The sequence below is a fragment of the Castanea sativa genome, chromosome 4, assembly GCF_040712315.1.
Source record: "Castanea sativa cultivar Marrone di Chiusa Pesio chromosome 4, ASM4071231v1".
NCBI lineage: Eukaryota > Viridiplantae > Streptophyta > Magnoliopsida > Fagales > Fagaceae > Castanea > Castanea sativa.
In genome coordinates this window covers 25214838-25286926 of record NC_134016.1, presented here as the reverse complement: position 1 = coordinate 25286926, position 72089 = coordinate 25214838, and the positions used below count along the sequence as shown (strand labels likewise).

General features: G+C 36.7%; 3 protein-coding genes across 3 annotated transcripts; 2 read left to right on the top strand and 1 right to left on the bottom strand.

Moving 5' to 3' along the window:
- Positions 1 to 13138: 13138 nt before the first annotated feature.
- On the top strand, positions 13139 to 17474 carry LOC142631170 (NF-X1-type zinc finger protein NFXL1). The gene is made up of 2 exons (XM_075805266.1): positions 13139 to 13329; positions 13826 to 17474. The coding sequence occupies exon 2, from the start codon at positions 13829 to 13831 to the stop codon at positions 17171 to 17173; it is 3345 nt and encodes a 1114-aa protein (XP_075661381.1). The 5' UTR covers positions 13139 to 13329; positions 13826 to 13828; the 3' UTR covers positions 17174 to 17474.
- Positions 17475 to 36965: 19491 nt separating this feature from the next.
- Positions 36966 to 43208, top strand: LOC142631171 (potassium transporter 25-like). Its single transcript, XM_075805267.1, has 10 exons — positions 36966 to 37207; positions 38513 to 38738; positions 38819 to 39061; positions 39165 to 39218; positions 39338 to 39388; positions 40476 to 40736; positions 40854 to 40906; positions 41026 to 41143; positions 41234 to 41488; positions 41753 to 43208. The coding sequence occupies exons 1-10, from the start codon at positions 37163 to 37165 to the stop codon at positions 42808 to 42810; spliced, it is 2364 nt and encodes a 787-aa protein (XP_075661382.1). The 5' UTR covers positions 36966 to 37162; the 3' UTR covers positions 42811 to 43208.
- An 18444-nt stretch (positions 43209 to 61652) lies between these two features.
- Positions 61653 to 64524, bottom strand: LOC142632629 (uncharacterized). Its single transcript, XM_075807002.1, has 7 exons — positions 63728 to 64524; positions 63216 to 63584; positions 62963 to 63123; positions 62635 to 62853; positions 62309 to 62513; positions 61986 to 62164; positions 61653 to 61801 (listed from the first exon to the last, which is right to left on the bottom strand). The coding sequence occupies exons 1-7, from the start codon at positions 64522 to 64524 to the stop codon at positions 61653 to 61655; spliced, it is 2079 nt and encodes a 692-aa protein (XP_075663117.1).
- Positions 64525 to 72089: the final 7565 nt, after the last annotated feature.

The window sequence follows — 72089 nt, the reverse complement described above, 5'->3', positions numbered from 1 at the left end:
CATCTTGACTAAAGCAACTCAGGATAAAATTCCAATCCGGTTACTATTCAAAAATCAGCACCAGCAACTGATATGAACAATACCCGCATCATGAACTTATATATATATATATATATATATATATATATATATATATATATATATATATATATATATATATATATAAAAGTAAATTGTGGAGAATGATGAACCCAAGTTACAGTGACAAAGCCACAGAGAAGGAGTTGGCCTTGAAGTCAAGGTGGAGATGTAGGGATGAGGGAGGGCATAAGGGGTATGGCCAATGGCAAGGGAAAAAATGAGTAAGAGAGAGTGAGGGTGAGGGGGTGGCTAAATGAGATGAGAGTAAGAGTTAGAGTTAGCCAGTAAGGGTTGGGTTAAGTGGTATATATATATATATATATATATATATATAGTTAGTTAGTTAGGTTTTTTTGTAATTTTAGTCTAAACGGGTCAAGTTTGGGTTCGGTGTAGGGATTACTAAAACCCACACCCGACCGGAACCCGCTTCAGGTTTGATACTTAAAACCCAAACCGGACCCTATTGTTTCCCAGGTCAAGTCGAGGGGGTTTTGCCATCCCTAGCCCTTATTGCCAATCGTCAATTAGGCCCCTGACTTTCAATATTTTTTGTATTTTCAATATGATTTTATCTTATCTTCTTTCGCATTTTTGTGGAAGATAAACATGATGTTATATCATCAATTGAAGGAATCTTGGTACCTAAAAATGAGGAAAATATCCTTCTTTATAAATAGGAGAGTTATACCTACCGAAAGAGGAGTAGATTTTTCATATAAAGTCTATTAATGTTAGTTTTCCACCCCTTGCCCCCATGGCTATGAATTTTACTTTTTTTTTATACATATTTATTACATCACATCTCTCTTATTTTCTACATATTTATCACATCACATCCAAGGTTATTAGGATTGTGATCTTACACAGGATTAGTGAGAGGCACTTCAACAAATTATATTTTTGGTGACAAATTTTAGTGATGATTTGTCATCAAAAAATAATATATAGTGGCAAAATTTATCTTTCATCGTCATTTATAAAAAAATAAATAACATTTGGCGATGAAATTTGTTGTACTAAAATAAGGGCGCCAAAGGTTAAAAGTGGGCACACAACTAAATTAATCTATGGTGTCGAAATATTGTCTCTAAAATTTTAACTTTTTAGCGACAAAAATTTCGTTGCAATAGGTGTTGCAGGAATATTATAGGTGACGAAACCAATTTTGTTGTTAAAGGTCACCAATAGTGACAAAGTAATTCATCGCTAAAAAAGTCACTGGAAAAGTATAGGTGACGAAACCAATTTCGTCGCTAAAGGTCACCAATAGTGATGAAATGATTTGTTGCTAAAAAATCATAGGAACAGTATAAGTGATGAAACAAATTTTGTCACTAAAGGTGATCAATAGCGACTAATAAAGTTGTCGCTAAAAAATCACTTAAATATTAACATAAGGATCACTCTCATTTTTATCCAAATGGTCCAAAACCCACTCTCTCCCCTTTCACTCTCTCTCTTGCCTTCCCAAAGCCGCTTCTACCTTCGGGGCTGATATTGCCCCCAACCATCAACGCCACTAAGCTTTACTACCACTAAGATCCAATCTCCTCTCAATCTAGCCGCTACTCACTCTCTCACCCTCCACTCTCTTCTCTCCGCCGCCACTAACCTCCAATATTTCCCCAATAGCCACCGACGCCACCCTAGCCATCCTCTACCTCCATTGACCCCGATCTCATCCTAAGAAATTCCCGCCTCACTCTCTCTCCTCCCCGTCTCACTTTGGCCTGATCCGATCTCTTTCCACTACGCCGTCGCCATTGCCTCCCTCTCCAGCTACCGCAGTCGTCTCCTAGCCTCTTTCCCTCTCTCAGCTGCCTTACACCATGGCTAGGTATCTCTCTCTTGCATATGTTTTTCCCACTGTGTGTGTGAGTGTTTGTGATGGTTAATTTTGAAATATGTTTGGCTGTGTAAGTGTAGAGTTCGAGAAAGTCATCGGTGTTGGAGAGCCTTGTTGGTCGTGATTTTCTTCCTAGGGGATTAGGTTAGGGTTTATCTAATTCTTTATGATTTTGTATTGTTTTATGAATTTTGTAACGATTTGTTTGGCTTATGAGAATTCAGAGGAAAGGAAAATTGTTTGATGTTTTTAGTTAGAGCTGTCTTTTGATTGAAATGATAGCACCATTTAAATGGATGGAGAAATCATAATTCTCTTTCTTGCTTATGTATTTTGCCTCATATTTGCGATCATGTTTGTCCTGGTGATTCTTGATTGTTTGTGTCTATTTATTTCACGAAAGACAACATTTTATCATTTGTAATATGACTTTAGTTTTGATCTAGCTGTGAGGGGATTTTGTGTTTATAGAATAGGGTTTGGGTTTGGATCAGTAGTTTAAGAGATTATTTCAAATCTTCATTCCATTATTTCAAAGCTATGATTTGGATTTTGTGTTCTACTGTTTGTTGTTGGTTAACATTGAAAAATGAGTAAGTTGTTGGTTAAAATATATCTTTTTTTGATGGATATGTTTTATTTGTTGTGTTTTATATTATGCGTGCAAACTTATATGCTTTGTTTTGAGTACATGTCAAATTTAAGAAATGGTCTTGTGCAAACTTGTATGGTTAAATCATATCCATGTTTGGTTTAATGCGATCTTTTTTCTATTGGGGCTTTTATTTTTTGGGTGTGGATCCTTTTGCTTACCCTATATTTATGAATTGGTTTGTTGTACTTAATTTGAAGAATACACTGTTTATTTGGAACTCCTTTTACCTATTCTCTGTGGATCTTTTTGCCTTGCCTCTTTATGGGTTTTGAATGGTATGATGTTAGTTTCTTCTTCTTGATCTAATCTTTGATCTTTTACTCTCTTTTTTTCCACATATTGTCCCCGATTTGATTTGTATTATGGATTTGGTTTTTTGAATATGTTGAAGTTCCTGAATACCCATTTCAACATAACTTGAATCAAATTATCAAATTGCCCTGCAAAGCTCAGTATTTCAACAAAGATATATAGTAAATGTTGGGTCCATCTTATTTTTCAACAAATAAAATAGAATTCAATGATTTTTAATTTTTTTTCTTGGCACCGTTTATTATTTTTAGAAATTTTGGATAAATTGGTTTGTGTTGGGTTATTGAGTTAGAGCAAAAAAACGGCTTGCATAGTGTTATATGGTAGTTTAAGTTGATATTGGGAGTTTTTATTATTTTTAGAAATTTTGGATAAATATTGCTGAGTAATATTTGTTTGATTATTAACTTTTTTATTTCAATACTTGTAAGCATTTTATATTGTAAGCATTCTATATTATGATGTTGATAATTGAATTTTGTGGTGGGTTGTTGAGTTGGAGCAAGCAGGTGCTTGCATGGTGTTATAAGGTAGTTTAAATTGATATTGAGAGTGTTTATTATCTTTAGAAATTGTGAATGAATATTATTGAGTTACTTTTGTTTGATTTTTTTTCTTCAATATTTGTAAGCATTTTATATTGTGACGTTGATAATTGGTTTTGTGCTAAGTTGTTGGGTTGGCGCAAGTAGGTAGCTTGAATGGTATTATAAGGTCATTTAAATTGATATTGAGAGTGTTGATAGTTTTGTATATATATTTTTAAGTATTAAGGTATATATAGATTTGAGTACGAAAAACATTAATCAATTTTTAAACTTCCAATTATCTTTACACTTAATTAAAAGACTATGGTACTTATAATAATAAAAAATTAAAAGGTTATGGTATAATAAGTGAACCATATATTAGTGGGGTAAGACTTTATCTAAGTATTAAAGTATATATAGAATTGAGTACGACGTGACATAGACTTGTGCATTCTTGAATGGGATAAGGCTTTATCTAAGTAGATTAGAGACTTAGATGTTTGAATACATTATACATAAATTGTTATTATTTTTGCTGAATTAACATCCACCTTACATTTGTAATCAGACAAGGATAAAAGTTGGATGACGCTAGGTAAGACATCTGATGGTAGATTAAGTGAACCATATATTAGTGGAGTGAATTCATTTATTGATTTTACAATAGCAGTTGTGGACTCGAGTGGTAATATTTCATGCCCGTGTATTCAATATGTGAATTGCTATCGACAATCTCATTATGTTTTGTGTGTCCATTTGCTTCATTGTGGGATTATGTAATTTTACACTAAATGGTTTGATCATGGAGAACCTCATTGATAATAGCTTAATTTTGCATAATTATATCATTGTTAGAAGGTATTATCATACTTTTTTTGAGTTAATTCGTACATTTTATATTTGGTTTTGGAATAGTGTTGAATAATCAATTTTGTGCTTAATTGAATTTCAATATGTGAATTTGTCTTTTGTAGGAGAATGGAATTAAATGAGCGGATTTGTGCAAAGAAGAATGCTAATGGATTTTACTTTTACAAGGGTTATAATGAAGTCAAATTAGGCCAACCCAATGAAATTTAAGTTCAATTGGAGCAAGAAATCAAAGGAAATTTGCATCAAATTTAAGTCCAAGTTAGACTAGGATTCCGGCTTGCGCACCAGTTAGTATTTGTGGCATAACTTTCGGCTCAGATATCCAATTGAGATGATTAAAGTTGGGATGAAAATTTAACTTAAAGGGCTACAACTCTGTTGTTTACCAAAAATCTGAAATTTGATGTAAAATGGGCCAAAAAAGTTGGTTAAGGGAAGCCTAAAAACCTGAAATTTTCTCCAAATAGGAATTCAACTTGTAATAGGATTCCTTAACCTATTTAAAGGCTTTTTAGGGCAAAATTCAGAGGAGAGCTACCATAGAACGTAGTTTAGGTTTTCTTAAAATTTCTTTACAGTTTTTAGAATTCTATTTGTATTATGGCTTCCTAGAAGCCTTGCTAAGGCAAGGGGTGAAACCCAACTATTTATTGACATATTCTTAACAATTATTATATGGTTTTAATGCTTATGTTATTATGTGTTTTTTTTTATTGATTTACTTATCTAGAAAAGTGTTTAGGTCTATAAAATTCTTTGATTTATTGCAGACTCCAGGCATGTTAAATGCTTAGTTTCCTGTGAACTAATTCACTAGTTTTGTTTTGCCTAAAATTAATCAATTTCATGAAACTACCTTAAAAAATCAATTCTTAAGTTCTTATTGTTAAATCATCCGACTAAGATCATCATTCATATGAATTTTATTTGACTTGTAAAATAAATATTGTTAAGACTGCCAATTGATGTGTTGTGTGTAGATCCCTAAACCTTATCGCTTTAATATATTGTTATTTTCTCTTAATTTAAATTACCTTTACTATACCATCACAATCTCTTCAATTAAACTTTATTGTTTTAGTTTTATTTTCTTGTGATTTGCTAATCAATTCTCTTTTCCTAGTGGATTCGACATCAGACTTACCGAGTTATTGTGTCATGACAATCCTGCACTTAGGAGCATTATTTAAGTCACAACACTCGTGAATCAAACGAGAACATTCATGACAACGAAATGTTAGATGACGACCATATGGATGTTATAGATGCCTTAGTGAGTGACTGAATTAGAGGAGAACCAAGAAAAGCAAACCAAGATGAGGAAGTGCGTAATTTTGACAAATTCGAGGAAGATGCAAAGTGTGAGTTGTATACGGGTTGCATTAATTATACTATATTGAAGTTTGTTATTGAGATATTGAATGTAAAGATAATGACCAACTTGAGTAATAAGGGACTTGACATGATACTAGAATTGTTAATTAAGTATTTACCAAAAGGTAACTTGATTATGAGGTCAACTTATGAAGCAAAAAAGATATTACATGACTTGGGAATGTCATACGAGCATATTCATGCATGTAAAAATTATTGCGCACCATTTTGGAAGGAAAATGAAAATCTTGATAAATATCTGAAGTGTGAGGAGCTTAGGTACAAGGATACTCATGCTTCCCGTTGATACAAAGATTGAGGAGATTGTACATGTCATGACAAGGAGATAAGGACACGAGTGATATATAGAAAAATGTGTGAACGTTGGGATAATGAGGCAACTGGCCGAAAGGTAACTTGGCTTCAAGGTCAACTTATGAAGCAAAGAAGATATTACGTGACTTAGGCATGTCATATGAGCATATTCATGCATGTAAAAATGATTGTGTACCATTTTGGAAGGAAAATGAAAATCTTGATAAATGTTTGATGTGTGAGGAGCCTAAGTACAAGGATGGTCATGCTTCCCGTTGACACCAAGACTGAGGAGATTGTGCATGTCACGACAAAGAGCTAAGGACATGAGATGATATATAGACAAATGTGTGAACGATGGGATAATGAAGCAACTGGTTGTTTGTGAGGAGGGGAAAGAGTTTGATTTGCAATATCTTGATTTCGTCATCGAACCTCATAATGTGAGGTTGAGGTTGGCTACAGATGGATTTAACTCTTTCGAGAACATGAATAACAATTATAGTATGTGGCCTGTCATACTTATCTTAGATAACCTATTGCCTTGGTTGGTTATGAAGGAGTCATATTTTATGTTGTGTCACGCCCCAAACCCAAAAGGATCCAAAGCATGAGAAAAACATCTCAAAGGTACTTGTAGATTTTGTTCATTTTGGCAATTCAATCCAAATAAAATCATAACAAATACAAACATCAAGAATTATCTTAATAATTCTATTAAATATACTCCCAAAGTAAGTCAAAGCTCTATGCAATAAATACAATGACCATTGGTCACAAACGAATGGAGGTCTGATTAAATAATTAAAAAACATCAACTTGTCCCATTAGTGGAAATAAAGGCATAACCACTATTAGATACAAAAGAATTGGGTCAAGCCTACTTTAAGCTATATATCATCAATTATCTCCATCACAAAAGTCAGCCTCCATCAGCAGTTAGTCTAACTACTATTAGCCACCAAAAGCTGTCTCGAAAAGATGGTTGTCTACTCTGAAAAAGTTTGTAAAATAAAAGAATGAGACAAAGCCCAAAAAGTAGCATAATTAATGGGGGTGAGAGAAATGCAAGTTTCATAATGATGAACATTTTACAAAGCATGTTATAATTTGAGACTTTCCAGGTAAATTCTATGAAACCATTTTCAAAAATGATATGACAAGCATGATTAAAAACTATACAACACAAAGCTTTCTTAAAATATCTCAACATGAAACTACATACTACACACTGTGAGCAACAACAATACTATTCCAAACTAGAAAATCCAACCCAAGGCCACATGACAATCGCCAGCACAAAGTCGGAACTCAAACACTAACATAAAGCCAGAACTCATCTGCCAACACAAAGTTGAAACTCATTGCCGACACAAAGCCGGAACTAATCTACTGACACAAAGCCGGAACCCATTGCCAACACAAAACCGGAACTCATTTGCTAACACAAAGCTGGAACTCATAACCATCACAAAGATGGGTGCTAAGATACCAATGTCACACAGACTATAGTATCTAGCTGGGTAATCACCGGTAATCACATGTCACAGCCCAAGGGTGAAAATATAAAGAGCTCACAGTTTACATGAAATCAAAACACAGTTCAATTTCAAGTAGTTTCACAAAAACCTTTGAAATATCCAAAATATTCACAAAGTTCTCAAAGCCTTCAAACTCATTTCTTGTCAAGAAGATTTTGCATCAATTTTCCCAAATATCAAAGCATCTTTAATTTTGCAAATAATGCAATAAGAAATAAAATTCATTCTCAAGAATTTTAATCAAAGATGCTAATCTTTTCCATGCTAACAAATCTTGCATTCCCCCATAAGCATTGCCAAATATGATGTCATTTTCACAAATAATCACATATATAGTTTCCATAAACAATTTCCCAAAATGTGTTTAACCCAAAAATAATGTTTTATGCAACATGGTTATTTTCCAAAAATATCCCATTAAAAAGCTACTTACCTTGCAACCCACAAAAGCCTAATTTTCCAAGCTCTAAAAGAAATTAGCTAGAACCTAAACAATACCAAGCAAACCTATCAAAATAAGCATAAAACTTGAAATTGTGTCTAGCTACCTATTAGAAATTGCTAACTAAGAAATTAATTAGGCAAGCCTAGCATTTAACCTCACAAATAATGTATTTCACTTCCAAAGTTTCTCAATAATTTCATTACAAGGCATTGACTCCAACTTATCATCATATCATTCCAAGCTTCACCTTTACCATAAGAGATCCTAACACTTTATGAATTTCTTCCTCAATATACATGTCATTTTCAAGAGACCCACAAAACAACAACATATATAACAATACCCACCATTACAAATCCCAAATGTAAATCCTCCACTAGCTCCAAATACACAATAAAAATTAGATTCATCAACTATTTCACATTAGAAAGCCAAAACTCCCAAATCTTCACCACTTAGCTAACCACCATTGCAAAAATCATAAACCCTCTCATCAAATACATCCACCAAGACCAAAAACCATACATAAAAATACATAAATATCACTTTTAATGCTCATAAATCACATGGGTATTATTATTAAAGCTTAAATAAGCATAACCTCAAGCAAAACATATAAACCCACAAAAAGATTAGAAATTTTTACTTCAAATAGTAGAGGTGAGTGAGCCTTATCGTTTTCCTATGGATTTTTCCAGTGATCTTGTCGGAAAAATATGGTGGAGGTGATGAGAAGTAAAGGTGCTGGTGGGAGAGTGAGAGAGTGTGAGAGAGAAGTATTGTGTGAAAAAAAGAGAGAGAATATGGTAGAAAGGAGTGATGGTCGGTCAAAGAGGGAGGGAGATATTTGTGAATGTGTGGTGGGGAAATAAGAGGTAGGTGGGGGGGGGGGGGTCATGTGGGCTTCAAAAATCTGATACCTTTTTTTTTCTTTTTTTCCATTGGGTTGGGCTATTACATGTTGTCCTTACTTATTTCTGGTCCCTACAACTAGGAAATAAAATTGACATTTTCTTGAAACTATTGGTTGACGAGTTGAAGGAGTTATGGGAAGATTGTCAGAAACTTACGATGTCTATGGTGAAGAGCATTTCTAGATGCATGCAACTTTGTTGTGAACGATACATGACTATCCTAGATTTGGTAACGTATTTGAGTGGAGGACAAATGGCTATCATTCTTGTTACACTTGGAACGACGAACCATATTCAGAATATTTGGAAAGTAAAATTGGATTTATTAACCATCAAGCCCATTTGGCTATGGACTGCGAAATAGTCAGTTCCACAATGGTTTATTGGAGAAACAAATGAGATCTTTAGAGTTACAAGTGGGAAAGATACAAGAGGAGCTAGATAGAATCCCAAATATAATTTTAGGAAAGAATCCAAGTAACAAGAAGAGACCGCATCAATTTATTAGGAAACCAAATTGGTCAAGGATAAGTATTTTGTACAAGTTACCATACTGGAAAAATAATAAGCTTAAACACAACATTGATGTCATGCACATCAAGAAGAATATTAATGAGAGTACTTACGGTACTTTGTTGGGCATTGAGGGGAAAAACAAGGACACAGAAAAGGCACAAATAGACTGGCAAATTACAAATTTTAGGCACTAGTTGCATTTGCATCAACATCCTGATGGATCATATGAGAAGTCTTGTGCTTTCTTTTCATTAAAACCCTAAACAAATGGATGACTTTTATAACTTTTTGAAATCAGTCAAGTAACTGGATGGCTATACAGAAAACATATCAAGGTCAATGAATGTGAGAAATGGTAGACTATATGGTTTGAAAAGCCGCGACTGTCATGTGCTATTAAAATGAATTCTTTCAATTGGGTTGTGAGGTTTTGTGCATAAGGAAATTAGTCTTGTATTGTTTGAGTTAGGTAGCTTCTTCCAAGACTTATGCTCAAGGACCCTAAAGCGAAGTGACTTGGAGAAACTAAAAGAACGTATAGTTCACATACTATGCAAGCTCAAGAGGTACTTTCCTCCAATATTTTTTGAAGTTATGGTCCATCTTGCTGTTCACTTTCCTCGAGAAGCCATTCTAGGAGGACCGGTACAATAACGGTGGATGTATCCAATTAAAAGATAATTAGCTCCCATTGATGCATCAATTAACTGTATCTTTCCCATAGAAAAAAAAAATCTATAAATTTAGCTACATATGTAATCATAATTCCAATGCTTTTTTCTCGTAGGCTTCTTGGAAAATTGAAAATTTATGTTTGCAATTATGCCAGACTAGAAGGTTCGATTGTAGAGGCTTACATTCTTAAAGAATGTATTAATAATTAGTCATTGTATATTGATGGAATTGAAACTTTGCATAATGAAAGGGAAAAAAAAAGAAATTTTGGTGAATTTAGTGAAGAATTGACAATTTCTTCACAGACAACCTGACCTAAAGGGAGTAGGCGAAGTGAAATCTTACCTCTCTTTATATAGGAGCACAAGCACAAGTGAGAGATTCTCAGTAAAGTGTTGAAAAAATCTAACATAATATTTTAAAATCTCCCTTGATATGAGCAGTCTACTTTCATACCTTTGATTTTCTTCAACTTCTATTGATATTAGGGAATATTTGCCAAGAATGCGGAAGAGTTTTGGCAAGATATCAAATTTGATAAAGTAAAGAAGGAAAAAGATTTTTTGAGAAGGAGGTGACTTTCATAAAAGAATGAGAGGAATTGTGGGATATTTAGATGATCTGATGGTAAGTTATGTCACTTGCCACCTAGGGATGGCAATTTTCCCCTGCCCCACTTAACCCGCCTTTCCCCCACTTCGCCCCGAGCGGGTTTTCCCCGCCCCGCAACGGTGATGGGGTGGGGATGACGCAAGATTTTAGCCCCGTACCACGGGGCGGGGCGGGGATAGGTTTAGATTTTTTAGACCCACCCCACCTTGCCCTACCCGAGTTGCTAACGGTTATAATTGCAATTTTCTCATACCCTAAAACTCTACTATTTAAATAACATATCAATATTAGTTTATTTTATTTTACTCAATGTGGTACTCTGCCTTTATTTTGTTATGTATTATACTATGAGTTTTTTTTTTTTTTTTTTGGTTAAACGCATGGATATATTATTCAATTTTTTTAAAAAAAATTGATTTGATTTGATGAGATAAATTTAGTTGTAATTTCAAATATATTTTTATTAATGAAATAGGTTTCATTAAAAAAATTGTACTAATTGTAGGGAAAATTAACAAAAAGTAGAGTTTTACGGAATGGGGCGGGGTTTCGTGGGGCCCCAAGGGGTGGGGATGGGATGAGAGTTTTCCCCGTCATGCGGAGCGGAGCCGGGATGGGGCAAAACAAAACCATGCGGGGCGGGGACGAAGATCCCATCTTCGTCCTCGCCCCGCCCCATTGCCATCCCTACTGCCACCAACTTACATATGCTATGAAAATTACTTGGGCTTTCCAACTAAAGTCTATGGGCTTATGTCTTTAACATACCCAATAATTTTAAAAATATATCAAACATGATTAGTGCTGCAAGACAATCACGAGCTAAAATTGTAGATCAAATCAATGATTAAGGTGCTAAATCAATGTAAATTCCAAGTAACTTAGTTTGAATTATTTCCAGCTAAACAAATGCCATAGGAAAGTAAAATCAATATGATTTTTTTTTTTTATAGTTTATTTGTACTTGACTCCTCATCTTTTGTATTAAAGAACTCACTTGGTACAAAAATCAATAAATCCAAATAGGACATGTGTTACAAAATTAGAATCCAATTAAAATCTAATTTGTATTGTAATTATACTTTTCTTATGCTTCAACTTTAATATAATATAATATATGGGCTAGGTTTAAGTTATATTTGTTGTAACTTGAAACAATATTACACCATTCAATATTTATTATTAGATGCAAATTTTAAGAAATTCAACGTTGAATTATTTTTTTTTCTAATATCTTTTATGCTTGCTATATTTCAAAAAGATCAAAAATCAATAACTATATCATCAATCAAATGTGTAAATATTAAAATTTTACAGTTTAAAATTATGTATAAAAGTTGAGTTTATGGGCTGAATGGTAAATAACATTTGATTGGTATGAATTTTGACATACAAGTTAAGAACATGTGATTCGACGGTGAAATTTTCAAAATATGAATTTAAAAAAAAAAAAAACTTATTAGATGGTATAACATTACTTAGAGTTATAATATATATGATACATGAGTTGGAGAAAGAAGGACAAGTAAATTTGACTCATTTTAGTGAGTTGCAGAGGAGACTTAAAAAAAAGGGTATAATTTTACTAGAAAAATGTTATGTCCACAATATTTTCATAATAAATATTAAGTGGTAAACATTTACTAGTTTTAATTTGATCCCACTATTCAGCTTTTGTAAATTGGTTTGAGCTGGTTCCCATTTCTAATTTGCTAGCTTTTTTTTGTTCGGTCCAAGATTAAAGATGCGGTCAGCCGGTCAAGCCATGATCCTTTTGTTTCTCTCTTGTTCAAGTTGAGCATTAAAGTCGTTATTCAGAAAAATAAATAAATAAATAAAAATTTTGAGACCACCATCGAAATTTTTATTTTTTTTCTTTACCAATAACAATTAATAAAAATTTGTCACTTAAAATTTATTTTAAAATTATTTTTTTAATAAATTACTGTGAAATTATTAGTGGATATAATATTACTCATTTTAATGTTAGTCAAAATTGGGCTTTAAATTAGAGCTAAAAGTTGTGTAAACTTAAGTGGTTTAAAATTTGTGTTGTGTATCTAAAAGTTAGACATTTTTGAATAAATATCACTGTAAGTTTTTTTATGACTTTCTCTCATCTTTCTGTGTGTATATTAAAAATACTTAATATTTTAAAATAAAATAATAAGTTAATTTCACATTAAAAAATAAATTTGAATTAAAGAGATTTAAAACATCTCCCCTCTCCCGTTAGTGTTAAAAATAGTTACTATTCAAAAATAAAAAATTTAACCATACGAGTAGCAGAGTGGCGGCCACGCATAATACCCTCTGTCCTTTGACACGCAAAAGCTGACAACGAAGATTAAGAAATTAGAGAAATGCTTGCCTTCGGCCACAAGGCACAGAGTGGTATATATATAAGGTTCAACTCATATGAAATTCCTAGTCCTTGTGGTCGGGTCGGTTTATCCCTGAAAAAGAAAAGAGAAACCCACTAAACCAAACAAAAGACTTGGGGCCCACCTTATTTTTGTTGTCTCTCACCACCACAACATAAAATAAAATCCGCGAGACCCAGTCACAACATTTACCTCTCGCCAACACACTCACAGGGAGAGACACAGACAGACAGATCTTTATCGTATTGATCAGGTAATTTTTTTCCTTTTATTTAGTTAAATTTTTTAGTTTTTTGCAATTAATCTCTTGTTTTCTTGATTCTTTTTCTTGAATCATAAAGACTAGTTAGGGTTGGGTTGCCAAGAAAATATGGGGCTGGGTGAACAAATTAGGATTTGGAGAAATGGGTTTTGTTTTTACATATGTTAGGACCGGAGAGCGTAACCGAAAAAGGAATAAAGAAAAAAGAAGAGAAGAAACAATTATTTCTATGATTTTGAAGCTAGAGCTGCATAATATTATTGATTTGTCACTAATTTCTATTGGTAAAGAAATGGATGATTATGATTTTTGTTTTTTGTACAAATTCCTGATCTGATTCGATTGATCGCCATTAATAGACTGCTGATCGTTTTCCTTTTCTTTTTTCTTTATTATTATTATTCTTAAATTTTTGGGTGCGGTTAGAATTTAGGTGTTGTTTAATTTGGAGTTTGTTGATACAAGCTTTGTGTGTTTGGAATCACAGAATATGAGCTCTCAAGCTCCAAATGATAGAAGGGATCATAGGACTAGATTTCCTGCCCAGGCTGCTCGTCACCAGTGGATCCCTAGAGGATCCACGGCCACCACTGTTGTGAACCAGAACCAGAACCCGAACCCGAACCCAAGCCCAATCCCAATCCCAATCCTGAATCCAAACCCACCATTGCGCTTCAGTTCCAACTACAGAATTGGTGGGGACTTGAACTCTAGTTCTGCTCCACCTGAGAGTCGGGCTGGAGGGAGTAATGTTCCAAGGGGAAGGGGATACGTGGGTTATCGACCTTTGAATCAGAGAAAGGATAGGGAGAGTCAGGTGGGGAAGGGATTGAAGGACTTGAATTTACCTCAGCTTGTGCAAGAAATTCAGGAGAAGCTGACGAAGGGCACTGTTGAGTGCATGATTTGCTATGACATGGTGCGGAGGTCAGCACCCATTTGGTCTTGCTCGAGCTGTTACTCTATTTTTCATCTGGTTTGTATCAAGAAATGGGCTCGGGCGCCTACTTCTGTCGACTTGTCTGCGGAGAAGAGTCAGGGATTTAATTGGCGGTGCCCTGGATGTCAGTCGGTGCAGCTTACATCACTGAAGGAGATTCGGTATATTTGCTTTTGTGGGAAGAGGCCAGACCCGCCTTCTGATTTGTATTTGACGCCACATTCATGTGGAGAACCATGTGGCAAGCCACTTGAAAGGGAACTAGGTGCTGGTGAGAGTGAGGAGGATACTTGCCCACATAATTGTGTTTTGCAATGCCATCCAGGTCCATGCCCTCCTTGTAAAGCTTTTGCCCCGCCCCGTTTATGTCCTTGTGGGAAGAAAACAATTACAACACGGTGCTCTGATCGGAAGTCTGTTCTTACTTGTGGTCAGCGTTGTGACAAGCTTCTTGAATGTAAGCGTCATAGGTGTGAACGGACCTGCCACGTGGGTTCTTGTGATCCATGTCAGGTTTCAGTCAATGCCTCTTGTTTCTGCAAGAAGAAGATGGAGGTTGTTCTTTGTGGTGACATGTCTGTGAAGGGAGAGGTGAAAACAGAGGAGGGTCTTTTTTCTTGTAATTCAACTTGCGGAAATAAGCTTACATGTGGTAATCATGCCTGCTGTGAAGTTTGCCATCCTGGATCTTGTGGAGAGTGCGACTTGATGCCAAGCAGGGTTAATACATGCTATTGTGGGAAAACAAGTTTGCAGGAGGAACGACAGAGCTGTTTGGACCCAATTCCAACCTGTTCTAAAAATTGTGGCAAGCTCCTTCCTTGTGGGATGCATTATTGTACAGAGTCATGCCATGCAGGGGATTGCCCACCATGTTTGGTTAGAATTTCTCAAAAATGCCGTTGTGGATCAACTTCTCGAAATGTGGAATGCTACAAAACAGTGATTGAGGAGAAATTTACTTGTGATAAGCCTTGTGGGCGGAAGAAGAATTGTGGAAGGCACAGGTGCAGTGAGCGGTGTTGCCCGCTCTCTAATTCTAACAGTTTTCTCCCTGGGGATTGGGATCCACACACTTGCTCAATCCCATGCGGGAAGAAGCTAAGGTGTGGGCTGCATTCTTGTCAATCACTTTGTCACAGTGGCCATTGCCCTCCTTGCCTTGAAACAATTTTCACTGATTTGTCGTGTGCTTGTGGGAGAACTTCAATCCCTCCTCCATTGCCTTGTGGTACACCTCATCCTTCATGTCAACTCCCGTGTTCAGTTCCTCAGCCTTGTGGTCATTCATCTTCTCACAGCTGCCACTTTGGAGACTGCCCACCTTGTACAGTGCCTATAGCAAAGGAATGCATTGGTGGACATGTTGTCCTTAGGAACATACCTTGTGGGTCTAAGGATATCAGATGTAACAAGCTCTGTGGGAAGACCAGGCAGTGTGGTAGGCATGCTTGTGGCAGAACTTGTCATGCACCACCTTGTGATACTTCTCCTGGACCTGAACCAGGTTTAAAAACTTCTTGTGGGCAGACATGTGGTGCTCCTAGGAGAGATTGTAGGCATACATGTAAATCACCTTGTCACCCATCTTCTCTTTGTCCTGATGAAAAATGTGATTTCCTTGTCACAATCACTTGTTCTTGCGGCCGGATAGCAGCAACTGTTCCTTGTGATGCTGGAGGCAACATTGGGGGTTTCAGTGCTGATACTTTATACGAAGCTTCCATTATCCAAAAGTTGCCAGTGCCACTTCAGCCAGTGGAAGCATCTGGCAAGAAAATCCCACTTGGACAAAGGAAGCTCGTGTGTGATGATGAATGTGCTAAGTTGGAACGTAAACGGGTTCTAGCAGATGCTTTTGATGTTAATTCAAACTTGGATGCCCTTCATTTTGGAGAGAACTCAGCTGTTTCTGAAATGCTTACAGACCTCTATAGGCGTGATCCAAAGTGGGTATTGTCTGTGGAGGAGAGATGTAAGTTCTTGGTACTTGGCAAGAGCAGAGGAACTACAAGTAGTCTTAAGGTTCATGTTTTTTGTCCAATGATGAAGGATAAGAGAGATGCGGTAAGGTTGATTGCCGACAGGTGGAAACTTGCTATTTATTCTGCAGGTTGGGAGCCAAAGCGTTTTATTGTGGTTCATGTTACACCCAAATCAAAACCCCCTCCACGTGTGATTGGGGTTAAGGGTTCCACCAACATAAACACTCCCCATCCCCCGGCTTTCGATCCTTTGGTAGACATGGATCCCAGACTCGTTGTTTCTTTTCTTGATTTGCCAAGAGATGCGGATATAAGTGCATTGGTCCTGAGGTTTGGTGGGGAATGTGAACTAGTTTGGCTGAATGACAAGAATGCATTGGCCGTATTTAGTGATCCTGCTCGAGCAGGAACTGCTATGAGAAGATTGGATCATGGGTCAGTATATCATGGAGCTGTTGTGGTTATCCCGAATGGTGGTGCAGTAGCGGCATCATCAGCTACTAGTGCATGGGGAGGAGCTAGTACGGTCAAGGAAGGGGGATTAGTGGCGGCTATGAAGGGTAACCCATGGAAGAAGGTTGTTGTTCAGGAGCCTGGTTGGAAGGAAGATTTATGGGGTGATGAAGAGTGGCCTGGTGACTCTGCGGATTTGCTTGCATCTGCATGGAAGAAAGAAGCTCCAATTGCTGCTACACTAAATCGGTGGAGTGTTCTAGACTCTGAAACATCTTTGAGTTCATCTGCTGCACCTCTCAGAATAGAGGATCCTGGAAAACAGACAGCAAGTCATTCAGGTCCTGTGCTGGAATCTGATGCAAGTGGTTCAAATTCAGCCGGGCAGCATCAAGATAATTTCAGTGGAACAGAAATGTCTGAGGTGGTAGATGACTGGGAGAAGGCTTATGAGTGAGTGAGAGATGAACAGAAGTGCATAAGTTGATTTTTGAGAAATTGAGGCTTGTGGACGGGAAGATGTGGATTCTAAATTGCCGATTTGCCCTTTTCAGTATATTTTTTTTTGTCTTGTTAGGGGCAACTGGTATTTCAAAAAGAGTATTGTATTTTTTTTTTTTGGGGTTAAATCACCTGTTGTTTTATGGGTGTTTGATATACATTTTTCCCCCCCTTGCTTTCCTGCAGTTAAAGTGTGAAGGCAACATGTATATTTGTCGTTTGGAAGGACAAAGATGCTATGGAATTGGATTTTATTAGGATGTTGGTTCAGTGATGTTTTTAAGCTCCATAAGCATAGTGGTTTACTTTGGTTGAATAGCCTTGTTTAAAATCTACAAACGCATCTTAACAAAACCCAATCACATTTAGCTTAGGTGCCATCTGTTCCAATGCATCTGTTTGGTTTTACTTCTTCGCTTTGCTGGAAAATTTTCTGTAAAGATAGTTTTTCACATTTTTCAGTGTTTGGTAGTACAAAAAAATTGGTCAACAAAAACTATCTCTAGTCAATGAAAAATCTTAATAAAAATAAAACTTATTTTTTATAGGTTGTTTTTCAAAAGTTTTTTTTGAAAAACAATCTCTCTCACGGTAGGCTCTTACTTTTTATCTTTTCCTTTTTCTTTTTCTTTTCTCACACCCTCACTGTCACTAACTCTGGTCTCTCCTCTTCCATAGATCTCTCTCTCTCTCTCTTCCTCTTTATAACACAGTTCTCCGATTAGATTTTTTTCCTCCTCATTTCTCAATAATTTTTTCATTCCTCTACCAATTTGCAAAAGAGAACATATTTGCAATGGTAATTATTTCATTTCTCTTTACCAAAATTCCAATTCTTTATTTTGAATTTCAAACTTAATTTTATTTTTTTTCTAAGAAACTTTTGGTTTGATGGATTCCAGCTAGAAGTTTTTTTTGCACATAAAAGTTCTAAAAAAAATAAAGAAGAAGAAAGAATGAATGAATGAAGTAAAAAACGAAAATTTTAAACATAGTGCCTATATGACTCTAAATTGCTTTTATATAGGATAATCTTTTTTGTTGATAGATACATTATGCAGATACTATGTAATGATGATATATATGTAGATACATTATATAAATACATAATTTTGAATAATATTAAAGACTTATGGTTGACCATAGTAAACAATTAGTGTACCAACAAAAAGAGTAGACAATTAAAAGTTATTGTTATTTGTACTTATTAAAGATGTATTTCCCTGTCAATTTTATGTATATAGACAAATGGTTGATATATATATATATATGTGTGTGTGTGTGTGTGTGTGTATGTGTGTGGACGTTATATATATGAGCAAGATAAGTGGCAGAGATCATGAAAATTTGACAACTAATTTTGATTGTATCTATTGTAAAAATTTTAGTATGAAAACCAAATTCATTCTTGATTTATTATTATTATTTATATTGATTACATTACTTGATTTACATAATACACATGTTTTAAATTACACAGGAAATATAAAAAATAAAAATTTACATACCAAGCACCAGAAAACATTCTCAAGCTCATTTTTTTGGAAAACAATCTCTCACTCTTTCTCTCTTCCCTTTTCTTTTTCTTTCCTCACATCCTCACTGTCACTAACTCTGGTCTCTCCTCTTCCATAGATCTCTCTCTCTCTCTCTCTCTCTCTCTCTCTTTTCCCCTTTATAACACAATTCTCTGATTAGATTTTTTTTCTCTCATTTCTCAATAATTATTTCATTCCTCTTTACCAACTTGCAAAATAGAACATATTTGCAACGGTAATTATTTCATTCCTCTTTACCAAAATCCCAATTCTTTACTTCGAATTTCAAACTTAATTTTATTTTTTCTCTAAAAATTTTTTAGTTTGATGGATTCTAGGTAGAAGTTTTTTTTTTGCACATAAAAGTTCTAGAAAAAAAAAGAAGAATGAATGAATGAATGAATGAAGTAAAAGATGAAAATTTTAAACATAGTGCCTATATGACTCTAAATTGCTTTTACATAGGATAATCTTTTTTGTTGACAGATACATTATGCAGATACTATGTAGTGATGATATGTTATGTAGATACATTATATAAATACATAATTTTGAGTAGTATTAAAGACTTGTAGTTGACTATAGTAGACAATTAGTGTACCAACAAAAAGAGTAGACAATTAAAAATCATTGTTATTTGTACTTATTAAAGATGTATTCCCCTGTCAATTTTATGTATATAGACAAATGGTTGATATACATATGTGTGTGTGTGTGTGGACGTTCCTATCCATATATATGAGCAAGATGAGCAGTAGAGATCATGGAAATTTGACAATTAATTTTGATTGTATCTATTGTAAAAATTTTAGTATGAAAACCAAATTCATTCTTGGTTTTTTATTATTATTTATATTGATTACATTACTTAGTTTACATAATACACATGTTTTAAATTACACAAGAAATATAAAAAATAAAAATAAAAATTTGCGTGCCAAAAATTAGAAAACATTCTCAAGCTCATTTTCAAGGTTGTTACTAAACAGCAAACACTGAAAAATGATATAATTTTTTAGAAAATGCTATTTGAAAAATGAACAATTTTCTAGAAAACGTTGATACTGAAACAAATAGAGCGTTTAAATAAAGATAGAGAGAATAAAAAAACCTAACAAGGGATGAAAAAGAATCTTGTTTTCACATTTAATCTCCCAAAAATAGGTTATTAATAATAATAAACATATGAAAATTGAAAAGGGGTTGGGTAGGTCTACCTTCTGAAAATTGTCACAATATATGAGATGGTATCCTCCTTACAGTTCCAGAATTTTCTCCTCCTATGGCCATGGAGTGTATGCATGCATTTTGATCCTTTCATTCAAAGAGGATATAATATAATTTATTAACTTCGATTCTCCCACCCATAAGTATTTTTGTAAATTGCAATGTAAACCAACCAGATTAATCCGACTAGACATGGTGATGTGATGGTACTTAAATTTTCGAAACTGACTGCCTGATTTGTGACTCGGTATGAATGCATTCACAGACTCACATAATTCACTCTCTTTTGTTCATTCCGAAAGCCGAGTTTTTGGACATCACACGTTTTTGGCTACTTGTTGGCTAAATAGCTCACCTACGTATTTGGTTACAGGTATGATTGTTGGCTAAGTAGTACTATCAGGTCACTTGTTAAGAAATATATAATTATTTGTTGCAACTAGTCGGTGACGCGTGTTTTTGTGTAATGCACGGAAATGTTTAACGTAATATTATTATTTTTTTTTTATCACTTTTATTTTGTGTATAAATATGAAACTCAATAAATATGATAACTATTATTAATAAATATTTATATTTATTATGATTGTGTTTACTGTTATATATGGAGTCATACATTTTAGTGTTAAGCATCTATCAGATTGTGTTTAAAAGTTTCGATCTTCTTTCTCGAAGAAGAAAACAAAAAAAGATTGTGTTTATATTTGGAATTTTATATTCTGACATTTAAAGAAAATATAAATGCTAAAATTCTATGGATGGTTTAAATATATAACCAAATTTAAATTTATTGATGTATAAAATTGTAAAACTTTAAAAAGTTTATGAGATACAATATTATGAGATTAACAACAAATTAAACATTATCAGTTTTATTTGTTAAAAAAAAAAAACATTATCAATTATATATATATATATTTCAAAAGGAATATATATTTGTTAAAGAAATATGATCCACTGATATTTTTTTTTAGAAACTGTGGGGGGTAAAAGCGCTTGAATAAACATTTGGGCTTTGGGCCTGAGTGGTTGGTACCAGTCTGTTTTGATCAGGGTCTCTAGGCTCACAAGTCAGTCCGCACTATAGAGGTCCGAGGAGTTGTCTGAGGAGGAGTATCTTCTCGGACAGGCCCAGCAATGGCCCTGAGACTTGCTAAACAAGTTAGAGGTAGAATTCTAGAAGGACTGGTGGGTAAAAGTGTGATCGGTGCACCCTTTAGAAGCAGGAGCATGTGAGAAATATCTGAGGAAAAAGCTGTTACCATCACATTAAAGGCCCTGCATCTACTTCCCTGGCCGCATTAATGGAGAAATGACCTCTGAACAGTAGAATTCAACCTTCCTGCCACTATTTAAAGACTTCAAGAAGGTGGTAGACGGGTTAAGTATCTAAAAGGAAGATTTGTGTGATATGTGGACGAAACAGGAAAGAAGAAGAAGTATATAAGAAGACGAGAGAGGAAAGAAAGGGAGACCAGTTTCTTAGCTAAAAAAGGACTAAGAATTGTAAATTTTGACGTAGAAAGAGAAGTATAATACAAATCATCCTCGGCTTGTATCTGAGGAGGTCTCTTTGTCATATTTGTCTATCACTTGCATAGATTGTGGCCCTCTAGCCTGTTAATCAACTTCCAACATCCCAAACCTAGGTTTCAAACCCATACTCTACAAATTTCATTGTATAAGGCTCATTGGACCTGAGCCCATCACTTGTTTTTGGGTCCGGATACAATTGTGCACTTACAGAAACCATGATTCACTGAATTGAATAAAGCGTTTTTGTGTAATTTTTTTTTTGTTGATATGTTACGACCCATGCTATGTACGGCATAATTAAAACTTTAAGATATAAACTTTAACTAAAAATCAGTAACTATATGTTCTCAAAAGAAAAAAAAAATGGTAACTATATAATCAAAGGTGGTGTGTGTTAAAATATTTAATATTCTCAAAAGAAAAAACAGTGGGTTAATCTTACATTGAAAAATGAGTGTGTTATAGAAGTTTAAAGTCTGCGCTGTGTATCCAAGAGTTAGACTCTTTTGAATATACACCATGTGGTTAGTTTCTTTAAAATCTTCTCCCCTCTCTCTTTGTGTGCGTGTGTTAAAATATTTAGTAATTTCAAAAGAGGTGGTGTGTGTGTGGGGGGGGGGGGGTTCTTTTGCTAAGTAAAGAAGGAAAAATGATCACATGTTTTAGTTTCACGAGCATGTGGGTGTCTGTTTAACTGTAAAATCTTGGCCATGAGCCCATGACCCTCCTTCATTTTTCAAAAATCCTTCCTCCCTCTTGTATTTTTGGTAAAAAAAAAAAATTAGACATAAATTTAAATAATGACCCCTTAAGTTTTTACTAAAAACATGTAATACATTTATATAGTTGAAATAATGTATCTTTTTGTTCCCTCTAATTACTCTTATGTCATACATAACTCATTAAATTAAAGTGTATTTGATGTATACTGTAAGTGCACAATTGCACCTGGACCCCAAAGACAACTACGGGCTCAGGCCCAATAAGCCTTAAACAATCAAATTTGTAAAGTGTGGGCTTGAAATCTAGGTTAGAGGTACTGAGAACTTGATAACAGGCTAAGAGTTACAAACACTTGTAAATAACAAATAATAATTGCAAATAGGCCTCCTCGGACATAAGCCGAGGACTACTTTTGTCTTATTTCTCTTTCTTTCTTAAAAGTTATAATTCTTAATTTCTTTCTTAGTTACAAAAATCCCCCCTCCTTCTTTGGCGTTCATCCCCCTTAAATACTTCTTTTCCTGATGCTTTATCCACGTGTTACTTCAACCCCCTCCCTCCTAGATATTTCTTTTCTTAGTGCCTTTGAATAGTGACCAGAAGTTTCAGTTCTACCGTTCAGGGGTCACTTCCTCATTAATGCGGCCAGGGAGGTAGGTGCAGAGTCTTTAATGTGGAGGTGGCAGCCTTTGCTTTTGGTATTTTTCTAACACCGGTGTACCTCGAAGGCTCAGGGTTTCCCCCTTCTAACCAACAGTCCTTCCAGAATTCTGCCTTGCCCTTTGTAGTGAATCTTCGAGTTCTCCTGGGTCTATCCGAGGAGAAACTTACCCTCGAATGTGTCCTCGGACCCTCGTCGTATGGGCCGATTCACAATACTAACAAATTCTTAGCTCAAGAGCAGGTCGGCCCTCCTTGCTACAGCCCAAAGGCCCATATGCCCACTTGGGTCCTCTTACTCCCCACAATAGCCCCTCAAAACTCTATTTTTCATCATCCGAGGAGAAAAAAAGGGTTTTGATTCAATTAGGACTTACCCCACACGTTTTGTAAATAATTGCACGTGTGGAGACTGTTTCGCGTTTCAGAGGACGCCACTTGGCGGTTTTATTTTCAAAAATGCGCGCATTTATTAGCGTAAGTTACACCTTGTCCCCTACGTTCAACGGTGAGATGAGCATCCAACGGCCCTTGTAACTCCATGAAAATTTGGGCGGGACAAATGCAATTTCGAGGCCGCTTTCCGTACGTCGTGACGCTTCGGGAACCTGCGCCCTCATTTATTTCCTCAGAGGCTAATCCCATCAAAACATCAGTAATCACCTTTTGTCTGCAGAAATCCGTGGAAATTCGCACAACTTGAAATTTGTAAGTTCTTATTCTTTTTCCTTAACCCTTTCTCCTTGGATCCTGTCCTCGGCTCTCCTTTTAACTGTTCCTCCTCTTAGAACTTAGTCTTTCGTTTCTTTTTGATCGGAAAGTATAAGTGTCTAGTAGATACCGCCGCTGGGATGGAAGGTTTTAGGGCCAAATATCGCATTCCCAGCGACGTAGGTTTAAAATACTGCCCGGCGAAAGCCGTAGCCGGTTCTAGGAAAACCGGAGAGGTCATCATCCCAATGGTCGCCTTCGTAGAAGGTGGGATGACCCTCCCAATGAAACCCGTAACCAGGGAGTACCTCCGCAACCACCGGTTGTGTCCCGATCAATGCGCTCCCAACGTTTTTAGAGTTTTAGGTAGCGTCGACGCTCTAAACGAGCAGATGGGTCTCAACCTTACCGGGCACAACGTTGTTTTCATGTACGAGTGCCATAAACTTACCAATGTAGGTTATTACATCAAATCCCGTTCCAGCGTAGTTAGGTTAATCTCCTGTTTGCCCAAATCTAATAAAGGCATGAAGGATGACTACCTCATCGTCTCTGGTAACTGGCACGACGGCCTCCACTGCCCAGTTGAGTGGGGAGATCCAGGTGCGACACCTTAGGATTTAACTTCCCACCTCATAACTCCCTCTAACGTCTATAAATGTGCATTTGCATTTACTTGAGCGTCTAACTTTAATTTATTGCATATCCTACGAATCTGACCGTGTTTGTTTATTTTGATGTCTTTTTTGCAGATAAGCAACTCGTGCACCCACGTTTAAGCCATTGCAACGTTGCCGATTTGAATCGAGTGCTACGCTCCGAGGTGTTCGTCAGTGAAGACTTACAAGTTAGGGCGGCTCATTTGATACTAGGGTACGACCCTATCTCTTCGGACTTCCAGGAGATCGAGAACATAATAATTGCGGGTGACCAAAGGCGTAGGAGGATTCACGTAGCCTGACCCCACTTCTTGGCTGACCACGACATTCCTGATGCCCCTCACACCGTTCTGTACCATCGTCCTATTGCGGCAATTCCCCTCGCCACGCATTCTCAGGCAACAGTTATCCCAAAGGAGCAGGTGTCTTCGTCGAACACGTTGGACGAGGAGATAGATATGTTCCAACTCGAGGATGCCCCATGACCTCGTAGAAGCCTATTTGTTGTTCTTTCTAATGAGGAAGAAGAAACAGCCGAGGCCTCTGGGATCGCGGGTCTAGTGATAGCCCATCCAGACGACAGTTCTATTGAAGAAGAGATGGACGAGCTAAAGGACCTTATGACTATGAGAGGCGCATGAGTCGCAAAGAAGGGAACGAGGGGGTCCCAAGTTCCCCCGGCTTTACCACCACCTCCTCCTCCTCCAGCCGACCCCAAGCCTCCGGCCGAAAATCCCAAGAAGAAAAGGAAGACGGCGGCCGAGGGGGCTGGTGGTGAAAGACAAAAGAAGATGAAACAGCCCGAGCCGGCCCAGCAGCAGAAATTGGACAAGGGCAAAGGGCGCGCCCGCTCAGTTGAAAGCGGGGAGATCAGAGACGTGGCCGAGGTGCGCCGAGCACCAGCTACCTGGTCTCCAGACTTGAGACTGGACGGCGTACCAATTCCCTGCCACTCTAGCATTAGGGCAGTCCAACAAGGCCACGCCCACCACTTGACCGAGGTGTTGGAGCATCTTCTTCTGCTGCCCAAGGACATGAAAAACTTGGAAAAGATGGGCCAGCCGCAGCTGTTCCTCTCATTAAAAAGGGGTTTAGCTCTAGTAAGTTCCATCTTACACTTGTACTCTAGATTCATTTATAGACACTTTACGATTTTTAACCTCCTGACATTTTTGCAGTCCATCCAAGAAGTTTTCGCGGCCGAGAAGTTTGTGGAGGACTATCAGAAGTGAGCTGGGATGGAGCAAGAGCTAAGGCAGGAGACAGAAAGGTTCTTAAGCTAAGCCCTAGCAGAGAACGGGAAAATCGCGTCGCAGCTGGCCGACTTGAAAAGAGAGAGAGATGGTATCGAGGCTAGCTTGAAGACGATAGAGACCCAAGTGGAGGGGCAGCGTAAGCTCCTTCACCAAAAGGACGACGAGCTCTTTTAAGCCCAACGAGTACGCTCTGACTTGGAGAATGAGCTTACGCAAATGAAGGAGGAGGCTCGCAGCCATAAGCTCGCACTAGAGGCCGCGAAGAAGGCCAGCTATCAGGAGGGGATAACTAGAACGCAAGAACAGTTGACAGAGGTTTTCGCGGCATTGTGCCGAGAGTACTGTCAATAGGTCTGGGGAGAGGCCATGAATGCAGCAGGGGTTCCTCCAGCTTCCGAGTTGAGGAAGCCCGAGAACATCTAGCTTCCCCTAGACATACAGGAGATAGAAGACCCTCCTATAGCAGCCTCTCCTGCCCTTCCTCCTATGATGCAAGAACTTGTTCCTGATCCTACAGAACCTGAAGGTTCCCATAAAGAGAAGGACAAGTGTGATGGCGCCGAGAAGGAGCAAGTTCAAGACATGGAGCCCCTCATCCCTTCAACAGACAAAGGGAAGCAAGTTTTGTTCACCTTTGAGCTGGAACTGAAGAGTACGAGGCTGGCAGCAACTCCCTCCAAGACCCCCCTGCACAAGCTTAAGGCCTAGGATAGAACTTTTTGTACTCCTCCCCCTTTTTTTTTTTTTGATGTATATAATTAATGAAGAACAGTTTTATTCAACTTTCAATCATGTTGTATTTATTCTACTTTATTCTTTTTATGCTTGTCATGAAAGTTCTTACTAATAAATAGTTAAAGGGAGAACAGTATAAATAAGTCTAACTCCACCAATTACACAACTATAACTTCAAAACAGCCATATAACTTAGTTTGAATATTAAACAATGCCTTAGTTAGAAAACTCACATGATGGTTAAACTTTTGTAATTTGAGGTATTGCTTTTAGTAGGATGTAAGGTCTGAGGACCATTCTCTACAAAAATTTGTTTAATACTTAAAGATATAGAATTTAAGATTCAAATGAATGAATGGTAAGATACTGATTTACAGAAAACGTGTGATAAGAATAAGAACAGTGACAAAATATTAGGAACAGTAACTTCAAATGTTAATTTCCCCAAAGTAGGAGGTCTAAAGACCTGACATAATTAAGGTTCTGTTTAGAAAATGACAAGATATCAATTTCCACAAGGTTTATGGTCTAAGGACTACACTTAACCAAGTTTCTGTTTGACTCTTAAGAATAGTAACTTCAAATGTTAATTTTCCCAAAGTAGGAGGTCCGAGGACCCGGCATAACTAAGGTTCTGTTTAACAAATGACAAGATATCAATTTCCACAAGGTTTGTGGTCCGAGGACTACACTTAACCAAGTTTCTGTTTGACTCTTAAGAATAGCAACTTCAAATGTTAATTTTCCCAAAGTAGGAGGTCCGAGGACCCGGCATAACTAAGGTTCTGTTTAACAAATGACAAGATATCAATTTCCACAAGGTTTGTGGTCCGAGGACTACACTTAACCAAGTTTCTGTTTGACTCTTAAAAATAGCAACTTCAAATGTTAATTTTCCCAAAGTAGGAGGTCCGAGGACCCGGCATAACTAAGGTTCTGTTTAACAAATGACAAGATATCAATTTCCACAAGGTTTGTGGTCCGAGGACTACACTTGACCAAGTTTCTGTTTGACTCTTAAGAATAGCAATTGCAAGCCCCTGAGGTATTTGTAACTTTGAACTGATAACAAACAAAAGCACATTTTATTAATAATAATACCTTCGAAGGTTATTTACATTCCATGGGCGTGGTACAATTCTTTCATCTAGATCAGCTAGCCGATACGACCCTATGCCTGCTACTGAAACAATGCGATAGGGGCCTTCCCAGTTTGGTCCTAGTTTACCCCAAGCTGGGTTCTTAGAAGTGCCCACAACTTTTCTTAGTACGAGATCCCCAGGTGCGAGTGGCCTTAGCTTCACGTGGGCATCATATTCCCGTTTTAGCTTCTGTTGATAATAAGCCATTTGAACCATAGCTGCCTCGCGTCGTTCCTCAAGTAAATCAAGACCTTTCTCCAGGAGTTCATTGTTATTCTCCGGGCTAAAAGAACTCGTCTTCAGGGTGGGAAAACCAGATTCCAGAGGTATAATTGCCTCGGCTCCATAAGTCATAAAGAATGGTGTTTCTCCCGTAGACCTGTGCGGTGTAGTATGATACGTCCACAGAACATGTGGGAGTTCTTCTACCCATCTGCCTTTCGCATCGTCCAACCTTTTCTTGAGCCCACTAATTATGACCTTGTTAACGGCCTCGGCTTACCCATTTCCCTGAGGATAAGTTGGGGTGGAGTATCTATTTATGATGCCCATGTCACCACAATATTTCCTAAAGGCCTTGCTGTTGAATCGAACGCCATTGTCTGAGATAAGTGTGTGTGGTATACCGAATCTAGTGACGATGTTTTTCCAGACAAACTTCTTGGAATCAACGTCTCTGATATTTGCTAAGGGCTCGGCCTCAACCCATTTAGTGAAATAGTCTGTCCCCACGAGAAGCCATCTTTTGTTTCCTGCAGCCCTCGAAAATGGCCCCACTATGTCCAATCCCCATTGTGCAAAAGGCCAAGGACTGGAGAGAGGGTTGAGAGCCCCTCCAAGTTGATGAATATTAGGGGCGAACCTCTGGCATTGATCACACCTTCGAGCATAATCCTGAGCCTCCCTCTGCATATTGGGCCACCAATAACCCTGAGTCAGGGCTCTATGGGCTAAGGACCTTCCCCCAGTGTGGCATCCACAAATCCCTTCATGCAATTCTTCCAAAAGCGTTTTCGTTGATTCCGGGTGTACACACAACAAGTACGGTCCCGAAAAGGATCGTTTGTACAGTTTTTGATTCTCGGACAACCAGAAACGTGGCGCCTTTCGACGTACCTTATCTGCTTCAGACCTTTCCTCAGGAAGGATGTCGTTCTTAAGAAAAGATACAACCGGGTCCATCCAACTAGGTCCAAGCCTTATTAGATGGATGCGAGCCGTATTGACAGCGGTAAGAGTTAGCTCTAGCAAATCCTCCACAAGGATTATCCTGGGCAAACCCTGAGCCGAAGACGTTGCTAACGTAGCCAAAGAATCGGCATGGGTGTTTCCACTCCTAGAGATGTGAGCTAAGAAGAAGGAGTCAAATTCAGCTTGCTGACGCTTGACCTAGGCCAAATATTCCTGCATTCTTGGGTCCCTAGCCTCCATGGTCCCCGTGACCTGGCCGACCACTAACTGAGAGTCCAAGAACGCATGGACTTCCTTTCCACCCATCTTATGTACCATTTTCATGCCCACCAAGATTGCTTCGTACTCGGCTTCATTATTAGTAGCCGAGAATGACAGCCTTAGAGATTTTTCGAAGATAATTCCCTCAGGGAATATCAGGACAAGTCCGACACCAGACCCTTTGTGATTAGCTACCCTATCCACATACATTTTCCAAGTCGGAAGGGCCGCGGCCGTGACAACACCAACTGATTTTGCATCTATGTGTGCTTCTTTCAGAGTTTCTTCTAGCAATGGTTCGGTAAACTCTGCCACCAAGTCAACGAGGACATGGCCCTTCACTGAGGTGCAAGGCTTGTATTTAACGTCAAAGGCTCCTAGAATGGTTCCCCACTTTGCCACCCTGCCAGAGTAATCGGCGCTGCGTAACACCGCCTTGAGAGGCAATTGGGTAAGAACCACCACCGTATGGGACTGGAAATAATGAGGAAGCTTCCGCGTGGCATGAACTATGGCCAGAAGTGCTTTCTCCAAGAGTAGGTAGCGCACCTCGGCCTCATTCAAAGACTTACTAACGTAGTAGACCGGTCTTTGCACCCCGCTTTCATTCCTTATAAAGACCAGGCTGACCGCGTGGACGGCCACTGCCAGATAAGCAAACAAAACCTCGTCTGCAACGGGGCGAGACAAAATGAGCGACCGAGAAAGATATTGCTTAAGCGGTTGGAAAGCTAACACGCAGTCCTCGGTCCATTGAAACCCTTTCCACTTGTTCAGCAATTGGAAGAAAGGACGGCACCGGTCAGCTGACCGAGATATAAATCTGTTCAGTGCGGCAATCATTCCGGTCAATTTTTGGATTTCCTTTGGGTTCCGAGGCGGCTGAAAATCCTGAATAGCCTTAACCTGCGCTGGGTTTACCTCTATGCCTCTATGAGTAATCATGTATCCCAAGAACTTTCCAGACTCCACGCCAAAAGAGCACTTTGAGGCGTTAAGGCACAGCTTGTACTTTCTTAGCACCAGAAAGGTGTCGGCCAGATCTTTCACGTGTGAAGGTATTGTTTTATTCTTCACCACCATATCATCCACATATACCTCAATGGTCTTCCCCAGTTGCTGTTCAAACATTCTGGTCATCATTCTTTGGTAGGTAGCCCTAGCATTTTTCAACCCAAATAGCATGACCTTATAGTGGTAGTTCCCTATTGGAGTAATGAAAGCAGTCTTCTCCTGATCCTCCAATGCTAATGGAATCTGATGGTAACCCTGGAAGGCATCCAAAAAACTCATACAAGGATGTCTGACAGTGGCATCCACCAATTGATCAATGCGCGGCATTGGGAATGAATCTTTAGGGCAGGCCTTGTTCAAATCTGTGAAGTCCGCACATACTCTCCACGTTCCATTCTTCTTTTTAACCACAACCGTATGCGCCAGCCACTCGGGGTAGAAAACTTCTTTAATAGCCCCTACCCTCTTGAGTTTGAGCACCTCTTCCTTCACAACCTCGGAATGTTCTTTGGAAGAACGCCGAAGTGGCTGTCTTCTCGGAACAATGGCAGGGTTGACGTTTAAACGATGACAAATGAAGCTCGGATCTACACCTGGAGCCTCATAAGGATCCCACGCAAAAACATCGATATTGTCTTTCAGAAATTCCACCAACTCCATCTTCTCCTGGTGCGGCAAGCGTATGACGACTTGGAAGAACCTCTCTAGATCATCGGCTATCAAAAACTTCTCTAACTCCTCACAATGGGCCTCCTCTCCTGTCACCACTCCAGGCGCATCAAGAGCTGTTAATTGCTATAAGTCTTTGGTGATCAAAGTCGAAGACTCAGCTTCCGTCTAGTGCAGCATTACAGCCGATATGCATTGCCTGGCCACTGATTGACTGCTGAGGATCTCTTCAACGTATTCTCCTGAGGGGAATTTGACCTTAACATGTAAGGTAGAAGAGACTGCTCCCAGAGCGTGCAGCCATGGCCTGGCGAGGATAGCTGTATATGGGGAGTCCGCGTCAACCACAATGAAATCCATCTCAACTGTTTCTAAACTAGATTGAACGAGTAAACGAATCTGTCCCTTCGGCACAACAGCTCTTCCTTCAAAGCTTATAAGCGGCGAATCATAAGGAGTGAGATCCTCCAACTTCAACCTTAGCCCCTTAAATAAATCAGGGTACATGATATCTATACCGCTGCCCTGATCAATCATCACCCTCCTTACATCATAGTTCTCTATCCTAAGAGTGATCACAAGAGCATCGTCATGGGATTGAATGGTTTCCACCTTATCCTCCTTGGAAAATTCCAAGACGGGCAAATTCAGCTTCAACCTCTTCGGCTTGCAGCCTGACTCCTCTGCCTGAGGATGTGAAACTGCCATCACCATGGTGGGACCCGAGCCGGTCTTGCCAGGTGCAGCAAAAATAACATTAATTGTTCCTAACGCCGGCTGAGATGAATTATTTTTCTGATTGTTTGAGCCACATTGACTGCCTTGCCTGCTAGGTTGACATAAGTGCTGCTTCAGTTTTCCTTCACTAACAAGCTGCTCCAAGTGGTTCCAAAGGGTCCGACAATTCTCGGTAGTGTGGCCCACATCTTGATGGTACTGGCAAAAGAGGTTCTGATTCCTCTTTGTGGGGTTTCCTGCCATCTTGCTAGGCCACCTAAAGAAGGGCTTCTTACGAACCTTCTCCAATAGCTGGTGCACTGGTTCTCGGAACACAGTATTCACGGCCTGAGGTGCTACCGAACCAGATTGCCTGATATAATCTCTCCTCGGCTGGTTATTGTGGTATCTGTCTGACCTGAAATCCCTTATCTCCTGCGGGATAACCTTCTCATTTCCCTTTCCTTGCTGCTGGTCTTCCTCTACCCTTTTGTATTCATCAATACGATCCATGAGGTGGCGTACGTTGCAAACTGGCTTTTTAGTCAAAGACTTTCTCAAGTCGTGATCAGTAGGAAGACCTACCTTAAAGGTATTGAGCGCCACCTCATCAAAGTCACTATCTATTTCATTAAACATCTCCCAGTAACGGTCGGAGTATGCTTTCAATGTCTCCCCTTCCCTCATGGTCATGGATAGCAGCGAGTCCAATAGCCGAGGTACTCTACTACACATAATGAACCGCGAAGTGAATACTCTAGTACGCTCCCCAAACGAACTTATAGACCCCAACTTAAGGCCGTTGAACCACCTCATAGAAACAGGTCCCAAGCTAGAGGGGAAAACTTTACACATCAGGGTCTCGTTGTGAGAGTGCACTGCCATCCTCTAGTTAAAGTGACTCACGTACTCCACCAGATCAGTTCGGCCATTGTAGATGGTAAAGGTGGGCTGGGTGAATCTTCTGGGGAGCCTCCCCTTCTCAATCCTCCGTGAGAATGGAGATTTGGAGAGTTGGTGCAACGCCCGACTCATAGCATCGTTCCCCAAGCCCTTGGAAGGAAGTTTCTTGTGTCTGCGAGCTGGCTGGTCGTCCTCTTCACAAGAGGACATTACGTTGGGTGGTGAACATGACCTTGAGCTGTATCTACCTCCCCAGACCTCCTCTGAGGAAGGATTAGATGAGGACGGTGAAGACCTACGTCTAGCGCGACGTAGCTTTCTCTTCAAATAATTAATCTCCTCATGCATGGCTTTAGGACCATCCTCGTGGGTGGCGCTACCCCCGCCATGAGTATGGCTAGCCCTGGGATATTCTGTATGGACACTTCCCTCACGATCCCTTCGACGTTCAAGACGCTCGAAAAGGTCCTCAGGTTGTGATCCTTGAGACTCTGCGTGGTGTGAGCCTAGGCCTCCCATAGTGTCCCAGCTCCTTCTAGACTGGATTTTCCACAAACGGCGCCAATTGTAAGTGCACAATTGCACCTGGACCCCAAAGACAACTACGGGCTCAGGCCCAATAAGCCTTAAACAATCAAATTTGTAGAGTGTGGGCTTGAAATCTAGGTTAGAGGTACTGAGAACTTGATAACAGGTTAAGAGTTACAAACACTTGTAAATAACAAATAATAATTGCAAATAGGCCTCCTCGGACATAAGCCGAGGACTACTTCTGTATTATTTCTCTTTCTTTCTTAAAAGTTATAATTCTTAATTTCATTCTTAGTTACAAAAATCCCCCCTCCTTCTTTGGCGTTCATCCCCCTTAAATACTTCTTTTCCTAATGCTTTATCCATGTGTTGCTTCAACCCCCTCCCTCCTAGATATTTCTTTTCTTAGTGCCTTTGAATAGTGACCAGAAGTTTCAGTTCTACTGTTCAGGGGTCACTTCCTCATTAATGCGGCCAGGGAGGTAGGTGCAGAGTCTTTAATGTGGAGGTGGCAGCCTTTGCTTTTGGTATTTTTCTAACACCGGTGTACCTCGAAGGCTCAGGGTTTCCCCCTTCTAATCAACAGTCCTTCCAGAATTCTGCCTTGCCCTTCGTAGTGAATCTTCGAGTTCTCCTGGGTCTATCCGAGGAGAAACTTACCCTCGAATGTGTCCTCGGACCCTCGGCGTATGGGCCGATTCGCAGTACTAACAAATTCTTAGCTCAAGAGCAGGTCGGCCCTCCTTGCTACAGCCCAAAGGCCCATATGCCCACTTGGGTCCTCTTACTCCCCACATATACCATATGTAATTTAATTATGTTTTATTTTTATTAAATTGACATATAATTTTAGACATATCAAGACTTACCTTTCTTTTTTTTCAAGGATGTAAAATACTTAGTTGATGTAAATATTTTTGCTTACATAAGAAAATATTATACGTTAAATCAAAATTACAAACGTTCTTAATATATATAAGCAATATATGTATATATGTGTGTGTGTATATATTTATCTAAAAAAAATTTCTTGCTTTGTCACTATATATGATAATGGAAAAAATTGAATATATTTTATAAAGAAAGCGAAGTAAAAGAAAACGAAAATGAATAAATTACCATAATCATTATGTCTAGTAAGAAAATTGTGAGGAGTAAAAGGACATGAGCAAGTATTTGGGCCTTAGGCCTTATTGACAGGTGCCACTCCGTTTTTGATTAAAGGCCTTTAAGACTACAAGTCGGCTCACAGGGCGAAGGTCCGAGGATTCGTCTGAGGACTAATCTCCCCTCGGAAAGACCTGCGATGACCCCGGGATTCGCCAAGAAGATTATAGGCAGTGTTCTGGACGAACTGTTGGTTAAGAAGGGGATCTAAATACCTTCTAGAAGCCACGGAGTGAAAGAAATATCTCAGAAAAAGGCTGCTACCTCCACATTAAAGACCCTGCACCTACCTCCCTGGCCGCATTAATGGGGAAGTGACCCCTGAACAGTAGGATGGACCTTCTGACCATTGTTTAAAGACTTCAGGAAGGTGATGGAAAGTAGGAGAGATGATCTAAGTGTAAGATTTGTGTGACACGTGGATAAAGAGGGAAGAAGAAGAAATATTTAAGGAGGGAAGAGAGTAAAGAAAAGAAGGGGGGGAGGTAGCTAGACAAGGATGAAGAACTGTAATCTTTGAAAGAAAAAGAGAAATAATACATAAATCGTCCTCGGCTTACGTCCGAGGAGGTTCATTTGCCCTACTTGTCTATTGTTTGCAAACACTGTAACATTCTAGCCTGGTCATCAAGCTTTGAACACCATCAAATTAGATTGCGAACCCACACTTTACAAATTTAATTGTTTAAGGCTCATTGGGCCTGAGCCCACGTTTGTTTTTGAGTTCAGGCGCAATTGTGCACTTACAAAAATGTTTATTTTTCTTAAGCATTATCTTGCAAGAATTATAAGCTAATTGATTTTTTCTTTTCAGAATTAGATTTTGTCTATCCAAAGAATTGATAAAACAATAGAAAAAAATAAGAACAATTAAGCTATTGTTTCTATCTAAAACACTGTTGCCATTTGGTGCAACTACTTGATAATTAAACTAAATATCTACTTGGTGCAATCACAATTTCTAAACTTTATTTTTAAAATTTTTAAATCCTCATGAAAAGTGAAGAGAATAAAAAAAAATTGAATCAAGTTACCATAATTTAGTATTAGTAATTAAGAAAATGTTTATAATTTATTTTAAGGATAATCTTGCAAGACATATGGGATAATATGTTTTTAGATTGTGTCTATCCAAAGAATTGATAGATTAGTAGAGATAATAATAATTAAGGTATTATTTCTATTTAAAAAATTGTTACAATTTGGTGCTAATAATTGTTGGAAATAAAGGAGAGATAATACCTAAATTTTCCTTGAAAATTACACAATTTGATTTTACCAAAAAGAGGTGGCAGAGATGAGGCGTGGATCAAGTTACTGTCTTGAGACAAATCGTGCCGTCTACGATATATCCGATGTAGTTAGACAAATAGTTTCTGCACGTTGTCCTCAGGATACAATAGCCCAGTCACCTTTGCTGATTATCCTTGCGAGCCTATACTGCTCGTAGGATATAAGCTTTCTATAGTACTTTTTTTTCCCAGAAAATTTTGTAAAAGATAAAATATTTTTTGTGAGTAGTAAGAAGCAAAAGATGGTAAGTGTTTAGAAAAGAAATTGTTTTTGAAAAGTTTGCAACTTTGTAATTCAAAAATAAAAATGTATCTGAGACTTTTATTTCTTTTCATATATATATATAGCTAGACACGTTGCTTGTCCTTAGCCAAAAATAAAAACGTATGCTATCTTTAAAACTTTAAATGATCATAAAAATATTGAAATCAATGCCTGAGTTAATAGCTTTCTTTATATATATATATATATATATATATATATATATATATATATATATATATTATATAAACCGGTCAATTTTTTTTTTTTCCAAAGTTTGTACGTTGAGGCAAGTTAATAGACAGAACAAGTTTGTCTTTTTAGTGTCAAGATGCCTTTTAAAAATGGCAGCCCCTACGTGGCTGTCCTTTAAATACTAAGTAATAATTTCCTTTGAAATTTTGACTATACACAATAATTACAACCAAGAATGGAAAGTACAATATAACACTATAATCCATCAACGGTAAATTATATAAATATATAGTTGTACAATATCTAATACTTTCTATCTATAACGTTACTATTAAATATATTAAAAGAAACGTTTTAAAACAAAAGTTTATAAAGGAAAGTATACTAAAAGTTGGCAGTATATGGTATTAAAATTTACATTAATTTTCAAAGATTTTCTAATTAAAACCATTGACAATAGCTATTCAAATTTTGATTTTTCAAAATTTAACAATTAACGTATCTGACATTAAGGGATAATTGATTTCCTCAATTCACATAATTGAGTATTAAAATAAATATGATATTTTTTATAAAAATATCCAACAATAATTAAATGGGATATTCACTTTTTTATTTTAGGAAATTGATTATCCATTTGAAGCTAAATTGTGTTAGGACTTAAGAGTTGATCCAATAATATATATTTTTTTGCTCTTTATATTTGCCATTTTTTTAATTGTATTTTTGTTCTTGTTAGCTAAGTAGTGTTAATTTAACCAATGATTAAACATTATGCAAACGGTTGTTTTGTGTTGGCCTTGGGCGGACGAGTAAAACGAAACAAAAAAAAGGTTAACGAAAATGAAGGAGATCCAATATAAAATGGTAGAAGATGTCAAGATGAATTGGAATAACGTAACATGTTGTCCACCACTTCTACTTCTTTCTCCTCCTACAACAACAACGTGAAACGTAAACGTTCATGTGATTTTGATTTGTTTTGATTTGCTGTCAATTTTTATTTTGTTAATAACAAAGAATGCAAGACATATGTAAAGCCACAAAACTAGTCAAAATCATGCAAACAAAACCATTCGTCACATTACATGTGCACTGCTCCTACTTCTTTCGATCACCTCCATCACCCCAAACACTAGCCATGTGGTTTTAATTAATATCTTTATCATATTCTCACAGATTTTTTCTCTTATATATTTCTATGTTTTCTTATTTTTATTTTTATATATATGTTAGCTTTAATTGAAGACTCTCCTCGGTGTCACTGTCAGTCCAGCATTCCCTCTCTTCCACTTATTATATAACTATTCAGAAACAAACAGTGTTTGTTCTAGACTCAGCCAAACCAATCAATAAGAATCTGCAGTAGAAAAGAATTGGACAATGTGCAGTCTCTTTCTCTGGGGAGGATCATCCACTTTGTGATTTCCGTTCCCTCTATGATGCATTATTGGTTCCACCGTTTGGCAATCCCATACATGTCTTTTACATGCATATAACTCGGTTCTCTTTTGAACTTCATCTTTTCATTATCTTCTCATTCTATCTATCAATACATGGATTCTCCACAAAGCCATGCTACCTTCTCTGATGAGTTCAAGGTAAATGGTGTTTTAAAAAAAAAAAAAAAAAATTCTAATAGTAATTTATTGTTTACAAATAGATATATAAACTTGTAGAAGCAGTGATTGATCTTTCTCTATATTATTATTATATGGCTAAGAAAGGAATTTGGTGAATATTTCCTCTCTTTTTTTGTGTATTCAAATAATATAAATAATACTACTTTGATGTTTGCTTGACCATTAATTTTGCGTGTCAATTTAATGACATGAAAAATTATAAAAACTTTTGAGTAGGGGGATGGTGCAAACTTAGGCTTCATAACCCATGGTTTAAGACATAAATGGTATTCGAATAGAAATATGACTAGGATGCTGCCCCTGCACAAGTACTGTTCTGTAGGAAGATACTGGGATATTGGCAGGAGTCTCCAACCTTATACCTTATACTGTAGTAATGAAATTGTCCCTATAATTTTTTTTCTTCTATTGTATTTATACCATTTTAAAGTATCTGAGTGATTGAACAAGAATCTGGAAATGATAACACCTTACTTTTCTTAATTAGGCTGAATTTATTGTAGATGTTTTTAATTAAGAAAGAAAGCTATGGCTTAGCAGCAGTTCATATGACACTGAGATAGCCCAGGAAATTCTAGGTCTGTTTAAAATATTATGTACAAACGAGATCCCGTGCCATGGTAAAGTTTCTGCTTCATGTATGAAAGCTTAGTAGCACAAAGTTCTGTTATAGCTTTGACATTGAGCACCTTATCTAATGTATGGGGCATTATATAAAAGTTTTTGTCGGAGATTCTTTAAGAAAGGCATGGGAGTATTATACTCCAAATAATGCTCAGCATTGACATAAATTCTCATGTAATGAGTAGTTTGTTAACTAATTCAAATACAATTACAAGACTGCTATTTGTTCCTGATCAAGAAGATGTTTATTAAGATTGAACTATTTCTTAAGGGTAGAACCGTAGCGTAACCCATAGGTGGTTAAAGTTGAATACGTGTGCATTTGTACATTTTGTTACTCTAAAGTAAGTTCTTGGTCTACTAATTTGGTTAGGTTTGAATCTCTCTTGGCATCGTTCTGTAATGATCCATTTTTATGTCTGCAATAAAGATTTAGGCTTTGATACAAAAAATGGGGAACAGACGTAGCAAATAATGGATGAATGAAACAGATATTTAGATAGCTTGGCCTTTTTGAATATATCTGAAGGCAAAAATGTGAGGAGATATTTATTAAGCCTGTTAGTTAATTACAACTGCAGCATTTCTCATAATTTTTTGGTATTGTGATCTGTGTTTCTAACTTGATAATGTGCACAGCGGGAGACATGGAAGCAGACACTCCTTTTCTCATTTCAAAGCCTTGGAGTAATTTATGGTCAAATAAGTACAGCTCCCTTATATGTCCTTGGGACAATTCCTGCAAATGATCTCAAATCAGATGAGACTGTATATGAGCTCTTTTCCTTTATTTTCTGGACAATGACCATCATTTCATTACTGAAGTATGCCTTTATAGTACTGAAGGCTGATGATGATGGAGAGGGTACTTTTCTTTAGTAATGTAAATCATTTTAGCAGGATTTTGCCTTGGAAGAATTATTCACACCAACAAAATTATTGCAGGTGGTACTTTTGCTTTGTATTCACTATTATGCAGGCATGCCAAAGTAGGCCTGCTTCCAATTGACACAAGTGCTAATGAGGTTATGCAGTATGAAGTGAGAAGCTCTTTCAAGGTCAATGTTAAATCAAGGGCTTGGAAGGCCATAGCAAAACATAAAAGTAGTCACTACTTCATATTGTTCTTGGCTCTGTTTGGTTCCTGCATGACAATTGGGGAAGGAGTGCTTACTCCAGCTCTCTCTGGTTTGGCAGTTCAGATTTACTTTCAGCAGTTTATTTCTTCATAATATGATTAATTTGATTTGGGCATAATTCAATTTTTTTCTTTTTCTTTTATCCTTGTCAGTGTTATCAGCTTCATCAGGTATTCAGAGGTCATTGTCGTATATGTCACATAAATGTAAGAGCTAGCAATAGGACATAAATTTGATTCAAAAAACAAAGGATTTCTGTTTTGCATTATTTAATAGGAATGTCAATCATCAGTTTCATTTTATATTATACCTTGTGGCTTTCCAGGTTTTTCATCCCAAAGGAAACAGGAGTCCATCTCAAACGCTTTAGAAAGATGTAAGTATGCTACCATGTAATGAATCAGATGTAATGTACAAATATTTTTTTGTCTTTTCATTTCCTATGAACTATAATTAATGTATATCTGATACTTAATTCTGAACATCATATTCCGTTGTATGTAGCACATTGCTTGTGACACCTAGCTAAACATGTCCACCTTTTATTGATTCCGGGCTCTGATGCTGTGCATCGCTAGTAAGGGACATCCTAACTTGTATCTGTGCATGATCAATTCATGGAAAATGACTAATTTTTGCATTGGTTGTCAACCTACCACAACCCTCCAGCCCTCCTCCTTTGGCCAGGATTGAGTTTATTAACTTTTCTTTTTCTCAATATTTGTTGTGAATCTTTCTACTAAAGGTCTTATACATTGTACTAGAAAATGTATCCTTCAATCAAGTGCATGCTTGCACTCTCATGTAAGCCTATGTGCTTAATAGTGCTTGACACTTTTACCAAAATTGGCCAAGGAAAATTTCTTATTGCAGCGATCCTCTTTTCATCATTATTGATTTGGTTCTTGTAAAAAAAATTGAGAATTTTTATTTTTTATTTTTAATCTTTGGTGACTTGCAAAGTGGTTTTGTCCTAACTCCTAATCACTATTTCTAGTTTTTGTTTCCATCATAGGAAAGTGATTCAGTATTATTTTTAATTTTTCTGTTCAAGAGAGAAATAATTTATTGACAAGGTAAGTTATTTTTAAAATTTTTGTTGGTTTAAAAACTGTTTTATTCAAATCGTTGTCTTATGTAATCTTATAAAAATACATTTTATTATCATATCTCTTGTGGACTAGAAACTTGCAGTCATGATCTAGCCTTCTCTTTCCATTAAATGGGTTCTAATTGTCAAATAATCTTCATACATCTTTGGAGCATGAGTTATAACATCTTGATTAATTTACATGTTTCTAAAAGATAAGATAAACGATTCTATTGCTCAAATGTTTCAAAGTTTAAATTAGGTGAATGTGACTCCTCTTTCTAGATGACATTGCTCTTATAGGTTACTAATGGATTTAGATAGCTCCCTTACTAATCGGCCTATTTCCCTCAACTTTTACTTTTTGATTCAGATGTACCAGTTCCCACTGCATGTGCTATATTGGTATGCCTTTTCATGCTGCAGCACTATGGGACTCATAAGATTGGATTTATGTTTGCTCCAATTATCATTATTTGGCTTCTATTTATCGGTGGAGTGGGCATATATAACATCTTTTACTGGAACAAACAAATCATCCATGCGATCTCCCCAGTATACCTGTACAGATTTGTGAGAAATACTGACATTGATAGTTGGAGATCATTAGGCAGCATCATTCTATGTGTAGCAGGTCATTTCTTTAGTTATGTTCTCATAGTGTTAATTATTAATATTGGTAACAGAAAAATGTGCTTATTTCTTTATTAGAAGTTTTTTTGGTTGCTTCACAGATGTCCTACTTTTGCAGGATCAGAGGCCATTTTTGCAGATCTCGGCCATTTCTCAAAGAAATCAATCAAGGTATTCAATACAGCTCTCCTTTTCTTTTCTTTTCTTTTTCTTGTTTTTTTTCCCCTCCCCACTGTTAGGATCTATACATCAGAGTTATAAAGAACTTGTGGACGATGCCTCTGCTGCAGGTTGCTTTTGTTTGCTTGATTTATCCAGTTCTTATTTCATGCTATGCGGGTCAGGCTGCATATATGTCCAAAAACTTGCATGTTGAAGATTTTAATAATCTCACTGAATCTGTACCTCGTAAGTTGTTTACTTTGCTTTCATTTTTTACTGTGGTTTCTTTATCTGCAAATTGTATTTCTAATGCACGGGAGCACTTTGCAAGTCCAGGGCCTATTCGCCATTTCTTTAGTGTATTATCCCTATTTGCCTCAGTTGTTGGAAGTCAAGCAACCATAACAGCCAGTTTCTCCATCATAAACCAGTGCCTGGCACTAAATTGTTTTCCCAGAGCCCAAGTTATTCATACATCAGATAAGATACATGGGCAAGTTTACATTCCAGATGTCAACTGGTTATTGATGATTCTCAGCCTCACAGTCACAATTGGTTTCCATGATATTGTGAGAATTGGTAATGCAACAGGTACACGTTCCTAACAATATCCCATGATTTTTCAAGAAGACAATTAAAGTGATTATAATTTTAATATATAGGAAAAAAATTTATTACTGGAACAATTTGGAACTAATGAGTAATGACATGGTCAAGAGGATTGTCAAAGAAAAGTTGATAAAAAACATTTACAAAAAAGTGACCAAAATATAAATGTAAGATGAAAATTGAAAATTGAAATAGTTGTTTAGTTCTAGAATAACTCCTGAAATTTTCTCAACTTATATCTCACAGGTTTGGCTGTAATTTCTGGAATGCTTATAACAACTTGTCTGATGTCTCTTGTAATTGCTCTGTACTGGGAGAAGAATTTTTTTCTATCTGCATGTTTTCTGATATTCTTTGGCTTTGTTGAGAGCATATATCTGTCAGCTTGTATGCTGAATTTTCACAAAGGAGCCTGGTATCTGGTTGTCCTTCTGGCATTGTCATTGACATTAATGCTTGCATGGCATTATGGAACTGTGAAGAAATACGAGTATGATTTACAAAACAAGGTATCCACAGAGTGGCTTACAGAACTTGGTCCTGGCCTTGGAGTTTCTAGGATACCTGGAATTGGCTTTATTTACACCGATATAGTGACTGGAATCCCAGCTTTCTTCTCACATTTTATTGCCAATCTACCTGCATTTCATCAGGTGCTCATTTTCGTTTCCTTCAAGTCTCTAGCTGAGCCTCATGTTCCCCCAAGTCGAAGGTATCTTATAGGCAGGGTAGGACCTAAAGATTATAGAATTTATCGTTGCATTGTTAGACATGGGTACTGTGATCACATTAGGGATACAGATGACTTCGAGGAAGAGATCATTCGTTCAATTGGAGAATTCATTTCCATGGAAGAAAGTGATTTCGAATCCTTGACGTCTCCCGAAGGAAGAATGGTTGTTGTTGGAAAGCCATTGCCAGGACAAAATGTTTTGATTCCGCTACATGATACTGACTCAACTGTTGGTTCTGATAGCTTTGCAAACAATGACTCTCAGATAAGTCCATTGGATAAAATTTCTGTTCCTGTAAAGAAAAAGGTCAGATTCATGTTGCCTCAAAATTGTCCTCAAATGCGGGTATCTGTCAGGGATGAGCTACAAGAACTAATTGATGCCAGGGAGAGTGGTACTGCATATTTCCTAGGCCAGTCACATTTAATAGTGCGTGAAGGCTCAAACTTTCTAAAGCGATTCCTGATCAAGACTTATATTTTTTGTGATAAAAACTGCCGACAACCTCCAGTGGCCCTGAACATTCCTCATGCTGCTCTAGTAGAGGTTGGTATGGTCTATACCATATAACTTGTACGCTGTTGTATTTTAAGTTTATAACAGTGTAGACAATGAGGAAAAAAAAAAAAAAAAGAGTGACAGAAGGGGGAAAAAATTCCCTGGTCTATGTGGTAAGTTTAAAGGAGTCCAAAAGGAGAGGAAAAAAGAATTATGTGTGTTTGGCGAGCTTCTCTGTTTTTGGATTTGTTGACATCCCAAGTATGGGAACAGAAAAAATTGAAGCTATAGGAGCATTAGGGTTCTGGCACAAGTCGTTAGGTTAGATATGCATCTTGAGTATTGTCTTAAATTCAAACCTACCAAATATTTACCAAAAAAAAATCGAAAATAATATTTGGAACTATGAGACTTTTTTTTAGACATAAGGATGGTATATAAAATAGTCTAGTTACACACTCAACTAATGAGTCAAGATGAGAATGGTGCATTACTAAGTTGTAGTGGCTCGTGTAAAAGTGATCTTACTTCCATCATAAGTTAACAAATTAGCATAAAGTGAAGTTGGGTGTGTACTAAGGTTGTTGCTATAAATATACGTGTATATATATATATATATATATATATATATATATATATATATATATATATATTTTGAAGACCAATTAAAAAGCTATTTCAAATTAAAAATTGTGAGATTGATTCTCTCTGTTTCCATCACATGATGTCATATCAATTATAATTCACCTACATTGTCATAGAGTCTTGCTGCAATCACCAAAAATTACACTGAAAATTTCACTCTCAAAGCATTCACCTCACCAAGTTCCACCACAATTTAGAAGCAAGAGATAGTGTGAAATATTTAGTGAAATTTTGGATGCCTCTAGACTTCTCATTGACTATATACTCTTTTCGACCTTCTTAGGTTATGTTTAGTAATAGTTTTTGTTTTCTATTTTTAAAAACTTGTTTTAGGAAATATAAAGATTTTTTTTTTTTGTATTTTTGAAATAAAAAACATGTTTGATTAGTTGAAATTAAAAAAAAAAAATTTGAAGAAAAAATAGAAAATACTAAATTATGTTGTTACTAGAATTTGAAATTTAATGCTAACTCATTAAATGAGACAAATTCATTAAATTAAATGTGTATTTTCATTAACTTTTGAAAATTAGAAACTAAAAACAGTCTTTTGCATCTTTTTAGTTTCCTTCACAAATTGAGTTTTGAGAACAGTTTTTATTATCTGTCCATTTTGGGTTACCAAATAAGTTTTTTAGTTTCAAAAATAAAAAATTGTTTTTGAAAACAGAAAATAAGGAAAAAAAAATAAAAAACAGTTGCCAAACATATCCTTAGTTTTTCAGAAGAAATTTATTAAAAATATATTGTACTTGGTGGACAAAGCTCTCATTTATGCAGGTTTTAGGAGAGGTCATGGTAGGCGGCATTGCCCCCAATCAATCAATCAATATATATATATATATATATATATATATATATATATGTGTGTGTGTGTGTGTGTGTGTGTGTGTGTGTGTGTGTATGTACAAGTAAAGAATTCATGTGAGAAAGCATAAGGTTTTGCCAAGGGGCACATTGTATGACATTCTTTTCATTTAAGCTTCCACCTTATTCACATTTAGCATTTATGTCAAACTATTAAGTAATGACAAATGCATTTATTTCAATGTTTTTTTTTTAATGGAAAAGAAAAAATTTTGTATATATTTATAACTTATTGTTTTGAATAGATACGGATGAATCTAAAAAGTCATGGGAAATATAAGAATTAAGGAAACTTTTCAATTTTCTGGATAAAACTAACTACAATGTAGAATTGCAAGAGTCGAATTCAATGAATCAAGTAAATATTATTTGTCTCCACATTTATCCAATATAAATCTTCCTTTTCATTGGACTTAAAAATTAAACTTCCATAATTTTTCTCACAATATCTTTGGTTTTCTTTTTGAGAGGTATGTTAATTTTCAAAATATTATGTTCGTCTTAAATATTTTGTTTAGAATTTATGTGTACGTTTTTACTTATGTAGCATTGTAATATATTTAGACTTATTTTTTCATATTATGTGCCGATTTATATTTTGGATATTCCGTATGATGCATATTAACTATAAAAACTTCTAAAATTCCATGATATAACAATAGAAAAAATAATGTCATAGTGATGTAATAATATCACAATTTAATCTTTAAATTTTAATTGAACTAAAAGCAGCCAAAAACAAATCCTTACCAAGTATATGAAGCATAAATTATACAAGAAAGACACCTAAGAACCAACATGTTTGTAAGTGATAATGTGAACTATGTGATTTGGTGACATTTCTTAGTTGCATGAATTAGAGGAATTTTCCCCCAATGTATTTAGTTTAAATTTAGTTTTAGTAGAAAATTTCATAGATTAACTATGAGTCTGTGACTAACAATAACAATATTCATAAAATCAATAAGACATAAATAATTTCTTACAAAATTTATCAAAATGCATCGCGCGAGATATCGGTTAATTATTGTTAAATAGCATAGTAGAAGATTCCATCTTTGTGAATCTTCATGGTTTTTTTTTTGAGAAACGTGAATCTTCATGGTTGATCTTATTTGATTTTTATATGAAAAATTGGTATTATCATTAATACCTTAGAGTTTTGTCAGGCCTTGCATAATTTGAACAGTTCCAATTGCATCAACTAGTCCTTCAATTTTAACCAAAATAGTTAAATAATAATGATAACAATTGTGGGTACCTTTTTTAGAAAGTACCCAAGTCCATTGATGACAGGAGATCTTGGGCCTCCAAGGATGGATGGTTGGACTGGGTCCCATTCTCCTCGGCCTTTTAGGGTCGTTATATGAACCGGTTTATACGCAAGTCACATAAAGCTCCTCAAGACAAAACTGCGATTTCCTCCTAAGCAATAAAATACCATTATAAGTGTTTTAATGTCATAAAATGGCGCTTTACTCTTATGAAATAAGTAAAATAATTATTTATAATATTCACAATGACATGGAGATTGAAATAGAATATATAAGACTTATCTTTTATTGTGTGAACATTCAAAAGAGTTCATTCACTTGGTTCCCCGAGCGTGATGTCATGGTACCCCGAACGTGATGTCGTGGTTCCCAAGGGTACTAGATCAGTAATCTATGGAACCCAGAATGCTGATTCCTTGAACTATAAGATCTTTCTCCATGCTTATTATGTAATAGAGTTTTGTCCTTTTTCTTTACCTCTATAGGTCCTGCATAAGAACAATTATACAATACACATGTTTTCAAATAATTATTAATTCCTCAAATTAGGATATACATTCTAATACATATACATATATGAAAATAAATTTCATAAGAATGAGTCAGCCACGAGAATCTAGGCCCAAATTCTCACAGGTTTAGTGCTTTTGCAAAAGACTTGTGGAATTTGGAACTCAAGTCCAAGTAGCTTTGCTTTGGCATTGCCTTCCATGATAGTCTAGTGAGGAGGATTTTGTGAGAGAGAGTGATATCTGGCGTGTGCATGTTTTGGTATATATTTCTTTGGAGGCTAAGTGATATTTTGAATGATCTCAAGGATATGGGATGAATTCCACTTCTTTGGCTCTCTTATTTTGTTCCTTTTTCAATACTTTGCTAGGCCATTAAAGCTCTAAGAATTATCCTTTTGAACCTTTGAACTCTCCATTTTTTCCCTCCATTTGAATCCCCACTTTTCTCTCCCTTCTGCTATGCCTTAGTGTTTCTTTTATAGTGGACATGGTCTAGTACCCTAAGCGAGGACGTCCTTGGTTTGCTAGGTAAAACCATATCCTCTAGAACCTGAAAATAGTGCATTGGACAGAGGTTTAGCTTAATTGGGCAATTATAACTCAAAAGAGGCATTTGGCTTTAGCTACAAATGGAAGATTCCTTCTTGAAAAGCCAAAAGAGTGGGTGGCTGCTCAATGCAATGGATGACAACTTTGATTGAAAGTGACAACTACGAGGAAATTGTGGGGAGGTGTCATGCACATGGAGGAACTGAGTTTTCCATTGGTCCATGCATTCCAAGCAAATATATGAATTAAGGAAAACCTTCGAGATCCTCTTTTCACCAGAAATCACTTCCCTACCAACCAAACCACTTCTCCCTTACTACCAACTCAGGATCCTATGGGCTTGGACCATGGGTTACAAAGATAATACCTGAACATACACCTTGGCTTTCCCATATATCAGCCAATGTCCTCTTCTCAAGGCTTCAAAAGGACACATCAAGGTCCTAGGGGCTTGATGTTGATTCTTTTTGCTACATATACTCTGGTCTGACCGAGATCTTTTTTCTTGTTGCATGTCCTCTGGCCTGACTAAGTCTGGGTCATCTTCTTTATTATTATTATTTCTTTCTTTTTTCTTCTTTTTTGGACTTTGGGCATTTATGATCCTTCTTAACTTCATGAATTAGGCCTTCTTTTGTTAAGGCCCATGGTCTTTCCTTACTTTTCATAGAATGGGCTTTCTTGTCAAATTTTGGTCCTTAACAACAATTAATGCTGCTTGCAAACTTTCTTTCTCAAATATCATTGCATCAGTTCTTGCTCTCCCTCCATTGGAACTTGTCATAGAAATTTGGTGTCTCAATGTAATTGCGTAATATATATCAATAAAGCACAAAGACGATAAAAATCTTCATGGTCTACTCAATATGAATTTCGACTGCAATTTGGCCGATGTTCTTGATATCCTAGAGCATTCTGTCATGTTATTTGAATTAATCAAACTTGGCCAAATCTGCTTTGGCTATAGGTGGTGACTTGCAATTCTTAGCATGTTAAACCAACATCTACCGAACCAAGGTTTTATCTTTACAGACCGAATTAAAATGAACCAAAATTATTTGGTCAATCAAAAATAAGAAATATACTAAAATTTAGGATTAATAAAGTTAGTATCTTTTCCTCACAAAAAAAAAAAAAGCAAAAAAAAAAAAAGGTTAGTATCTATTTAGAATTAACAAAAGGAAAAGATTTAGCTCTAACCACCAATAGGAAGATGACATTTGTCATTATTATGTGCAATGCACATGATCACTTAATTACTTGGGTTAAGTGAGTGACAAAGACAAATATAATTTTCTATTGGTGTTTGGAGCCAAATTTTGTCCTTAAAAAATGACAGAATTTTTCTCACAACCAGTTTGGAGGCAAGTTCCTCCAATCCACTACATAGCAACTTAACAAATCATCCACGTGTACTTCTAGTTACATGACCTATTAATATAGTCAAGTGAAAATTTTAGTTATTTAATTAAAATGTGATTTAATATACATTGATGGTTTTTTAAACCACCACATGTTAAGTTAAAAGAGATTTCTCTAATCTAGTTTGGAGGAAAACATTGTCCGTAACAAAATAAAAGAAATAAAATTTCCTTGATACATTTTAACTCAATCATTTATGATATATCAAAATGAAAATCAACCTTATTTTAAATCCCGAAAATCATTTATGATTGATTTTGTACTAAATTTCACAACAATTTCACTTTCAATATACAAAATCAAATATTCCATTAGAATATCATCTTCCATTTTGTTGCAACATTTTTGTTAGGATTTGAATATCAAGATTTGTATTGGCAAACACGTAAATAAAAACTTGTCTTGTTATAATGTTTAGAGTCTATGGGAATTTCTAGACAAGTGCTCAAGCTTCTAGTATTCAGTGTGCAAGAACATGAATTTGATTGTTTCAAGCTATTTAGGAACTAAAAATTTTGACCACCGCATCCCCTTGGTGCGATGGTCACTCCACAAGTATAAGTGCTTGTGGGGTGGGGGGGGCAAGGGTTGGGGTTCAAGTCTCCAGGAGGGAGCTTCACACACATATACACTTAGATTAGGCTAGAGTATAATTCTATCTTGTATAAAAAAAAAAAAAGGAACTAAAAATTTTGATCGATTGAAGTGTGATTATGCAGATTTGGATTTTCAGCTCGCCAACCCATCAAGTAATTAGGGTTTTAGATCTATTTCACTTAGTAAATAAAGGAAACCATAAGATACGTTTTGAGAAGACTTTGGAGCTACTCATTTGAGATCAAAAAGGTTTTGTACCTTTTCCTTTCAAAGTCACCACTAGAAATCAATCTACATATAATCTAAATTGATAGATCTAAAGTTCCTGCATACTAGTCATCAAAAGTGCTAGATCTAAACCTTCAAGTGTACTCTTGAAGTCATGAACTGGAGGTCTACGTTGAAGAAAACCTTCACGAGTGGTCTTGGAGTCGTGGATTGGAGGTTCACGTTTGAAACACATTCATATCAGAGACTTCTATGGATCCCAAAACTCAATTGGTTAACTATAGTTAAGTTTACGAAGAATAAGGTTATTTAATCAGTGAACTTCTATTTGATAGTGGATTTGTTCATTATGGGATTGATTGCCCCAAATTTTCCCTTTGAAAACTATTTTGTTTCATTGGTATCCTAGATCCTTATATCTTGTCTCATTTATATTTCCGCACATGCATGATATTGATGATTGTTTATTTAACCTAAGGCTTCCATAATTAACCAAATTATGATGTTTACCCTAAAATCAGTTAAATACAGTGTTTTAATAGGGGTCTAAACCCAACAATTTGTTTTGATAATATTCATGTTTGAAAAATACTCATTTCATTGGGGCTATAAAATGAACTAAGTCATTCATAAATAGCTTGTTTTTAGTTTGAAGAAAAGCTTGTTCACATTTGTTTGTTTATAAATAAGCCAAGTTCATGGTTTCTCTTTGCTAGTGAAAGTGGGTCTTCCCTCTTCTCCTAGGCTGTAGAATTGCAGTCCCTTCTTTGAAGGTGTCGTAGTACCTCTAGGTAACAAGGTTACCTGGGAGGCTTTGTGGGTTTCTTTTTCGTGGGTTACTGGGATACAGTTTTTTATTTTTTTTATCTAAGACAATGGAAGACCTAACCAAATCCTGGAGTTGCCTTACATTATCGGAGAATGAAGGATCAGACCTTCGTTTAACGAAAGAACAGGCAGAGATAGAACACGTTTTGGCAGTTAAATTTTTCACCAAGCGCGCTCTTAATCTAGATGCTATTACTAAAACTTTCACACCAATATGGAGAACAAAAAACAGATTCAAAGTTCAGAGGGAAGGGGATCATATCGTTCTCTTTACCTTTGACGATAAAAGCGAAATGGAAATAATTATAGCAACTGAGCCTTGGAGTTTTGATAAGCATTTGATGGTGCTGGAGAATTATGATAAGGAGGCGGACCTGACAGAGTTGGAGTTCAAGTGGGCTAAGTTTTGGGTGCAGGTGCATGATATACCAATCCGTTTCAGGAACAGAAGAGTGGCTGAAAAGATATGTGAAGCCATTGGAATAGTAAATGCGATGACGGATAAAAACGAGTATGAAGGGGAAGGATTTATCAGAGTCAGAGTCACCATTGATATTTCAAAACCTTTGTGTAGTGGTAGGGTGATCTCTCTTGACATTGGTAAGGAATTATGGGTGTCGTTTAAATATGAACGACTCCCGAATATATGTTATTGGTGTGGCTGCCTTACACATGATGATAGGGATTGTGAACAATGGATTGAATCTGAAGGCAGTTTGTTAAAGGAGTCTCAGCAGTTTGGACTATGGATTCGTGCACCACCTTTTATTCCATCGAGGAAACATGTGATTAAGGTTCTAGGTTTCTACACTCAAAAGGGAAAAGAACAGTCTGCTACACCAACCCAGGCAGCGAGGAAGCCACCGGTGGTCGTGATTTGTATAGGGAAGCCCTCGCCAGAGACAATCAAGTCAGAAAAGGAAAGCACAGACAATTTGCAGCAGTATAAAAATGTTCCGGATTTTCAGGAGGATAATCCGCGATATTCAAGTCCAATTTCCTCTGGTTCGGGAATCCCAGAAAATTTGAATTTGAAGTCAATGAATTTAGGGGAGAGTAGATCAGCTGATGAGTTATTTGAGGAGAGAATTAGGGAGATTGATTATGAATTAAATAGGTTTGACCCTAAGATAACTATAGCAGCCAAAAATTTAGCTGACACATGGAAGGAAAATTTGCTAGCATCATTATCACTAGATGAAGGGCAACCTGTGGACATTCAAACCCCACGTGCACAGCAGCCTTTACTTTCAACTCCACTATCACGTGAGCCATTGTTAGCTATTAGTGAAAATAAAATTCCAACAATAGAGAAGGGTGCAACTTGGAAAAGGTTAAGCAGAACAAATATGGGGAGTGATATTGAGATGGAGGACATCCTAGGTGAAAAAATAAGGGGGATAATAATGAAGGCCAAACTGAGTTATCGAAGAAGAGAAGGGTTTCTTAGGGGGGTAAGAAAAACAAATTGATATTGGCGGAGGCTGGTTCCCAGCCCTGCTAGAACCAATGAGTATTTTATGTTGGAACTGTCGGGGCTTGGGAACCAACGAACAGAAAATCAGCTTGCAGAGATGGTGTGGGCAAAAGATCCCTCCGTGGTGTTTTTAGCCAAAACATGGATGGATGAAGCAAGGCTTGTGTTAGTGCAAGATTGTTTAAAGATGAAGAATAAATTTATTGCTCCTAGGAGAAATAAAACTGGGGGTTTGGTGCTTTTTTGGAAGGAGGGCTTTGATTTAACAGTTGAGACTTTTTCAATAAATCACATAGATAGTACAATAAAAAAGAATAAGGAAGGGGAGTGGCGATTTAAGGGGTTTTATGGGGAACCAGACACTCAAAAAAGGCATGAAGCTTGGGGAAGGTTGAGAAGTCTGAAATCAAGATGAAATGCGCCTTGGTTGTGTGCAGGGGACTTTAATGAGATCACAAAGCAATCAAAAAAAATTGGGGGAAGAACATGACCACATGGACAAATGCAAGCCTTTAGAGATGTACTAGATGAATGCGGATTTATGGACTTGGGTTTTGTGGGACCCATGTTCACTTGGCATAAACATTTTGAGAACTATACAATATGGGAGCGTTTGGACCGAGTTGTAGCAACAAATGATTGGTTTTCAAATTTTCCGGATACAAAGGTGTACCATTTGGACGTGACGGCATCTGACCATAAAGCGGTTTTGATCCGGCCAGAAGGTATGGAGTGCAGCCAGCAAAAACCCTTCAGGTTTGAACAGATGTGGATGGCTGAGCAAGGATGTGGAGCAACCATTGAAGCAGTTTGGAAGAGAGACATTGAAGCTACGGAGTGTAACAAGGTGATTAAAAAAATTCAGAACTGTGGGGAAGCTCTTTCGAAGTGGAGTAAGACAAGTTTTGGGAGTGTGAGGCGTGAATTAAAGGAGAAAAGAAAACTTCTCTCTAAGGCCGAACTAGCAGCAAGCAGAGGAGGAGATGTGGCTCGGGTGAGAAGGCTTGAACAAGAAATTAATCTATTGTTGGACCGTGAAGCTCAAATGTCGTCTCAAAGATCTAAAATTCAGTGGCTTAGAGGTGGAGATGGAAACACCCGGTATTTTCATAGCAAAGCTTCTCAACGTAGGCGCCGAAATTAAATCAAAGGAATCTATAATAGGGAGGGCAGATGGTGCACTGATTAGTGAAGTATGGTGGACACAGTGGTGGAATTTTATCAAGGGCTGTTCACTTCTTCAAATCCTACCAGCTTTGATGATATTTTGGAGCAAATTCCACATGTAGTGACTGAAGAGATGAACTCAGATTTAATGGGGGACTTCACGGCACATGAGGTAGAGGTTGCTCTCAAACAAATGGCACCACTAAAATCACTTGGCCCAGACGGTATGCCCCCAATTTTTTACCAAAATTATTGGCCTTTTGTTGGAAGTGATGTAACAGATACTATTCTTATGTATTTGAACACAGGCACTTTTCCATCCTCACTTGGTCACACTTTTATTACTTTAATCCCCAAAGTAAAAAACCCGGAATATATCTCCCAATATCGACCTATTTCTCTTAGTAATGTCCTCTATAGGGTATATTCTAAGGTTCTAGCAAATAGGTTGAAAAAGGTGTTGCCCAATATAGTGTTTGAACAACAAAGTGCTTTTATGACAGATCGTTTGACTTCTGATAACATTATGGTCGCTTTTGAAACTTTGCATTACATGAGAAATCATAGCACAGTCAATACGGGTTATATGGCATTTAAATTGGATATGAGTAAAGCTTATGATAGGGTTGAATGGTTGTACATAGAGAAATTGATGAAAAAAATGGGGTTTTGTGAGGCTTGGGTGAAGCTAATGATGGGATGCATATCTACAGCCACTTATTCAATTTTGATAAATGGAGAGCCACATGGAAACATTGTGCCAACTAGAGGGCTTCGCCAGGGGGACCCTCTTTCCCCATATATTTTTCTATTATGCATTGAGGGCTTCCATGGCTTGTTGAAAAAAGCTGAAGATTTGGGAGAAATTAGAGGGGTTTCCATTTTCCGTAAAGGTCCGAAACTAACCCATCTCCTTTTTGCAGATGACAGTCTTATTTTTTGCAAGGCATGAGATAATGATTGTTAGAAGTTGTTGGAAATATTGGATACTTATGAAAGAGCATCGGGGTAGCAGATAAACCGAGATAAAACCACCATTTTCTTCAGCAAGTCCACATCCCAAGATATGCAAGATTCAGTTAAGCAAGCGTTAGGGGTTCCGGTGGTCCAACAATATGAGAAGTACTTGGGGCTGCCATCTTTTATTGGAAGGTAGAAAAAGGAGATCTTTGACAACATAAAGCAAAGGGTGTGGAAAAAGCTACAAGGATGGGAAGGGAAATTGCTATCACAAGCGGGAAGGGAAGTGTTAATCAAGGCAGTGGCTCAAGCACTTCCTACTTATACGATGTCTTGTTTTAAATTGCCAATTGGGTTATGTCATGAAATAGAGGCTCTTATCAACAATAAAAATAAAAATTTGGGCGCAGAGGGGAGAGGGCCAAAAGGTCCATTGGATTAAATGAGAGGAACTTTGCAAACCTAAGACACAAGGCGGAATGGGGTTTAAGGATTTAGCAAGGTTCAATGATGCATTATTGGCGAAGCAAACTTGGCGACTTCTACATGACAAAACATCATTATTTTATAGGGTGTTTAAGGCAAAATTTTTTCCAAATAGCACAATCATGGAGGCAGCCAACCCCAGCTCAGCTTCATATGCTTGGCGCAGTATACTTAGAGGCAGAGAAGTCATTAAAAGAGGAGCGATATGGAGGATAGGTGATGGCCAGTCTGTAGACATATGGGAGGATAGGTGGTTGCCTAGAAAACACTCTCCAAGAGTGTCATCCCCTCGACCTGAAGCACTGATGGGAGTCAAGGTGAGTTCACTGATTGACCCGATGCAGAAGCAATGGAAAACTGAGGTAATGGAGAACATGTTGCTGAGTTTTGAAGTGTAGACCATACACACAACACCCCTATGTTGCACAAATTAGCCAAATCTGCTCACATGGCCCTATAATCCAAAAGGAAAATACACTGTCAAATCCGGGTATCAATTTCTACAAAGGGAGTTTGAGAATGCACAACCTGAACAATCTAATTTTTCAGGTTTAAAACCACTTTGGCAAGCCATTTGGAACCTTCCCGTGCCTAACAAAGTCAAGAATCTGGTTTGGAGAGCAGCAAAAAATTATCTGCCTTCTAAAGAGAACTTGGTTCGGCGCAAGATTATCCAGGATGATTGCTGTGATTTGTGTCGAGAAATGAAGGAAGATATGAAGAATGCTTTATATAGTTGTCCGAAGTAGGAAGATTTCTGGAAAAAAAATGCCACAATGGAGCGACGATGATTTAAAAAAAGTGGTGTCTTTTATTGATCTCTTGGGGACTGTTTTTGCAGAAAATAGGGAGCCTGCCCTGTTTGCTATGGTGATTTGGGCTTTATGGACTCGTAGGAACAACCTTAGGCTGGGAAAAAAGGTAGGACACATGGACCACCTATTGCAGCAAGCTAAGGAGCAATTGAATGACTATTTACACCACAACATAGCTCAGACAGAACCTATGGGACGTCCATCAACAAGTTGGCAGCCACCAGGTCCTTCTCAGTACAAAGTAAATGTGGATGGAGCTCTTTTTGTTGTAGACAATACAGCGGGTCTAGGGGTGGTGATTAGGAATAAACATGGACGGGTCTTGGTATCTCTCTCTGAACGTATTCCCCTGCCTTCTTCGGTGATAAAGGTGGAGGCGTTGGCAGCATAGAGGGGACTTGAACTGGCTGTGGAGATGGGATTCAGAAACATTGTTTTGGAGAGTGATTCTCAAATCTTCATGACAGCACTTCGAGAAGACTCTTATTCATTATCATGCTTCGGTCATTTAGTCAAGGACATCAACTTTATTGCTTCTTATTTGTCATTGATAAATTTTACTCATGTTAGAAGGCAATGTAATGCATTAGCTCACTCTCTAGCAAGGCGAGCTAAGTTTGTCTCTCAATCTCAAGTCTGGATGGAAAATGTACCACCAGATAGCTCATCTGTATTACAGGCTGGTCTTTTTGGCCTCCTTGAATAATAAGCATTAGAGCTTATTAAAAAAAAAAAAAAAAAAAAAAGAAGCCAAGTTCAATCCTTAGTTTTAGGCTTATTTAATATATGAGGCGAGCCCAAACCAAAAAAAAAAAAAATCATGAAAATGCTCGTGAAAATACAAAACATTCAAGGAATTGGTAATAAGTTTGATATGGGTTTGACGAACAAACTCATACCTTACTAAGCCTTTAGTCAATTGAGAGTTAGGGCCACTTGTCCAAACCAAAACTAAATGGCTTTAAACTTTGATATGGTACGAATGCTAGTTACATTTGGGGTAACATTACAAGAGTTATACCTTGGCGTGATGGTTACTCTACAAGTATAAATGCTTGAGGGGTGTGGAGGGTAAGGGTTAGGGTTTAAGTCTCCAAAATGGAGTTTCATACACATATAACCTTAGATTAAATTAGAGTAGAATTTCTATGTTGTGTGTGTGTGTATACATATATGTATTATAAGGATGGAAATAAAATGATGACACGATCACTAATGTAACACAATAGAAGGCCATGCAGGGACGGACCCAAGTGAGGGCCCAGGCCCCTCCTAGGTCCAATTTTTATTTTATTTTTTTACTTATTATGTAATACCCCACATAATTTTATTTAAGAGTTTTCTTTAAAATATAATTGATGGGCTATAGGTTTTCTTTTAATTATTACTGCAGCCCACTATCCACTAAGCCCACATCTTATAATACAAACTACAGGGTAGAGGAAGAGATAGTCAGGGTTTTATCTAAGAGGCTAAGAGGTGTTTTCCTTGGAGTTAGAGCACATACAATTGAAGAGACAATCAGATTGTTCAAGGTAAGATTTCTCACAATTAGGAACAAAAAATTAAAAGTTTATAAGGTTATTTAGAAATTTGATTTTGATCCTAAAATTTATATTCTAATGTTTAGATTTGCCGCTGGGTATCCACATTAGATGTTAGATTGTTCATTAGGATTTATAAATAATTCTAGATTGAGCCATGGGATTTCAAGAATCAATATTTTGGTTTAAGTCTTCCGTCGGATATAGAAGAAGTCAAAGTTTTCGGCCAAAACAATGCCTCTAGGACCCTTTCTTTGTGATTATGCTATGCCTTGAGGTTATATATTAGAGTTGAAATAGGCTTTTACGTTTCTTTGGGTTTTATATATCTACATATATTAAATCCTAAGGTTACTGCAACTTGTATTCTAGAGAAAAAATCAAGATTTTAAAGCTTAAATAATGTATAAGGGTTTACTTTTGTAGGGGCATATATCAAATCCTAAGTTTACAATATATTGGTTACTGCCTCTAAGGTTTGATAAATTCAAGGAAACATTTTAGGCAAAGATTCCTTACATTGTTGTTATTAATAAGTTCAACAAAGTATAATCATAGTGAGTTAGTTGTATAGTTCTATAAGCTTTATGGTTGTAAAGAATATTGAGTATATTTTCATGATTGATTATAGGTCCTATTTAAGAGTGTCTTGAGGCTCGTTGGATATTATTTTGGCTGGACTTTCAGAGTGATTCAAATGCGGTAAGTAATTATGCATAATATGCACAAGTTTTGTTCTTTAGGTTCTTAGAATTTAAAGGTTTTCAAAAGTTATATTTTTTTGTTAGCTTACGTTTTAAAATTTTATCAAAAAGCATTTCTACACTATTGAAAGAGAAATTTTAATTAGCTTTTAAAAAATGTTTTAAAAGAAATTTCAAATTTTAAATAACGTTTTGAATGTCCAAATCCCATTTAAAAGATAGTTTTTAAACTAAACTATTTTCCGAAAATACTTGAGTTTCAAAGTAAGTATTCTAAAAAGATTCTTGTTCTTTAAAATTGTTTCAAACCAAGTGATTTCGAAGTCATATTCTTGTTTTTTTAAACGGTATTTAAGACGTTCCTTTTAGCAAACTGGATTTTCAAACTTACTCAAGAATTGTAAAAATATTTATATAAACTCTTCAGTTCCTATTCGTTCCCTAGGAGAGTCAAGCATCTTCTGATTTATGTTTCAATTTGATATTGTGATATTCAATATGTCTTTATTGTTGGAACAATTGTTAATAGTGAGAAAATTATTATATGTTGTATAAACTTTATTGTTTGTGATATGTGACTCAAAATGAGTGTTTTTAGAATTGATCAGATATATGTGTAAATCCACTCACAAGATTGTATGTGAGAATATGTGTTGATCCCTCACCAGCAGGGGTTAGATGTTGGTATCCGCTCATAGGATTGTATGTGAGAATATGTGATGTGTATATGTGACACGTATACGATCAATTATTTGTATGTATTTCCAAAAGACTTTAAGATTTGATTATATGTGTATTAAGTGATTCTTTACATGTTTTGAAAACTATATTGGATATTTTGAGTGAAATTGTGAAATCAAACTCGTGCTTTGCTTGACTCTATTCTGTTGTGTATTCTGTATAATTACTTACTAGATGTGTGGCTCACCCCATCAATTAATATTTTCATATTAAAGTGTAGTTGGGAATTAGAACCCTTGGATCGCTTTGTAAGGTGCAAGGTAGAGCGTGGAAGCTGTAGGCGACTTCAGTATTACTTGAAGACTCATAGAATTTTAGTTACCTTTATTTTGGTAATTCACGTTTTATATAGTGGAGATTGTTTCCAATTTGTGGAGTTTTGAAAAGATTATTAGTTATTTTTATATTTCCGCTTTAGACTTCACAGTATTTTGGAGATTATTATAAATTGTGGATTTTAATTATTGTAAGAGATTTATCAGTAACATTGTTTATTTGGAGATTTATGGAACTATGTTTAGATAAATTATTTTTATTGAGCTAGGTAAGGTTAGCAAGTTAGTCATGCATCTAAATTCATGTTTCATGGATTTGGGTCTTGACATATTATATATTTCATTTTTATAGTTGGCCCCCTTTCAAAACCTCAGACCCCTTTTCTCCTCAATAAGCGTAACTAGCCTCACCCAAATAGCAACTAACCAATCTAAAAACTTAACAAAAGCAATAAAAACATTCACAATGGTGATTGTATTTTAGCAGGAAAAAAACTATTTTACCACCAAAGAACCAAAAAATCATGTGTTATTGGAGAAACTAAAGCTAAATTTTTTGCAACTATAGTAAACTGGTATAAATAGCTACTATCCAACCTAAAAACTTAATTAAAAAAAATAAATACATTCACAATGGTGATTGTATTTTAGCAGGAAAAAAACTATTTTATCACCAAAAAATCATGCGTTATTGGAGAAACTAAATACCAGTTGACTGTAGCAAGTTGTTAAAAATAAATACAATATTTTATTAAGATTAAATCTCTTCCTTCAATTAAAAAACTCAAATTCTCTCTTTTCCTATATTATTTTAATGAGTAGTTTATATTATTTTAAAAGAACTAATGAAAAAATATAACATTTGATATTGGGTGTATTGTAAAGTAGGGCCGTAAAATAGATAAAATAGCTTTTTGAGATGCTAAAATCTAAAATTTTTAGCACCACTACTATGAATGCTTAAATTTCAACAACAAAAAAAAAAATCACAGCCAGTCTAGTATTAAAAAAATTATTTTTTAATAAAATATGGATGTCTATTTAAAGTTTTTTTTTTCCCTTTATATTCTGGTCTCCGCTAGCTTAATTAAAACCTTGAGTCCGTCCCTGAGGCCGTGTGATAAAAATATTAATTTATGTGCAAAAATTGAAATCGAGCAACCCAATGGTTCCATATTATATCATCTTTAGAGCACGCCAACTTTTAAAATTTAATTCTTATAAATATTTGATCTATTCTAGATTCCACTAATATATATTGTAATGTATTATTCATGATAAGATATCTTGTATCAAAATGCTTCTTAAAGCTGGTATACGTTAAGTATACAACCAAATTTCTATGAGTAGTTCTCCTCAAGTCATAGAAAGAAGAGGAACTAATTTCTAGCCAATAATTTCTTCGCAGGTTAAGAATGTAGTTTTAACTTCTTGATAAGCATCATTCATTACTTGCATGTTAAGTGACAAATGACATTTATTGTGTTCGTTTGAGAACAGTTTATTTAGCTGAAACTGAGATTTTTGTTGTTGAAAGTATCGTAGATAAAAGTAAAAGTTAGTTGAATAATACAATGAGACTTATAAATAGTACCAAAAAGCACAGTAGGACCCATGAATAATACAAAAATAAACTGAAATTATAAATAAGTTGAAATTTTCAACTTGTCCCAATAATATAAAAAAAGATACAACTTTTTCTCATGCCATTCAAATATTCAACCCTTAAAAACTATAACCTTCATTTTACATGTGTCCCAAGTTTCAACCAAATGTCTTTAGCCAACCATTTTTAATAAACATGAAAGCTCCTAGTAACACTTAATGCAAGGGATTCAATTTCGTACTTGAGAACATTTTAGTTTGGCTAGGGAATAAAATATTTTGTAACAGGTTAATCCCAATGTATTGTTTCAAGATTATTGCTATTTATATATATATATATATATATATATATATATATATATATATGTATGTATGTATTTTAGTATTTATTTATATAAGTATAAATTTATTAATTTTTATGTTTATTAACATAAAATTTTAAATTGCAAAAAGTTTAGCTACAAAATTGGTCATAGTTTAAGGCTATAACCTTACTCTATATCTTTCTAAAAAATTAAAGATTAATAGCTATGTCGTCAATTAATTACTTAAATTGCAAGTTTTTGTAGTTTAAAATTATGCATAAAATATAAGTAATTAATAGATCATATAGTAGATAATATCCGATTGACATAAAATTTGACATATGTATTAAAAGCAGAAAGAGCATACAATTTAACAGTTGGATTTTCAAAATATATAATAATTTTTATTTTATTGAGTAAGATTGTGGTTTTATGTTACAACCAATTTTGTAGTTAAACTTTGTCCTTTTAAATTTACATATTTTATAAGCCATAATATTAGCCCAATTACATTAAACCAATATATTTGCATAAATAACATGTTTTTTAACAAAATTATCAAATTTTAATATATTTTTTAAAAAATTATTGTACTTGGCAAAAACTTGAAATCTCCCAGCACAACTGGTACAGCCCAATATTTTATTTGATACATTTTGAAGAGGATACCAATACCAATTTAATAGTCGATATGATATATATTCCTAGTAAGTCCGAGCATTGATTTGGTATTGTCTTCCTTGACTTAATCCCCCGTGGTAATATCTGTGCAAATAAACGTTAAGTTGTTCATGTAATGACTCATGCCCATGTTATCTCAACATAAAATAGTATTATAAGGGATTTTGGTGTCACATTCAAACCCTCCAATGGATGAAAGGTATTCAAAACTTATATGGGTGAATTGTTACACAATTAACGGTTTATACATTAAAAAAAAATCACATGAAAGTTAAGTGCTGTACTCAAAATCTCAATAGGGTTCTTTGTTTTATTGGAAAACCACACAGATGTTTTGTCTACTTTTCCATTTAATAAACCACTATAATGAATGCTCATGAAAAATTCAAATTCATTTCCAGGCCCAGCGGTTGGAAATTTATAATAAGTAATCCCACATTCAATGCAAGCACCTTGCATGATATTTAGTTTCTTTTAAACTTCCTCCATGGTTGAGATGTGGCTTGAAAACCTAATATTAGGTAAAACTTGTCTTTTGGCCTCTAAGGCCTTGTTTGTTTTGACATAAAACATATTTTTGGAAAAAAATTTCTCATTGTAAAGGTCTGGATGACAGTAAAATTTGGTTAAATCAAAATCATTTTTTGTTGGCAAAAATAAAACCATTCTTTTTTAGTTTTGAAATGTTTTACTCCATATATGGGCATTAAATAGTTATTTTTAGCTTAAAAGACTAGGTAGTAGGAACCCCTGAATGATAAAAATATCCCAAACATCTTTAATGACCAAAATATCTTCAGAATTTTGTATGCTTTACATAGTACAATTTGTAGTACTTACAGCATTTCTCAGAATTTTATGCATGGTTTTAAAAACCGGTACGGTGAACGAACCGGAAAAGCAGCTAATTACCGGTTTTAAGGTCGGACCGAGGTTGGACCGATGGTCGAACTGGTGACGTCATAAATAATTTAATTATTATTTATTTAAATTATATAAATAATTAATAAATTTTTTAAAGAAGTATATAACATTTTTTAAAGAATTTAACATAAAACATTACAAAAAAATCATGCTTAACATAATAAACTATCAACAAAACCAAATAAATAAGTTCCTTAGTCATTATATTTACATCCAAATAGCAAATAACAAATAAGTTCATTACATCCAAATAGCAAATAAGTTTTAAAGTTTCAAACAAATAACTAATAAGTTTGAAAAGTAAAGCATCATTTGTTATGAAGAAAATTGAAATCAATATCATCATGTAAACCAAATGCTCCACCACTAGCATCATTATCATCATCCTCATCCTCATTTTCTTCATCTTCAATAGGAATAGGATGATTTTTATCTCTAAATCCGGGAGGAGCATCATCTTCATCACCAAATGATTCCAAATTGATGTCATCATCATCCTCAATCACTTCATTATCCATATCTATACAAATTCCAAAACCAAAGAACAATAAATGAAATAACGATTCTAATAATCATTTATCATAAATCATAAATAGTCTAATTAAAATATGCAATTAGGCAAAGAATTGTTATAAGCTAACCTCTTTGTACATGACTAGAAGACCCTTCTTCGATTGGATGAGCTCCCTCTTCATATAATGCATTCTCTATCTCCTCATGATCCAGAAATGGAGGTTCCTCATCTTCCACTACCCAAAATTCAGTTTTATCGATACTTGCATAATCAATAGGATCAAAATTGAACTTCTTCCTTTTGACTCTATATCACAAAATGAACATAATGAATAATTGATAACCAAATCACTTATATTTCACAATCACAAAGAACCAACTCAACCAAATTAGTGAATCACTCATATTTTCCCATAACAACGTTAATTAAAAAAGATTATATAATATATACCTTTCTTTCAATCGGTAGTTATAATGAACATACACAAGATCATTAAGTCGTTGATGCTCCAATCTATTTCTTCTTTTGCTATGTATTTGTTCAAAAGCACTCCAATTCCGCTCACATCCCGAAGAGGCAGCTGTTTGGCTAAGGATCCGAATTGCAAACTTTTGTAAGGTTGGAGCACAAGATCCAAACAACTTCCACCACTCATCTAAGTTCCATTTACAACACAAAACAAAGATACAATGAATCAATAAACATACTTATCCCAAAAATATAAAAAAGAGCTATAATCTTTAAAACATAATTAACTAAAGTAAATGATATCTTACCCGGCTGAGATGTCTTGGCTGATTCTTGAGTAAGTTGGGTTCCAAAAGTTTGTTCACGCTCTCGAAATAGCCTTAATTCCTCCACTAACTTCAATCGGCCAACTGAAACTTTTGATTCAATCACATCTGTCACAGCAGATTGTGTCTCTAGCCTCTTATTAAGAGTAGATGAGTCATATTGGAATGCAGGATTCAACCAATAAGCGAAGATGAATATCTCTATAGAATTGATTATCCCAACGATCCTTGATAATATTAACATAAGGCTCCCATAGTCTCTTCTTGTCCTTAAAATTTTTTTTGATTCCATCAATCACTCTATACATGCCATCATATACATAACCCATAGCTGGTTTTTCATCAGAATCAACAATGCGTAATAAACGAATCAATGGTGACATAATATGCACAATTACATGACAACCATTCCAAAATTGATTATCAAGAATGATTTTCACCACTGCCTTTGCTTTCTTATCTTTTGCATATCTTGATTCAACATAAAATTTGCTAGTCACCAATGCTTGTAAGTCATGCTTATGTTCCTTAAGACTCCCTAAGGCAATGAAAGTGTAGCAAACCTAGTTGGCCCTGGACGCACAATTTCCGTCCAATTTTTTCTAGTCCTCAACCAAGCTTGCAAAGCCACATGATTATAGATGAACACTGTGATCTTGGATGCACGCTTTGCAAGTTTAGCTACAAGATCCATCTTCCCAATCTCCTTAAAAATTAAGTTTAGGCAATGTGCTGCACAAGGTGACCAACTAATGTTCCTATATTTTCCACACAAAATTCTTCCAGCAGCTACATAATTTGCAAGATTGCCGTAACCAAATGTACTATATTTTGCAGGACCAACGCAATTAACAATTTCATCAAACAAGTTACTCAAATTAATAGCATCCTTAACCAAGTCGGAAGCATCAACGAACGTATAAAAACAATTCCTTTAGGACAATAAACAAGGAAATTAATCAATGTTCTATGCCTAGTATCGCTCCACCCATCGCCCATTATTGTACAACCAAGGTACGCCCAATATGAACGATAAGAATCAACAATCAATTGGAGTTCTGGTTTTCCTTCTCACACCAAAGGCACTCGAAGGGCATGATAATTTGGGCCTCTATATCTAGGACCATAAGAAGCTACAGCATTGAGCATAGGTTGATAATAACTAGAATTCACAGCATTAATTGGAATGCAAGCATCATACATCCATCTTGCTACAGCCATATCAACCCTCAATTTCTTTTCTTTGCCAGCAAGAACACTTCTAATAGAAGGTTGAGCTCCCGGTGTTGTTCTAGGAGCGAAGTAATTACCAATATCACCAACCTTTCTCTTGCCAAGATAAGATCTTAATGGAAAATTACTAGGACCACCACTTCTATTTCCCCTACTTAACCCCCTACCTCTAGGAGTAATTTCTTGAACATCTTCAAATTCTGGTGAGTCCTCTAATGGCGAATAATTAGATGCTTCTTGATCTTTTTTTGTTTGTTCTTTAGATTTAGCAATTTCCTTCAAATTCTCAACCATTTGAAACCTAACATCATAAGGTACACCCATACATGCAGCCACATCACCTTTAATTCCAGCTAGATGTCTTTTCATCCTATTAATGCCCCCTCCTTTATAACTTTTCCCACAATGTATACATCTATAGCTACTTTTTCCGTCTTTCAACTCTTCAGTCACATGATCCCATGCAGGATCACATTTCGCTCTCACAGATGAAGAATTAGCATTAGACCCGGTTGTAGAAGCATGTTCATTAGATGGTACAGAGGCAGACTCCATTTCACTCAACGATTTCAGACTTGCAGCAACTATTTTACCAACAAATAAATTCATCAACACAACAATCAACATAGTGACATACATGTATAATTCTCTATAAAAAATATTTCACAATCAATAATCACTGTAAATTAAATCCACAACAAATCCACACCATACAGAGAATCCACAACATGATCAAAAGAAAAATCAAAAGGAAAGAATGTTACCTGATGAACCAAGCAGAGAAACAGAGAGCAACACTTTAGAGGAAAAAAAAACCCAGCAAACAAGAATTGAAAAAAAACACTTCAGAGTCCACGATCACAACCATAAATTTCTCCTGCAAACAAGAATTGAAGCATGGAAATGAGAAATTTAAGTGTAAAAAGAAAAGAAAAATGAAAAGAAAGAAAGGGAAATTGAAATGAAAATACAAAGGCAAAAAAGAAACCGAACCATAGTTACCATACCCATTTTTAACTATATGTGGAGGCAGAGAGTGTGGAGGTAGAGAGAGTGATCGTGGGTGTGGCGAGGGGCTGGGGCGAGGGGCTGGGGCTAGGGCTGGGGCTTGTGCGCGTGAGGGGCTGGGGCGTGTGTGAGGGGCGCGAGGGTCGCAAGGGGCTGGGGCTGTGGGCGCGCGCGAGAGGTCGAGGGGCTGGGGCGCGCGCGAGGGGGCGAGGGGGGCCGGGCGCGCGGGCGCGCGCGAGGAGCTTGGGTGTGCGCGAGGATCGCGAGAGGCTGGGGCTGGGAGGCTGGGGCTGGGGCGCGCGCGAGGGGCTGAGAGAGGGCAAGCGCGAGGGGGCAGAGGGCTGGGGTGTGCGCGCGCGCGCGAGGGGCTGGGGCGCGCCGCGCGAAGGGCTGAGCGAGGGGCTGGTGGGGCGCGTGCGAAGGGTTGAGCGAGGGGCTGGGGCGAGGGCGAGGCGCTGAGCGGTGAAGGCGTGAGAGCTTGAGGAATGAAGGCTGGAGGCGACTGAAGAGAAGTGAGACTGTGAAAGAGGCAGAGAGCTGAATGAATCTGATAGGTTAGGATTTAGGAACTTAGGATTAGGTTTAATTTTTTAGGACAAAACGGCAGAGTTTTGCCAAATAACCGGTTCCCGGTTCGATCGGCCGGTTTTCCGGTTTTTAAGGTTGAACCGGCCGGTCAGAACTATTTACTGTTTTTAATAATATTTTCGGTTTTACGTCATAATCGGACCGGATTTGAGGCCGGTTCCCGGTTGAACCGGTCGGACCGGCCGGTCCGGTCCGGTTTTTAAAACTATGATTTTATGATAATAAGTGGTTTAAAAAAAAATTTTTAAAAAAAGTTGTGAACGACTTTTCTTACCTTAAAAAATGTCACAAAAAATATTAGATTAATTTAGAAATTAAAATTAATTGAAAATCATAAACTGTTTGGAAAAAAAAAATTTTGAGACTTTAATTTTTGTAAACCATATTTTACACAATAGATTATCAATATTAACCATTGTTGATGCCCATTTTTTGCAAATCCATACCCAAAAGCCTATGAGGAAGAAAACCCAATAAGTTGCAAGATGCAAAAGCCCATAGGAGGAAAGCCCAATGAAAAGCAAGGTCTGAAGAAAGAAGTAGCGATCTACAGTAAAATACGAATTTGCCGCAGAATACAGCTCTGCCGCAGAATATAGTTTTCTAGCAGAATGGTTTCGGCAGATGAAGATAAATTGAGCCCAATACCCTTTTGATTCAATAAACATTATTTGGCCCACAAAGGCCCAAATCCTTTTGGATGAAGAAGATAGGCGTGAAAACTAATATGGAGAAGCACGGTGAAAAGAAATGAGGCACGGCAGAAAGTGTCAGTAGCAGGAATCACGTGAAGGAAAGAAAAGTCAAACCAAAGAAAATGACAAATGCAACAGGAACGCATGAAGAAATAAGACAAAAAACAGGCAACAGGAAGAAACAGAACCAATTTGCTACGGTAGGAATGACGTGGGAACGAAAGAAGACAAAGGAGTAAGCACAGAAAGGTCGGGGCACCACCAACTTGAACCCAGCCAATACAAGGGAGGTGGGCCCACGGTCAAGGACATTCAGAGGGCATGGTTTGGTGGTGGGGGGAAAAGGGGGTCTATATTTGGTTTCCTACCATAACTTCTTTTGGGAGTATACCTTACTAGGATGGTATCTTACACAAAAGAAGTAATAGATGGTTGGGACCATCTGATGCATGTCATAGAGCTAGGTAGTGAGATAGCCCAAGAGGTAGAGGTGTACAGCAAGAACAAACAAAAGGGAATTTTGTCGTGAAATGAGTAATGGTGCAGCAAACAAACTAAGCAATGGCAGGGGCAACCAATGGGTCAGTGGGTAGTCTTGAATGGATGCCCACAACGAACCAAAAACAATTGGTGAAGCCCTAGGGGTAAAAGGGAGAAATCCCATTGAATTTGTTCACTATAAAAGGAGGTAGCCATGGATGAGAAAGAGGAGAGGAACGGGAAGGCAGTAAGCACAGGGGAACCCAGAGGTAAGGGCGACGGGAGACCCAATGGGAAGGGAACCCAAGAGAAGAAGCACCTAAGGGAAAAGACCCAAGTGAGAAAAACAACCTACGGCAAGAAAGTAGAAAGAAAACTAAAAGTAAAAAAAAAAAAAACAGAGAGAAAGAAAGAAAGTGGTAAAAAGAAGAGAGAAAACGCGGCAGGAATAGAGGCATGCATCAATAGACCATCTTTTCCCTCCCTCTTAGTAAACCCACTCTTTGAAGTCTCCAAAAAAATGATAGCTAGTAGCCATTTAGGCCTATTCTCCAAAATGCACAACTTTAATGGCAAAAGCTTATGGCAGGAGCCTATAACAAGATTGTTCAATTTGGGGTTTGGGTTTCTTCTTGGTTTACTTATTCTATGGGAAGACTCAATATCTGATTTTGATCACAAATATATTTGATTTCACTCATTAAAACTTATATCTGTTGTATTTAGTTATCATGCTGTAGCACGTTTTTTATCATGTCTGCCGCATCAGTTGTCCTGCTGTGGTATTTTTACTTGCTGAACTAATTATTCTGCTGTAGCACCCTTTTTATTGTATTTACCATGTTATCTCTACCCTTCCTGCTGAAGCTTTCTTCTTTATTTGTTGTTACGTGTTTTACTTCTAACCCATTATCCTGCCATAAATATATATATATATATATATACACATATTTTGTTTCTCACATTCTGTATATACGTATAAGTATATTTAGGAATATACGTATGTATATATTTGAGAATATGCTAACCCAAGTAACCTAACGTTTGCTCGATTGGTATTTTTCTTGGGTTTTAAATTTGTTTATGTGTAGGAAGTAGAAAAGTATTTTTGCAGAAAATGAAGAGTAGTTATTTACAATAGGTAGCTTTATTAGCACAACATAATGCTTTATTAACACAGTAGAAAGCTTAACTGCACGACAGACAGCTTAATTTTACAGCAGACAGCTTAACTACACAGCAAACAGTTTTATTGCGCCGCAGACAATCTTACCATACAGCAGAAAAGTTAGACCTGCGGCGGAAATTGGAGAAAAATTCCTTCTACGGCAGAAACAAGGAATAAGCCCACTTTGCAACGTCTTCCTTTGGGCTTGGACTCATTGTTTGCGCACAAGTCGGACCAAGGAGGGTTGCTATTGGACTGGTCCCAACTCCCTAATCCAGAAAACTTTGGGGCCTAGTGTAGCAGCAGGCGACCCAACCCAATATTTGCAAAAAAGGCCCACACATTTAAATTGGCGACTCCACTGGGGAGTTGGGATCAAGATGGGGAGAATGAGATATTTCTCCCTTGCAAACATGTTTCCAAGTCCTTACCAAAGCAAGACATGCAGATGTTCTTAAATCTTCCAAGCTATACTCTCAAGAAAGTTTCCAAAACATCACAGCAGTACCATAGTGAAATCCTATGGTGGAGTATCACGACAACATTACAGCAAAATGGTGTTGCGAAATTCTACGGCAGAATATTGCAGCAACATTGCAACAGGATAGTAATGTAGCAAAATTCTATGACAGAATATGGCAGCAACGTTACGGCAAGACAGTACTGTAGCAGAATTCTATGGCAGAATATTGCAGCAACATTATGGCAGGACAGTATTGTGGCAGAATTCTATGGCAGAATATTGCAGCAACGTTATGGCAGTACAATACCATAGCAAAAATCTATAGCAGAACACAACAACGATAAAACAGAGCAGCATCATGAGTAAAGTGCTATGGTGGAATATTGTAGCAGGATGTTAAATGGCATTGCCTCAAAATGTGGTAGCAAAATATCACTACAAATACTTGGTCCTATCCTTTCAATGCCACTTGTTCTCCTTTTCATGCATGTAAGACATGTGGCAAGTCACTTATTCAAACATGCAACTCTCCTACAAGGCCACTTATCACTTTTTGCTCTCACTTCTTTTAAGGAAACACTAGAAACTTTCTAAACTCTCTCCATCTCCACCTTCAAGTCCAGCATTTAGAAGAGAAAAATCTCTTTCATTCCCTCACAAGGTTTCAATCTTTTTTCATGCTAGTGATTCTAGCTCTACTTCCCTTTATGAACCAAAAGATAGAAGCACAAAAATGAAACTATAGCAACCAAAGGAAAATTTTCATCATTACTATAATGTTGAGAATAACTATTTCCTCCGTGAAGTGTCCTTCAGCAGACTTTTCCATAAGTGCAAAATGTCCTGCTGCAGGAATTTTGTAGCAGACAGTACAGGTCCTTCAGCAGACTGCTCATAGCAGAATCTGTTGAATTTCAGAAGTGTAGAATGTTTCCTCTAGCAGAATTTTCTAGAAGTGTAGAATGTCCTGCCGTAGAAATTTCGTAGCAGAAAGTACAGACCCTTCGGCAGACTGTTTACAGTAGGATCTGCTGAATTTTAGAAGTGCAGAATGTTTCCTCCATCAGACTTTTTTAGAAGTGCAGAATGTCCTGCCGCAAAAATTTCATGGCAAAAAGTACAGATCCTTCGGCAGACTATTTACAGTAGGATCTGCTGAATTTTGGAAGTGCAGAATGTTTCCTCCAGCATACTTTTTTAGAAGCGCAGAATGTCCTGCCGCAGAAATTTCGTAGCAGAAAGTATAGATCCTTCGGCAGACTATTTACAATAGGATTTGCTGAATTTCAGAAGTGCAGAATGTTTCCTCCAGCAGACTTTTTTAGAAGTGCAGAATGTCCTGCCGCAGAAATTTCGTAGCAAAAAGTATAGATCCTTCGGCAGACTGTTTACAACAGGATCTGCTGAATTTTAGAAGTGCAGAATGTTTCCTCCAGCAAACTTTTTCAGAAGTGCAGAATGTCCTGCCGCAGAAATTTCATAGCAGAAAGTATAGATCCTTCGGCAGACTGTTTACAGCAGGATCTGCTGAATTTCAAAAGTGCAGAATGTTTCCTCCAGTAGACTTTTTTTAGAAGTACAGAATGTCCCTCCACAGAAATTTCGTAGCAGAAAGTACAGATCCTTCAGCAGACTGTTCACAGCAGAATCTGTTGAATTTCAAAAATGCATAATGCTCATCTGCATAATTTTTTTGTGGCAGAAAGTTTCAGAAGCCAAAGTGCAGATATCTTAGCAGAATGTTCACAGCATAATTTTTTTTTATTGAAGTCCAACAAGTCTTTTTCGAGAATATCCTACCACAAAATTCAGCATCGAATTCTTGAACTTTCTAAGTGCAATCACAAATCCAACGTGATTTTTCCTCTACAACAAAAGTAACCACTGTCCCATAAAAAATTCATGTGAACACCAGTAGTGTGAAGATGTGTAAAAAGGTAGTGGACGATTCTGCTATAGTAAGAAATTCAAGTCTAGATCTTATTCAACAAATTTCAGACTTGTTCTCAAAGTAAGAGAGGTGCATACAAAGCCTTTCATGTCCACTTTTGCTGAATCAATCTTTTGCTACTACATTAGCAAATATATCAGTATCAATGAAGGGAGGAGGGAGAAGTAATCGATTCAGCGATATCGAAACATCCGCTTTCAACCAAAGAATACATTGAAGGCATGTGATATGGCGGTGAAGTGTCCAAATTAAATCCAGACCTTGGAATGAAGCCAATCACTCAGTTATTGCATACTCTCCATGAAGAAGCCCAAATCTACAAGTTGCTTGCAAACTACTCTTTGTCCATTATCGGGTCTAGCAAACCGATTCAACAACCTTGAAGATGTGAGAAGTTTTCTTTGAAGCTCCTCAAAGGATTTATGCCTAGAGTGGCATTAATGATCATGATCTTTATGATATTTCTTAGAAAGAATGTATCAGATCACTTGTACTACAAACTATGCAACTCTACTAGCACTCTTCAAGTTGTGAAGCTCATTGATGCCTATGTCTCATCCTAGAAGAACTTTGCAACAGTGGCAAACTCGAAGCTCATTCCTTCGACTTGTGTACAAGAGGGAAATAGCAGAAACAATTTCTCACACATTCTGCCGTGAATAAAGTTGCTTATCTTGTTGCTGCAGAAAATTATTACGTGGTTTATTGAAGGCATTCTGCCACAAGGGCATTCTGTCGTAGGAATAAAGAAGCATGCTGTCCCAGGAAGATGTTGGCACGTCATGGGAAAATTCTACATTAAAAGCCTTTACTCTTGGCTATTACTAGCCAACCATGAAACAAGAGACGTAGAAGCTCCATCTAAATATGCCCTTGCGCAAAGCAAATGAAGAAGAAATCCAAGGAATATGGGTCTTAGTAGCAAAAGCCAGTAAAAGGGTCTTAGTCATCAATTCTTGGCTAGAAGCCAGCAAAGGAACCATGGTTGTGAGTTCTTGGCAAAAGCCCATAATGGGGGCTACACTCAATCAACCAGCAAAGGAGTCATGATCGCAAGTCTTTGGAAAGATTCTGCAAAGGAGCTATAGCCGCAATCATATGTAGTAGAAAATACATGGGATGCAATTGTGCCTGCGGAGGAACGAAGCCAAAACATGCTTGGGAAGTAACTCTTTCCCAAATTCTCTAGCAACGAAGAATTTCTACAATATGGCAACTCGTAGATCTATGGCATCTAACTTTTTTATTGAAGAATGCATAAACCACATGATGAAGCATCAACATCAAGAGAGGGTGATATCAAGCTCATCTAGTTGTCTCACATGCTGGGGTCTAAAGCCCATTTTGCAGTAAATATGGGAAGCCTCCTGCTGAAAGATAAGGAGTTATTCTCGTATACTGGGGGCTGTCTCATCCTACAACAAAATCTGGGAAGCCTTCTACGGAATTCTAAGGACTCATCCAGAGTTCTCACATGTTGAGGGCTAAGGCCCATTCTATAGCAAATTCGGAAAGGCTTCCGCAAAGTGCTTAGAGTATCAATCTTTTGGCAGCAACATTACCCACTACGAAATAAGCACTACTTGTGGCATTTCAACAGTATACATTCATCCGCCACTTGATCTGCAGCAACTTCAAACTTCATGATATGACATAGCGCAACATCCATTCAATTTGTTGCAACCTACTATGGTCAAGTAAACATTCTAGTCTGTGATGAAGCAGCAACATCCTTTTATAAAACTTGGTGTGTTGCTTGGTTCAAAAAAACTCGGAGTAGGAGAGTAATGAAGTGAAAAACAAAGAAGTTGTGGCAGAAAAGGATGTACAGGTTGTGGCAAGAAAAAAAAA

Coding starts and splice junctions, on each gene's coding strand:
- LOC142631170 (XM_075805266.1), top strand. CDS start 13,829: ATGAGCTCTCAAGCTCCAAATGATAGAAGGGATCATAGGACTAGATTT.
- LOC142631171 (XM_075805267.1), top strand. CDS start 37,163: ATGGATTCTCCACAAAGCCATGCTACCTTCTCTGATGAGTTCAAG. Junction 37,208..38,512: donor CCTTCTCTGATGAGTTCAAG/GTAAATGGTGTT, acceptor TAATGTGCACAG/CGGGAGACATGGAAGCAGAC. Junction 41,489..41,752: donor GAGAATTGGTAATGCAACAG/GTACACGTTCCT, acceptor TATATCTCACAG/GTTTGGCTGTAATTTCTGGA.
- LOC142632629 (XM_075807002.1), bottom strand. CDS start 64,524: ATGTATGTCACTATGTTGATTGTTGTGTTGATGAATTTATTTGTTGGT. Junction 62,854..62,962: donor TATGGGTTATGTATATGATG/GCATGTATAGAG, acceptor TCAATTCTATAG/AGATATTCATCTTCGCTTAT. Junction 62,165..62,308: donor AACTACCGATTGAAAGAAAG/GTATATATTATA, acceptor TTTGTGATATAG/AGTCAAAAGGAAGAAGTTCA.